Source organism: Rhinopithecus roxellana, chromosome 2, assembly GCF_007565055.1.
Source record: "Rhinopithecus roxellana isolate Shanxi Qingling chromosome 2, ASM756505v1, whole genome shotgun sequence".
NCBI classification, from domain to species: domain Eukaryota; kingdom Metazoa; phylum Chordata; class Mammalia; order Primates; family Cercopithecidae; genus Rhinopithecus; species Rhinopithecus roxellana.
In genome coordinates, this window is record NC_044550.1 from 72,839,441 (window position 1) to 72,911,529 (window position 72,089).

A 72,089-nucleotide genomic window follows, 5' to 3' on the forward strand; every position below is an offset into this window, starting at 1 on the left:
CTAGCAAAACTTCCTTGTTGAGAAGCTACAACCCTAGTCAAAACCCTCATCACTTCAATGGCTTGGACTATTCCTGCAGCATTCAGACTAAACTATTAGCAATATTTTCTTTTTAGTGGTTTTACAGACTCTTATATATGTTTTTAAAGCTGAATATTTTAAATAATAAATATTCAGATTATCTGATAAAAATGAGATAAACAGCAACACAATAATAGTGAGAGAGTGGGTTTCACACCAAGGAAGCAGGGATGTTTTAATATACACAAGACAATAAATGTGATACATCACATAAACAGAATTAAAAACAAAAATCACATGATCATCTCAAATGATGCAAAAAAAGCATTTGACAAAATCCAGCATCTCTTTGTAATAAAACCCTCAACAAAATTGGCACAGAAGAGACATATCTCAAGGTATCTCTGACAAAACCACAGCCAAAATTATACTGAATGAGAAAAAGTTGAAAGCATTCCCCCGGAGAACTGGGACAAGACAAGGATTCCCACTTTTACCACTTCTATTCAACATAGTACTGGAAGTCTTAGCCAGAGAAATCAGACAAGAGAAAAAAAAAAAAAGGCATCCAAATTGATAAAGTGGAGGTCAACCTGTCACTATTCACCAATGACTGTATATCGAGAAAACTCTAAAGACTCATCCAAAAAGCTTCTAGATCTAACAAACGAATTCATTAAAATCTTGGTATACAAAATTAATGTACACAAATCAGAAGCATTGATATAGTCCAATAACGACAAAGCTGAGAATAAATTCAATAACTCAATCACTTTTACTACAGCTGCCAAAAATAAAATACTTAGGAATATACCCAACCAAGAAAGTGTAAGATCTCTACAAAGAAAACTACAAAACACTGATGAATGAAATCATAGGTAACACATACAAATGGAAACACATTCCAAGCTTATGGAGGGATAGAATCAATATTGTGAAAATGACCATACTGTCGAAAGCAATCTACAGATTCAATGTAATTTTCATCAAAATGCCAACATCATTCTTCATAGAACTAGAAAAAAAATCCCAAAATTCTTATGGAACCAAAAATGATCCCACATTGCCAAAGCACAAATAAATAAAAATAATAAATCTTGAGGCATCTCATTTCCTGAAATACTTTGACTCTGTCCCCACCTAAATCTCATGTCAAATTGTACTTCCCAGTGTTGGAGGTGGGGCCTAGTGGGAAGTTATTGAATCATGGGGACAAACTTCCTCCTTGGAGTTCTTGTAATATAGTTCTTATGAGATCTGGTTCTTTGAAAGTGCGCAAACCTCCTGCTTTACTCTCTCTCCTGCTTCACCATGTTTCAATGGTGCTTTCTTCCCCTACAACTTTGGCTACAATTGCAAGTTTCCTAAGGCCTCCGCAGCCATGCTTCCTGTATCGCTTTTGGAACCATGAGACAATTAAACCTCTTTTCTTCACAAATTACTCAGTTTCATGTATATCTTTATAGCAGTGTGAGAACAATCTAATACAGAAAATTGGTACCAGGAAGAGGGGCATTGCTATAAAGACACCTGAAAATGTGGAAATGAATTTGGAATTGGGTAATACACAGAGGTTGGAACAGTTCTAACAGAGATAAAAAGAAAAGAGAAAGATGAGAAAAAGTTTGGAATTTCCTAGAGACTTGTTAAATGGTTGTGACCGAAATGCTGATAGTGATATGGACACTGAATTCCAGACTGAGGTAGTCTCAGATGAAGATGAAGAACTTATTAGAAGCTGGAGCAAAGGTCAGACTTGCTATGCTTTAGCAAAGAGACAGCAGCATGGTACCCCTGCTCTAGAGATCTGTAACTGTGAACTTGAGGGAGATGATTTATGATATATAGCAAAACAACAACAACAAAAAATTCTAAGCAGCAAAGCATTCAAGAAGTAGCCTGTCTGCTTCTAAATGCCTATGCTCATTTTCATAAAGAAAGAAATGATCTGAAACTAGAACTTATATTTTAAAGGGAGGTAGAATACAACAGTTTGGAAAATTTGCAGCCTGACCATATGGAAGAGAAGAAAATCCCAATCTCTGGAAAGGAATTCAACGCTGTAGAAATTTGCATAAGTAAAGAAGAATGGAATGTTAATAGCCAAGACAATGAGAAAAATGCCTCCTGATCATTAAAGAGACCTTAGCAGCAGCCCCTTCCATCACAGGCCTTGAGGTCTAGGAGGGAAAATTAGTTTGGGGGGCCAGGCCCAGGGCTTCGCTGCTCTGTGCAGCCTTGGGACATGGCACCCTGCATCTCAGGTACTCAAGCTCCAACTGTGGCTAAAAGAGGCCAAGATATATCTTACGCCACTGTTCCAGAGGGTGCAAGCCATCAAAAGCCTTAGTAGCTTCCACATGGCTTTGAGCCTGCAGGTGCACAGAATGTAAGAGTTGAGGTTTAGGAGAATCTGTCTAGATTTCAGAAGATGTATGTAAATGCTTGGTGGTCCAGACAGAAGTCTGCTACAGTTGTCCCTCATGGACCATTTCTACTAGGTCAGTGGAGATGGGAAATGTGGGGTTGGAGCCCACACACAGAGTCCCTGTTGGGGTCCTGTCTAGTGAAGCTGTGAGAAGAGGGCCACCATCCTTCAGACCCCAGGATGGTAGATCCACAGACAGCTTTCACCGTGTCCCAGGAAAAGCTGCAGGCACTCAAAACCAGGCCATGTAGGTAGCTGTGGGGGCTATACCCTGCAGAGCCACAGAGGTAGAGCAGCCCAAGGACTTGGGAGCTCACCCCTTGCATCAGTGAGTCTTGGATGTGAGACATGTAATCCAAGGTTTTTACTTTGGAGCTTTAAGATTTAATGGCTGCTCTGCTGGGTTTTGGACTTGCATGAGGCCTGTAGCCCCTTTGTTTTGGCTGGTTTCTCTCTTTTGGAATGGGTCTATTTACCCAATAGGGCCTCTACTCTCATTGTATCTAAGAAGTAACTAACTTGTTTTTTATTTTACAGGTTCATAGACAGAGGGTTTTACTTTTTCTCAGATGAGACTTTGGGCTTGGACTTTTGAATTAATGCTTGAATGAGTTAACACTTTGGGGGACTATTGGTAAGGCATGATTGTGCTTTGAAATGTGAGAAGATATGAGATTCTGGAGGGTCCAGGTGCAAAATAATATGGTTTGGCTCTGTGTTCCCACCCAAATCTCATGTTGAATTGTAATTCCCAGTGTTGGAGGACGGACGTGGTGAGAAGTGATTGAGTCATGTGGGCAGACTCTACTTGTTACTGTTCTCATGAATAGGTTCTCATGAGATTTGGTTGTCTGAAAGTGTGTTGTTTGAAAGCACTTCCCCCTTAACTCTCTCTCTTCCCCTCCTCTGTCAACTGATCATAGGGAACTCCACATAAATTAAACCTCTCTTCTTTATAAATTACCCAGGCTCAGATATATCTTTATGGGAGCGTGGGAATGAACTAATACTTTCCTCGGCTTCAAACTATACTACCAGGTTGTGTTTACCAAAACTGCATGGTACTGTTATAAAAATAGGCATATAGACCAATGGAACAGAATAGAGAACTCAGACATAAAGCCAAATACTTACCACTAACTGATTTTTGACAAAACAAACAAAAGCATAAAATGGAGAAAGGCACAAACTACCATGCCCAGCTAATTTCTGTATTTTTAGTAGAAAAGGGGTTTCTCAGTGTTGGCCAGGCTGCTCTCAAACTCCTGGACTCAAGTGATCCGCCCACCTTGTCCCCCGAAGTGCTGGAATTACAAGCATAAGCCACTGCACCTATCCTAAATTTAATTTTGATTCAAATGAGGAGTTCTTCTGCTTTTGTATAGCAAATACTATAATTTCTCAAACTTATTTTTTCTAATATCTGAAGAACCTGATTTATGAATACTTAGTTATCTTCTACTTTAGAACCAAATTACTATGGGAAATGTCTTTTGGTAGTTAGTTTCTATAGAACTCCAAAACTTCTTTCACACTAATGCATACATGTATATTTCAATTTGATTTAATCTTTATACAAGATTTCAAAAATTTAATGTGCGGGATATAATCATTGTATAAATTGTTTCACATAAATTGTCAACAATTATACAAAGAGAAGTTATAACCTTAATTTATTTGAAAGAAGATGATTTCCATATTTCTATTCCTATCAGTTGATTAACTCTGGGATTTAACATCGACTATTCTCTCCACATCTCCAAGTCAGCTGCTATAGTTCTCAGTATTTATTCGTGTATGAATTGAAGACTCTGCACTGAATAACATTTGTTTGTCTCAACCTTACTTGTTTTCAAGTTCAATTAACTAATAATGTTTGCAGTATCATTAACCAATTTATTTCACCAAAACTATTTAGTACAGTGTAAGTGTAAATAATATTTCTAATGCATTTCTTTCATTAAAGCATTTTGAAGCAATTCAACTCATCCATGATGACTTTTGTCAAAACTTTTCTACATAGACTTTCTGTATGCTCTCTATAAGCACATCCCTCTATACCTGCTCATCCTTTTAAGTAAACTCATCTTAAACTTCAAGGTTCAGGTTAACAATCATGCTTTCCATTAATCAGGTCTTTTATGAGCATGGCAGTCATTTGTTTCTATTAGAAGAACACATAATCATATTTGCATACTGGTATTCCGTTCTTTCTTTAATTATATGCATTTTTATTTTGCCATTCTGCATTTTTCCTGGTATAATTTTTGTCCACAAGTCTAGATCTTGCTCGTCTTTCAAGGCATAGATTACATATTACCTTTAATTTCTCATAAGGTAAGGTTAAGTTAGGTAACTTCTCCTTGTAATTGCAAATCATTCTCTGGATATTTCTCTTGTTGCTTTTATAATGTTTTATAATAGTCTATTTACTGGTTTATCTTCCCCACCAGAATGAATTTTCTAACCACTGGGTACATGGTACTATTTTTTGTTGTTTATGTTGTGTTGAGCCTGCTAATCCATATGCATTAAGCAAATGTGTGCTAAATATAGTAATCCGTGAAAATTTCTTGTGTCTCCATAGCAAAGTAAAAACAATATATTCTTGATGAACTAAGATAATATAAAGATACGAGCTCTGGAGTAAGTTAGCTTGTGGCAGAAGTCTGGCTCTGCTACTTACAAAGTGTGTTCACTTGGCAAAATATATAAAACTTTGTTATCTTTATTATCATCTTCAATATGAAAGTTATTATGTTTACCCCAATTTTGATAAGACTAAGGAATAGTACAAGTAAAATGGCTATCCAGTGTAACAAACTTATAATGACTACAACCTGGGAGAAAATTCAAAATATTTACATCCAATCCAAACTGAATTAATACAGATAAGATAGGAATCTACATGGGAATTATGCAGTATTTTTCAATACAGGGGTGGGAAAAACATAAGAATTTTACAACATGTAACCCCTGAGTATAAAATAAAAGTTGAAATTAATAAATAAAATAAAATAATTTCAAAAATAGTTGTACTTATTCATCAATGTGCATCAAATATGGATCATGTTAACAAGATCTGAGCTATATAATAGAGAATGGGGTAGGGGCAGGGGTGGGAAAGACTCATTGAACTCATTAAGGTAACAGTCTTTCCAAGATAGCCATTAAATAATTGTCCAGATTGTTATTTAAATATAACTATGTTTAATGATATGATGAGAAGGGTATGACTTTACAATAGATGAAAAATAGATGGTTGAGTCTAGTCAGAGGAGGCCTGGAAATCTTTCCTAGTGCAGCTTAAGTTGAGATTTTAAGGCTGATGAGCACTGGCTAGGTGAAAGGAGAGAATGGCCTATAGGTAGTGAAAACAACACACGGAGACAACACTAACCTTTAGATTGCAATTCCACAAGCTTTAGAGGTCCTTTCTGAAAGTTATCTGAATTCTTGGGGATACCTGGGGAACTACAAGGTCTCTCCAGTGGTGGTAGATATGAGCCCCTCTGTGAACCTCTTTTCTTGGAAGTCTCACTGACCTTCTTGGCCGTGGGTCAACTAGATGTCATAAGGGGCTCTGGATCTTTCTCCTATGGGAGACCCAGTGGTATGCGGCTGCTCTAGGTTCCAGGATGACAGCAACCTTGTGAGGAAGTTATTCCTGTTGGCCTATACAGAATTTCTTTCACAGGATGTGTGCCAATAAGCAAGAGAATGATCAGCTGACATGAGGTACCTCAAATAATGTATATAGACAAAAGTATCATAAAAAATATTTCTGGCTGGGAACGGTGGCTCACGCCTGTAATCCCTGCACTTTCGGAGGCCAAGGCGGGTGGATCATTTGAGGTTAGGAGTTCGCGACCAGCCTGGCCAACATGATAAAACCCCGTCTCTACTAAAAATACAAAAAATTAGCTGGGTGTGGTGGTTTGTGCCTGTAATCTCAGTTTTTCAGGATGCTGAGGCAGGAGAATCACTTGAACCTAGGAGGTGGAGGTTGCAGTGAGCTGATATCACACCACTGAACTCCAGCCTGGGCAACAAGAGCAAAATTCTGTCTCACAAAAAAAGAAAAAAAAAAAGAAAGAAAAAAATTTCCCTGGCTTAGCACATCCTAGGGACAGCTCTATGTTTAGGAGGTAGGTAGCTTAATGAATTTGAGGAAGAAAAAACAAGTGGTGTTGTAACAGCAAATTAAAATGATTAATACTATATAAACATATTAAATGTTGAAAAATATTTACATTCATCTGTTATTTTATTTTTTTTCTGGTGGACTAAAGTATCCTTAAATTGATTCAAAGCTTACATTATTCTCACAATAAGTTAAATATAAAATTTTACATAACACTGTAAAAAAAATCTTTATAAACTTGTAAATCTTTTTAAAAAATGTACTGAGATAAGTTTAATTAAACAAAAAGATGTTGTAAAATAAACATTGAAGCTTATTTAAAATGACCAAGAAGGCCTTACTCTTATCCCCTTGGTGTGTGTAAACTTCAGACAAGTTTCTTCACACTAGGTGCCTGACCACCCTTTTCTTAGGGGATTTACTTTAGAAATCTTGTCGTTGTAAATTCTTTCTGTCTTTCAGAAATATAAATATCCCAGCTTTTTGCCAGTTTCACAATCTAGGAATGTACTTTTCAAGAACCCTTGGAAATTTAAACAACAAAAATAATAGAGCCTCTATCTCAGTTTCTGTAGGAGGGTAGAGGCCTAATATCAGTAGGCACCTGGATTCAAGTTGGAAAACTACCTCCTGTCATGCAGATAATGAGAAAGTTTACTTTTGTATTGGGTAAAGCCAATAAGCAAACAGAGATGGCCAATGATCTCCCTTTCACAGCAGCCTTTAAAATCTCTACTGCCTTTTGTTGAGTCAGAGTTGAGTTCAGACTCACTTCTGGCCTCTCTTGTTTGTTTCAATAGCCTTAAGTAAAGTTTCCCTTGCCTATTTAACATTATTCAGTGCAATATTTGCTTTGGAAGAAAGATGGCATTTTTTGAACATTTTTTCAAGTGTTCAATATTGAAAAACCAACGGCAATTTCAATCACCAATGAGTATGTGATCACATTTCATTCAGTTAATTTGGCATTTGCCTAGGAAACTTTCTTTTTTAATTTTGAATATTAGTTCAAATTTCAAAAAATTAACATAGTTTATTACTTGTTTATCCTGTTTTCTTATCTGTTTTCCAAAGAAGAGATAGATAGATAAATGCATCCATAAATACACTGATAAACAGATAAGCAATCAATGCACTCTGCCGTTTGTATGAATGTCCATTATCAGTGTCTGGGGAATAGTGTCTTTTATGGTATACATTTTAAAATGGTATTTTCCAGAAGTACAAAAGGTGTTGATAATAAATACAAGGCCCCTACTGTCTTTTATTTTTGCTTTTTGGTAGCATTTTCTTTTTCCAAAAACATTACCCCTTTATGAATTCATGGTATGTTATTTACTGCTTCTAATTTTACATTTTTTACAGACATTGTTGTGAGTTGAACATGCATATATTTGGAAATAATGTGTGAACACCAGTTGTCAGTTATAAGTTGACCTCAATTTAAGAGGCATATTATTTTTAACTTTAAAATTTCCATGGTGCGATTCTATTTTTAAGGCTTGGACACTGAGCATTTTTGTGTTTTGATAGCATGTGGCTTAAGATATGAGGGTTTTGTGTTGTTTCCCCTGATTTTTCAGGTTTTTAAATCTTATAATCGAGCATAGAATGTTAATATCAAACAACCTATCCTTACCTCTTTTTTCTTATTCCATAAAATTATATGTCTTTTCATCACTCCTATCTCCATTCTTCTGAACCTGGATTTCCAAGAAAAAAGGGGAAACTTTGGAGGATTTTTGGGTAGAAAAATATTAAAGTTAGTTTCCTAACATATAGAAAATTTTATTTGCACATTAAGTAGGACATAACAAGTAGTGGGACTATAATTACATGTTGAATCTCCTGAAGGCATTTATTTTTATATTTTAAAACTAATTTCTCAAATAGTGGCTATTACAAATATAATTTGGCCAACATAAATTTTTTTCACAGAAAGAAATTATTGGCAAATTTTTAAAATTTAAAGACTATATGAAGTATAATTTTTCAACAAATATTAAAAAGATAAGATACATGTTATGTTTAATTGGGTATTTTTTCTTTTGAAATATTAAAATTAATATAAAACATTAAAATTTCTCTATTATCGAGTGTTGAGTTATATTTGCATACCATGAACTATTAGAACAATCTTTACATGCTCATGTGTATGCTGCCAGAGATCATGCCGCTTTAGCCGGGAATTGACTGCTGGAGTTAGCTGTTCTCAAGACTTTAAAGAGAAATTTATCCAAAGAACTCTGTTGCACATTTCTAAGAGAGCAGTAGAAAGCATTTCATTTGTCTCTAGAGTAAATGCTGTTGTCCAGAACGAAAGAAAGACCAGATTACTGCAATGTCTGCTTTCAGGTAATAGAATCTCAACTGATTCTTCAGTGTCAGCTGCCATTATTTTAGGCCAGATTGCTCAAATTGCCATACTCCTGGCTTTTTTTTTTCTTTTTAGACCCAGTTCCAACCTAAGGAGCCAAAGTGTAGGCAAATCAGTGTGAATAATCACTTTCAAAAGTAAAGGAAAACAATTACTACTTTTTAAATTTATTCTGTTTCACTATTTAAGAGTATAAAATGTGGAAACATAGGTAACTGCCTTAAAAACATAAAAATGTTGATTACTTGGCATGTTAAATAAGCTACATTTCTCAACCTAGGATCTGATCATACTTCATTCAACCTTTGAATGTGTTTTCATTTTAACTATAATTTCATGAACTAGTTTTCATCTTTGAAAAAATTGACATACTTTCTTGATTATCCATTTTTAATTTGATAACATATAAATTATTATACGAAAAATTACAGATACAGTCTATTCATGTTAGCATTAAATTGAAGGTGCCATTAATGGTACTAATCATGTAACATCATCAGTGGGAAGGGAAAACAATCAACCTTGTTAAAATCTTCAATCCCAGAATTGTAAGAGATATAAGAGACATGTGAATGGAAAACTTGATAAACTAGAGGAAGCTAGCAGTTTTGGTGGAAGTAACATTTTTTTTAAATGCCCAGGTTAAAATTTATTTTCATTTAGAACCAGATTAGAAATCCGATGTATGGAAGGTACTTTTACTTTTGTTAAACAATAGTCATGCATTTTTTGAAAGGATGAAACATTAAAAGATCCCAGATAAAATATTTAGATGATATATAACTTTTGTTCTGACCTTTTGGAAGACCAACATATTTTCAACTACTCCATGATCTCACATATTTAGAATTAACTGCACAGTATTTTAGTTTTCTCTATATTTGTGATGCAAATTTTGTTGAAATTTCTAAAATTAAAGCCAAGATTTATACATATTTTCAAGTCTAAAAAATGAGACAGATGCATTTAAAAGAGAAAGTCACGTTTTCCATTATATCAAGCATAACCCTTGCATTAACTGTATACATTTTTAGATAATCAGAGCCACACGTATACACAAATCCAAGCAGGAAGATGAAACCTCACTGTTGGTAATCATCATAATGTCTTCTGTATAATTTTATAAAAGTTATATGAGCACTAATGTTGCATATGTTTTCCTTAATCAGCTCTCAACTAATGATCATATTTTCGGGCACTATGTTTGGTATTACATGACATTCAATCTGAAAACATAGGCAAACACATAATAGCTTATTGGTATTATTTTATATGGAAAAGTAATATCATTTTTTCCATGTTTTACTGCCACCCTCATATTGTTTGGCTGTGTCCCCACCCAAATCTCATCTTGAATTATGACTCCCATAATTCCCATGTGTCATGGGCGGAAACTGGTGGGCAGTAATTGAACCATGCGAGCACGTCGTTCCTGTGCTGTGCTTGTGATAGTAAATAAGTCTCATGAGATCTGAGAGTTTTATAAAGTGGAGTTCTCCTACACAAGCTCTCTTGCCTGCCACCATGCAAAATGTGCCTTTGCTTTTTGTTTCTCTTCCACCATGATTGTGAGGCCTCCCCAGCCATGCTGAACTGTGGGTCCATTAAACTTCTTTCCTTTGTAAATTACCCAGTCTCAGGTATGTCTTTATTAGCAGTATGAGAATAGACTAAAACACACCCTATATATAAACTGAAATGCAATTAGAAGACCATGGCAAGTACTCTTGAGTTTTATCTTATTGAAACATAAAAGGATACAATTCAATTGTTTGACATTCTTTAGTACCAAATTTTTCTTTTCAGATACGTAAAGAGAATTAAATATAACTAATATTATTTGCAATTCCAGTTACTTTAAATAAAAATTAGCATTTATAATCTTTTATCAATTACTTTCAAAATTTCAATATTTGAGAGAAAATCTTGGTTTTCTTTGTTTTAAATGGTAACATTTTATCTGTACTTGTAATAAAACCTTAAAATAAAAATATGTAATATTCCAAATGATTTTAATTAAAAACATACTTACCAGCCGGGCGCGGTGGCTCAAGCCTGTGATCCCAGCACTTTGGGAGGCCGAGACGGGCGGATCACGAGGTCAGGAGATCGAGACCATCCTGGCTAACAAGGTGAAACCCCGTCTCTACTAAAAAATACAAAAAACTAGCCGGGCGAGGTGGCGGGCGTCTGTAGTCCCAGCTACTCGGGAGGCGGAGGCAGGAGAATGGCGTAAACCCGGGAGGCGGAACTTGCAGTGAGCTGAGATCCAGCCACTGCACTCCAGCCTGGGCGACAGAGCAAGACTCCGTCTCAAAAAAAAAAAAAAAAAAAAAAAAAAAAAATCACATATTTACCTATGATACATTATTTTATTTTTGTCATATATCTTGTTTTTTTAAGTAGAGACAGAACAGAATATTACTGTTTGACTTGACTCTGTATTTTGAAGCCATATGAGTCTACATGAGATTATTGAGCTCCATGACATCAGACATAGATTAAAAAGCAAAATCATTTTACTAATTGAATAAGACAGGTGAAGAAACCTATGAAATATAGTATAATTAATGTGATCTTGTTTGTATTTCTCAAAAACATTAGAATTTGCTCTCAACAGTTTTCACATATTAGCCATGCATATATATACACACAGGTTAAAATTTTGATATTTAAAGACATTTAACGAAAGTGTATTGACAACCAGCCATGTCATGATACCTTAGAATATGAGTTGGTTTCTACCAACTTTTTTCATATATACTATATATAATACACACACACACACACACACACACACACACACACACACAGGTTAACATTTTGATATGTCAAAGGCATTTAAATGACAGTGTATTAACGACCAGCAATGTCTTGATTCCTTAGAATATGAGTTGCTTTCTACCTCATCTTTTTCCATGGTAACTAAGCTATTTTTTCCGAGTAATGCTAGTATGTTATAGCTATAAACAATGTGACTTCAGGATTGGGAAGGAGATCTGAGGCCACCCTCAGTCAACCACATCCATTCTGTGTCCTGGAACACGACTCAGCTTGCCTCCTCAAGATCTCTTGGGTTATGCAATACCCTGAAATGCCTTCCTAACTTATCGGAACTTTTGTAAATCCTTTCCTGATCTTCTTAAACAAATAACAAAGCCAATATATTTATTCTTTCTGAATTCTTAGAGCAGATGTTAACAATTACACATATTTGGAATTTATTTACAACTAGCAGTAATAGTGTGCACATATATTATTATATAACCTCAGCTGAAACGTAAAGTCCTAAGGGTGAGAAGCATGGCTACTATTTTAACAGCTATGGAGTTATCCACTACTATGAATTATATAGTATTATCACAAGAAAAAGACTGTCTGCCTGGCACAGTGACTCACGCCTGTAATCCCAGCACTTTGGGAGGCCGAGGTGGGTGGATAACGAGGTCAGGAGATCAAGACCGTCCTGGCTAACACGGTGAAACCCCGTCTCTACTAAAAATACAGAAAATTAGCAGGGCGCCTGTAGTCCCAGCTACTCCAGAGGCTGAGGCAGGACAATGGCCTGAACTCAGGAGGCAGAGCTTGCAGTGAGCGGAGATTGCCCCGCTGCACTCCTGCCTGGGCAACAGAGGGAGACTCCGCCTCAAAAAAAAAAAAAAAAGTTGTCAATTATTCAGTCTAAAATTTCATTTTACAAATAATGAAATTAAGAACATAGCTATTAAGTGACTGACTTAAGACACATCACTAATGCAAAAATAATGAGCATTAGCATTATAACCAGAAATCTGGCTCTCACTACAGTGTTTATTTGAAGTGCATTCTGCTGATTGATAGTTTAATAGATATTATAGAATAAACTATTGGCTTGAATTAATTCAGAAGATCTCCTTATCTAATTTTTTGTTATATAATGTGAATATTTCTCAAGGAGGTTGTTCTCTTTAAATTTGGTTTATATTTTTTATATTTTATTTAAATTTATATATATATATATATTTGCATTTAGACAGTTTTGGAACCTGCAGAGCCAAACTTAATAATATTATTAGTAATATTCACTTTTACCAATTTTTAGAATTTTAGAATTACCTTGCCATTCTGAGAATATAAAATTATTGAAGTATATTATTCTCTTACTTTTCTTATTTTTCATTTTGATTATTTATTCTATAATAAAACCATTTTGATTTATGGCGTCAAATTAAATAATGCATGCTTTCCAAATATTAAAATAAGTTTTGTAATCATTGGCTCAGTATCTAGTTATTGGATGATTAACCGCCTTCTCCCCCATTTTAACGACTCTTAATTTTTTTCAATAAATCAATATGCTTTTGATTTTCAGAGTTATTGTATTCTGTTCTAGTGACCTTTACACCTAATATATTTCTACAATTAAAATTGAAAAATAAGGATAACTTACATTTTACTGTAAGTTTAAAATTGCAATGTACTAGCATTATGGTCACATATTTGAGTTTAAGAGATTCACAAATTTTATAAATAAGTTGTGATAAATCAGGAAATGTGAAAATTCTCCAATATACAGCTTCTTTAATCTTTCCAAGTAGAAAGGGTAGCTACAGAATTTAGAAATTCAACCTTAGAATTACAGGCAAAACTTCAGGTAGACAATTTATGATTCTGATAATTTTTTTCTGATAATTATGTACATAATCAAGTGAATCTTTAGATAACTGACCTTCCTTACTAACTACTTTCTCCCTCTTCATCTCACAGTCCAAGTGAACAGGGAGAGTCTCTTAGAAAAACTGAATCTAGTAAGACAAGGCAACTATTCCAGGTTTTCCATGAACCATGTGTTTTAACATTCCGGCTAAGTAGTTAGGATCCCCACGGAAAAAGTTTTACCCATCTGTACTCATGTAAGTACTATCCTATAGTAATATTTCAGCTGTAGCTATTATTCAAAACCCTCACTTCAAATTTAATTCTTCTTACAATAAATCAAGTCTGTTTTTCCATATTTGCCTTTTTCTGGAAGTCAAAGTCAGTAGGTAACCATGTTTTTATAGTTAGCTGAAAGTTACACAAAAGACAATGCTTGCTTATTTACAAAATCATTTAAAAATACTATTTGTGGACATAACACTATAGAAAATAATTTTTAAAATTCTATATTTATCAATGTTAACTTTGCCTTCCCCACATTATAATAAAAATCTTGAACTTTCTCTGCTTTTCAAAATTGTTAAACTTGAGTCTCTCTAAGTGTACATCCTTATAAAAAATTGCAAAAGCAATAAAAGAGATGCTACTTATTTAATTTCTTATCATGCTCCTTGTTTAATTTTATATTCACTAACTCACTATTCTCTACTTCATATAGCAATAACAATATTTATTTTTATTTCAAAGATGCTTTGAAACTCTGTAGTAAATTGAAAATAAATACAGATTGATTTATTTACAAGGAAGGTTATGTATTAGATATCTCACATATATTCATTAATGTAGTAATCAAACTAAATTTATATGTCAATTTTTAGTTAGGAACTTTTAAAGTCAAAATGGTTTTGGGACTTATCTAGACGTGATGACTATGATTTTAAAAAGTTAAGATCTGAACCGAAGTCGGTCTAGCTTCAAATCCACTTAACTTTACATTACACCATAAGGTTTTTAGTTTATGCCATTTTTCTCAGTTTAAAATTTTCTTAATTTTACCCATGGATTTTAGACATCAAATGGACTATCATTACCAGATAAATGATTAGAATTAAAATCAAAGGAAATCTGAATGAATAAGTATGGCAAACATTTTCTATTTTTCATAGATATTCTGCCTTGATTTTGAGGAATTTGATTATGCAAATTTTGATATCAATTTTGGCATGATGATAGGTTACTGTTTTTCATTAAAACCTTTTTATGTGGTATAAGTAATAAGATTTTCAGCCCATGGTAGCAGTTGTCCTTGAAACCACTTATATGTAACTTGAATTTTATTTTTCTAATGGTCTATTCTTATTCATATAGAAAATATGAATTTTCTCTATCCTAAATTAGGATAAGCTTCTCTTTCAGTTAATCCTTAAAACAAAACTGTATTAGGATGTTGGCCTAGAATTTTCTTTATAAACTTAACAGAAATTTTATTCAGATGTATACTGTTACGAGTGAATCTTTTATGTTATATAAATTTTCTGTATATGAAATACTTCATAAAGTAGGTAATTAATGCCTTCTTTGTACATATATTACATATGCATTTCAAAATTTAGAGTCCAAACAGGAAAGAAAAGATGAAACAAGAAGAGAGATTTTGTGTGAGAACCTTACAACACGCCCTATACATACAACTGTGCTCAGTTGTTTTCCCTCCACACCTTTGTTATTACTTTTAAACCAGTTTAAATAATATGAAAAAATGCCTTGCCATATATTGTTTTGCTTTAAAAAGCTGATATTAAAAAAATAAGAAAATAAGAATTAAGAAAACAAATCTTCATACTTTGTATGATGTTTACCATTTCAAGAATTTGTCACTCCTTATTTTAGATACAGGTTTCCATCTGGTGTTTTTCTTTTGTTTGCAAGAGTTTATTTATTTTTTATTTTTATTTTTCTAGTTTTAACTTTTGCAGTCACGTAGTAGGTGCATATATTTATGGGGTACATGAGATATTTTGATACAGGCATGTAATGTGAAATAAACACATCATAGAGAATAGGGTATCTATCCCCTCAAGTATTTGTCCTTTGAGTTACATACAATTCAATTACCCTTTTTAAAGTTATTTTAAAATGTGCAATTAAGTAATTATCAACTATATTTACCCAGTTATGCTATCCAGTAGCAGGTCTTATTCATTATTTCTATTTTTTTTTTTTTTACCAATTCTTTGTTATTTTTTCAGTGGAGATCTACTAGCAATGAATGATTTCAAATTTTGCATTTCTGAAAACATGTGTTTTAACTTTATGTTTGAAAAATATTTTTCTGGGTTAGGTTTTTTTTTTTTTCAGTGTTTTAAGATATTGCTCAATTGTGTTACAACTTGTGCTATTTCTAATGAGAAATCTGCTTCCTGAATGTATAATGTGTTATTTTCTCTTTTTAATTTTTAGTTTTCATGGTTTATTGAAAGCAATTTGATCACGATGTGACATAGTATCATTTTATCCATTTTTTTTTTGAATGGAGGATTCTGGGGTATTGGGGAGCTACTTGAAAACATGAGTTTACAGTTATCAAATTTGAGAAATGTTGGTTATTATATCTTCAATATCTCTTCTTACCTTTCTCTACTCATTTTTTTGGGAAAACAATGTGATATTGACTGGTTGCAATTATCCTGCAGTTCACTGATGCTTTGCTATTTTTAATTGTTTTATTCCTTTTATTTGCATTGTTTCTATTTCTATGTCCTCAAGTTTACTTACTTATTTTTCTAAAATGTCTACTCTTCCATAAATCCCACCAGGTGGATTTTTTTCAGGCACTGTAACTTTATTCTTCATATTTTTATTTTATATCTTCTATGCTTCTATTTAATAAGTTCAATGATTCATCTAGTTTCTGAATATATATAATACAGTCATATATTTTAATGTCTCGGAATGCTTTCATCTAAACAATTTCTTCAAATAGTTTTTATTGATTCACTTTTTATTATGAGGTGATTTTTTATTAGATGCCACTAACTGTAAAATTTACCTTGTTAGATGCAAGATAGTTTTATGTGTGAAAAAATACTACATGTAAAATGCTGTTAAGTTCTTTGGAAACAGTCAAATCTTATGTCTTTATTTTTATGTTTTATTAGGAGAGATTGAATCTGTGTTTAAACAGTATATATCTTTACTATTTTTCTTCAGGTATTTTGAAAAGGATACATAGTCTCTAAAAAAAGAACATTTTAATACATAATCTCTGGTTACTATCATTACTACCTGTTCATTAATGATTCGGACTCACTGGCTTATCTAAGCATTAAAATATTATTTTAGGACAGGGACCATTCAAATGTGGTTTTGCACACTGGTAATTTTTTTTTTTTAATGTCATTTTTTAAATTTAACTTTGAAGTCCAGGGTTACATATGCAGGTTTTTTTTTTACACACAAACTAGTGTCATGGGGGTTTGTTGTACAGATTATCTCGTCACACAGGTTTGAAGCCTAGTACTCATTATTTTTTCATATCCTCTCCCTTCTCCCACCCTCCACCTTCCACCCTCCAATAAACTCCAATGTGTGTTGTTTCCCTCAGTATGCCCAGGTATTCTCATTATTTAGCTCCCTTATAAGTGAGAATATGCAGTATTTGGATTTGTGTTCCTGTGCAAGTTTGCTAAGGATAATGACCTCCAGCTCCATCCATGTTCCTGTAAACAATATCATATCATACATTTTTATTGTTGCATAGTATTCCGTGGTGTATATGTAGCACATTTTCTTTATCCAGTCTATCACTGATGGGCATTTGTGTTGATTCTATGTCTTTTCTATTGAAACAGTGCTGCAATGAATATATGCATCCATGTGTCTTTATAATACAATGATTTACATTCCCTTGGATATATATCCAGTAATGGGATTGCTGTGTCAAATGGTATTTTTGTTTCTAGGCCTTTGGAGAATTACCACATTGTCTTCCACAATGGTTGAATTAATTTACACTCTCACCAGCAGCGTAAAAGTGTTCCTTTTCCTCTACAACCTTGCCAGCATCTGTTATTTTTTGACTTTTTAATAATAGCCATTCTGACTCGTGTGAGATAATTTCTTAGGTAATGCTTTGCACTGGAGCATTTAGTTTGAAGGGAAACCTACCAATACACATTAAAATAAATAAATACATTGATATATTAATGTTTTAGAATCTGTTCTAGGTAAGTGTAATTGTATTACCACAGAAGTGTATATTCTAGGATGTTAATTTAAGATTATTTATAATAACAAAAAAGTAGAGCCTCCCTAAATATCTGGAGAGTGGAAAATAACAATGATGATCACAGTATAGACATACTATGGACTAATATGTAAGAGATAAGATAATAAACTAACTAGAGAAATTAACAAATAACCAATTAGTGTAAAGAGAAGTCTTGCAGAATTATAGGTATGTTATATTGCAATTTATGTTAAATACTTTTTTTCAGGTATTTTTTGTAAAAATACACAGAACATCGATAATTACTTTAGTTTTTAAAGAACGCTGGGATGTAAATAATACATTTTGAATGAGAGTTTGAATTATTTTGAATGAAAATATATTATGCATTTCTAGTATGGTTAAACATTTTTAAAAGAACTTACAGAATCATATTCTGTATTTTAAGAATTAATCAAAATAATACATTTTTTTCTCTATAAACATATTCATAGGTTTAGCCACAAAATGAGAAAGGTGCTTAAGATTTGATTTTTTCAAGCATGTAACAGATAATTTTATTATTTCTCTACTGGGCTGTCACCTAATCAGATCCACCTCATTTTTATTATTATTTAAAGATTCTGTTGATGGTTTATTCCAAATATAAATTCAGCTAGATATAATAATGAACTGGTTGTTCTAAATTTAATTGTTACATAATGTAAATAGTTTAATTTTCTCATTTCTCTGGTAACTAAAACTCTACTAACAGTACTTGTGTATTAGAGAAATTTGTATTTAGCAAATATTAATAGTATTGAAATGAAATGATATATACAAAATCTTTAAACTATAAACATGCAGGTAAAAGAATACCTTACTTTTTTTGTTTAATTCTTAATATGTTTATAAAATACATGGAATACATTAGGTGTATTACTTAATAAGTCAAAGTCAGTATTTGTATGTGTTCACATATCCTTTATTATTACTAAAGAACGGAAGTGTCCGCCGTGCACCGTGGCTCACGCCCGTAATCCCAGCACTTTGGGAAGCCAAGGCAGGTGGATCACGAGATCAGGAGATCAAGACCATGCTGGTTAACACGGTGAAATCCCATCTCTACTAAAATTACCAAAAAATTAGCCGGGCGTGGTGGCACGTGCCTGTAGTCCCAGCTACCCGGCAGGCTGCGGCAGGAGAATCCCTTGAACACGGGAGGAGGAGGTTGCAATGAGTTCAGATCGCACCACTGAACTCCAGTTTGGGCGATAGAGCGAGACTCTGTCTTAAGAAAAAAAAAAAAAAAAAAAAAAAAACATGTGGACCAAAGATATTGTTCTAATTAAACTTTTAAACTTTGTTTAATTTTTGAGATGTAATATTTTCTGAGATAAACAATATTAGCAACATTACAAGTACTTTGAGGTTAAGTTGTACATATTTTCTGAAATTCCTTTGTAACCTTCTAATCTTTAGAATGATTAGTAGTACTGAGGTAATTAATTGTCTACACTTACCTGAGAAATACTTTTTCAGAAATATTTCTCAGAAATACTTCTGAGAAAATGATTATATAAAACTGACAGTTAAATATAAGTTACACACATAGGCACAATAACATTAATGTGCCTAGATGTGTATGTTTTTGTAGATATTCGTATAAATAAACTCAATCTATAATTTGGCTCAGAAAAATCAAAGAGCAAAAAAGTATAATTTCAGAAAGATTATTTACATAGTTTCCTCATTTATTTTGAAATATGTTTTAAATCTAGATGTCTTTGTCTTCAAAGTTAAAATAGGACCACTTCTCAGGCAATAGGCACTGTGTTCAGGTTGGCTAGACCTAATTCTTAGTTATCTAGAGGAAAATTTATAAGAAATAAGCCTGCATCTCAGACCATCACCTTGTGTTCTATACTCAGGTATATCATTATAGAAACTTTTTCATACGGCTCAACACTAAAACAGTAAGATGATACAACATCAGGTTCCATACTGAGAATGAGAAAGGGGGTAATAAAAATGCAGTAGGATTTTAAACCAAAGCAGCGTTTCACAATGATTTTGAGTATAAAATCAGATATTGAATTCACATTCAAATCCACCACTGAGTTTGTAGTTTATATTAACAAGTTGTATCTTTCATCTAACATGTTAGGATTAAACATTACAGATATAATACCAAACTATTAAAATGTTGCTTACTCTAGGGAGGCAAATAATAATGTCACTTTAAAAATAACACTTTGTTTGAAAAATTATGTTGAAATAAGTTTCATCAAATTAGCTAGGAAATTTGAGGGTATACATATTCTTAGACTTATTCGTAAGTGCAACATTACAGCACAAAATGTAGGGTACATTCGGGGGGTCAGAGTATCTGATGTTGGGCTAAGGAAGACAGAAATATAGAATTTTCACACATATTATTTTAAAACCAAGATTTTAATTTAATTTTCTATTTCTAGGTAGAAGGCTGCTGTTCATAAACAACATTTCTTAATTTTTTAGGACATAATTTTTCACAGAGTCTCTCTTTTCCCAGAACTAGTGTAATTTAGCTATATATTGCTGAAAGTGTGAGAAAAGGATGCAGTATAAGCGCAGAGCATAGGCTAGTGTCAGCAATTGTAACATGTACACACACAAGTAAAAACTTTTATTGTTTATGTAATAAACATTTTTAATACCTGCGGCAGACTCATGACTTTCCCCCTTAAGATACTTGTAAGATTTGAACCTGAATGGGGCTGAATGTTTAAGAGCTAAGGTGGAATATTTTTATGGCAAAATTGGATTTTCCCGTGTTTTTCAGATGCTTGCTTGAGAAGCAGAAGCAAAGCAGAGATCACTTTAGTCTATTCAAATGTCAAAACATCCCCAACCAAGCTCAATTGCAGATGGAAGTGAAGAAAATAGGCCCTTTATGGAGAAAAGAAACAATTGTCTAGAACTTCCATTATTTTTATGTACACAACTCTGAGGGCAAAATTTAAAAAAAAAGAAATATTAGATATTTACCTAAGCAAGAACATATATCTCATATCTAACATATTACAAATAAAATGCAGAAAAAATCATAATATAAAGTGTTAGGAACGATCCAGATGGCTAGCAAATACAAGAAAAGTATATGGAATTCATGTAAATCTGATGAAAGTCTTTAAAAATAATTTAAAAATAGTTGGCACTACTGGGAGTTTCACAAGAGAATATGAATATATTAAAAGACACTTAAAACATACTAGCTAATACTTAGAACTTAATGGATGAGTTCAATTAAATAGTAGAAATTGGACATGCAATCAGATAGAGGAAGATAAGAAATTAGAAAATGCAGAACCTCAAATACTGAGAGAAATAAATGAAAAAGAAACCGATTTGGAGCATGCTCAAATGTTCTCATGTTGGTATTAGTGGAATTGTAGGAAAAGAGAATAGACTGTGGGAAAGGAACAATACTCAAGAAAATAATCATCACAAACTTATGAGAAAAAGTCAAGCCACATATTCAGGATGATAAGCAACCCCTAAGAAGAGTAGGTTTAAATACAACCAAACCCAGCCTTATTATAGTAAAATAGATCAAAAGCAAAGATAAGAGCGAATATTAAAATTATCCACAGGGAAAGAAATGGCACATTGCCATTAAATGAACAACAGAACAACAGAACAACAGTAGCACTTGCAATGGGTTTTCAAAATAAGCATAGAAGCCAGACTTCAATGGGATGATCTTTTTAATGTCTTGAAATAAGTTTATACCCAAGCAAAACTTAGCCTTTATAAATAACAGCAAATAATTTTGGACAACTGAAAACAGACAATGTATAGCCAGATTTGTTTAAAAATGAATACTAAATGGAGTAATTTGATTTCATAAACATAATCTCTGAGAAAAACAGGAATATGGAAAATGAAATGAGAAAAGAACAAAGTGTATTTTTTCCAAGCATTTAAAAAGTAATTGTCATAAACACTTTCCAGAAAATAGAACAGTAGGGATAATTTTGCAACTTATTTTGTAAAGCCAACATAACATTGCAGCCAAAACTTGACAGAAACATTATAAGGAAGAAAAAAAAAAATTGCAAGGCAATCCTTCAAAAAGCAAAAATCTGTAAAAAATATTAGAATTGTGAATTAAAACAAAGATTAAACATCAGGACACAATTTGGATTTATTCAAGAAACTCAAGGTTCTGTAAACTTTGGAAAGTCGATCAACCTAATTTACCATAACAAAAGACATGCAGAATTATTATTTGCTAAAATTTAAGAACCCGGTCAATGTCATTATTACTAGTATACTGGAAATAAATCATTCTCTTAACCTAATACATTGTCTACAAAAATTTTGGGGAGAACAGTATAATTTGTAGGATTTATTAATATGTTACTAATTCTTTAATATGTTTACCACTAAGAACTAGATGTGAACTTGACAAGTGGTATTTCTACTTCTATTCAATAGTATACTGAGGTTCTAGGTAGTAAAATAAGGAAGGAAAAGAAGCAAAACACGTAAGATTTGACAGAAAAAACTTTTATAGATGACATACTTGTGTATGTAAAATTCCAATTAATCTACAAATGACTTATTTGAATAGATAAGTACTTTTAGGAAGGTTAATGGATTCAAGGTTACCTATACAATTTATTGTGTTTTTCCATACCATTAACAAATAAAAATAAACTACTATTTAATGTCAATACATTTTAATAACATCAAAGCATCGAATACTTAAAAATAAATTAAATAAATAAAAATTCATAAGACCTATACAAAATATTAGAAATTATTAATGAAAATAATATAAAGATTAAAAAATAATGGAAGATAAAAAATTAATGGAAGTTAAAAAAATTAATGGAAAAAGTAATGAATTATTATACCTATGGATTGCAAATAGTCAATATTATAAAAATGTCAGTGGTGCCTAAGCTGATCCATAAATCCAGGGCATTCGCACAAGATATGTGAAAAGCTTTAAAAGTAAAAGAACTAGGGATAATTTTGCACCACTACTAATAGACGAAACTACTAATAGACGAAAAAGTGCTCAGTGTCAATAGCTGCTTGTAGAATGAAGATTTAAATTAGAATGTGATATTAATACATATCTTAAAGCACAAGTAACATGAAAAAATGTTTACTTGTCAACTTACGAAAAAGGTAAAATCTAAAACTCTTCACAGTTTTTTTTTTTTTTTTTTTTTTTTTTTTTTGAGAAGAAGTCTGGCTCTGTCGCCCAGGCTGGAGTGCGGTGGCCAGATCTCAGCTCACTGCAAGCTCCGCCTCCAGATTTACGCCATTCTCCTGTCTCCGCCTCCCAAGTAGCTGGGACTACAGGCGCCCGCCTCGTCCCCCGGCTAGTTTTTTGTATTCTTTAGTAGAGACGGGGTTTCACCGTATTAGCCAGGATGGTATCGTCTGATGGCTGGTACACTAGGGGTTCTCTGGGACTCTAGTATTTTTCTACTTTTTCATTTAGGTGTTGGTTACAATCATACATTTACTTTGTAGAGATTTATTGAACTCTTTATTTTTGACTTGTGCAATTTTCTGTGTTGTTTTATATATCAGCAAGAGCTATTTAAAAAGAGTATTACTATGTGAGTAGAGAGAGTGCCACGAAGAAACAATTAAAATTTCAATTTACTAAGAATGTATAAAAAATGTACCTATATCTACCTAGTAATTCAAGCTAAAATAAAAGTCTCTTAGAAAATAGGATAGAAAATACAATGTATTTTCATAAAGAGTAGATTTAACATACTTCTTAGCAATTGACAGGTAATAAAACAAAACAAAAACAATGATGTATTAAACTTTGAACAACATTAGTTAACACTATTGAGCTAATCAATTTGATAAAAGCAGGTTATACATTTTTTGCTATTTTTGCAAACGTTATCAAATTGTATATCAAATTGCATCTGGTTACACATAACAGCAGGTGATGTCAAGTCATCTTGGGGGATTTATTTTGAAAACCTGACCAACAAATATTGAGGCCAGGCACGGTGCTCGCTCTAGTAATCCCAGCACTTTGGGAGGCCTAGGTGGGCAGATCATTTGAGGCCAGGCATTTGAGACCAGCCTGGCCAACATGGTGAAGACCCATCTCTACTACCAATACAAAAAATTAGCCCAGTGTGGTGGTGGGCACCTGTTATCCCAGCTACCCAGGAGACTGAAGCAGGAGAATCTTTTGAACCTGGGAGGTGGAAGTTGCAGTGAGCTGAGATCGCTCCAGCCTGAGCGACAGAGAGAAATTTTGTCTCAAAAAAAAAAAAAAAAAAAAAATTCTGACCATAAAATACCAACAAATTTCACGGAATTAGTATCTAGAGTGGCTTATCAAAATACAATTGTCTAAGCTTGAAATAAGAAAAAAATGATTTTTTAAACCACTTAAAAAAGACATCACAAAACTCCTGTTAACAAAGAAGTCATAACAAAAATGAAATATATATTACTTGACATGGAAAAGGGTACATATAAAAATGAGTAAAATACCACTAAAATAGAAATTAGAGAGCTTGCAATTACCTGAAATGCTTATATTGAAAGAAGAATATTGAGAATTAACAAGACATACATTTATGTTAAGAAGTTCTGAAGAATAGAGGATGAAACAATCTATGTAAGCATAGATTGTTTATGTACAACAAAGTTACAATGTAAAGTGCTATCAAACCAAAAGATGTTTTTTTGTAAAGACTAATGATAGTTCTAAAATTGACTTTAAAGGGTAAGGAGGGAGAGAGATGGAAGGTAACATTTAAAATGAAAATGTTCTAAATTATAATGAAGATAGACAGTATGGAAAGTGATAGAGGCTAACCAGAAATACCAAGTTTGGTTAAGACTACCTGCCAGACTTGAAAAGGAAAAACATATAGAACTTCAGGGCGGGGATAACTTAGTCTTCAGAACTAAAATTAGATTGATTAACCACCAAAGAAATAGTGACCTAGAAAATAGAGCTGAGGCCCTTAATCAAATTGCTGCAAAGTGAAAGAAATAAAATGTGGAAAAATATTAATAAAAAGATGGACTACATTGTGAAGGTCTAATATATATTTACTATGATAGCAATAATTGCAATTTTATAGGCTATTAGACTAAATACACTAGATAGTATATGAGAAATTTCCAGAATTGCTGTATAAATGGAATGTTATAGATAAGTCTTTACTCCTATGTTAAAGGATAAATAACTTTTGAGCAAAATAATAAAAACTAGCAAACAAACAGAAACAACAGAATCCACAGCTGGTTATGTTGTACAGAACTTGAAAATATAAAAAACAAACATGTAAATGTAACCAGTGTTCCACTTAAATTGTCATTGTAGAATAAGCAGTTTATTCTCAGCAAAAAGAGTTTAACATTACCAGATCACTGCTGAAAAAACTAAAGCAGGAGCTTCACAATACAGGAATCTAACTCCAGGAAAAATTGAAATACCAAAAAATATACAGAAGAGGAAGACTAAAACTAAATGTTTAGATAAATATAAATAAAAATCAGTTAAAATGTTGTTATCTTAAAAGAAATAATAACATATATTAGAAATAAATAACATGACAAACTAAAAGGGGATATGAGAATTATAAATTATAGTAGAATTTCAAAGTACTGGAGGAGCACAGACAGGTTGATTGACTTCATTATATTTTTAGTTAAACATACATGTTAAAAATATAAGAAAGAAGATTAAGTATTATATTAAAGTAGTTAAATTCCAGAGTTATAAAACACAGGAAATATTATCTGACAGTAAAAATTAAAAAGTTATCAAAGTAACAAGAAGCAGAAAAGAAGGAAATAAGAGACTATTCCACACCACACACAAAATACATGATAAGTATTAAAAAAGTCAACAGTAACAAATCTAAATGTTCAGTAATCACTATGAATAAATACAGATTTAACTAGTTGATTAAAAGAGGAATTTTCAGATGATAATTTTTAGAATTCCTACCTTTTAATGACAAAAATCTGACAGATAAATTAAAAATATAATTAAAAATGATTAACCAAAAAAAGAAAATATTAACAAAAAGGAAGCCAGTATAGTTTTAATAGTATGACAATAGACTAAAAATAAATAGATATTGGAGATAAATGGTGCTCTGAAATTACATTAAAAGGAATATTCCAACAGAAAGTTACAACATGAAGTAAAAATGAACAGAATTACAAAGAAAGGTGACAAATCTACAACTGCACTAGAAACTATTTTTGTCAGAAACATATATACAAAACAGGCAAACACACAAAAAAAATTGAGTACATAGAATACATTAGTCCCCTTGTGATTCACAAGAGATGCATTCCAAGACTTCTGCTGGATACTTAAAGCCATGAACAGTACCTAGTGCTATATATACTATGTTTTTGCCTGTATATACATAACTATGATAAAATTTCATTTATAAGTTAGGCATAGTACAAGATTAACCACAAAAACTAATAGCAAACTAGAACAATTTACAGCAATATATTGGCCAGGGCAGGCCTGTAATCTCAGCATTTTGGGAGGCCAAGGCAGGAGGATCCCTTGAGTCCAGGAGTTCAAAACCAGCCTGGGCAACATATAGAAATCCCAGACTCTAACAACAACAACAACAACAACAACAACAAAATGTTAATAAATTAACCAGGCACAGCTGTGCATGCCTGTATTCCTGGATAGTAGGCAGGCTGAGGTGGCAGGATTGCTTGAGCTAGGAGATCCAGGCTGCAGTGAGTTTTGATCATATCACTGCACTTCAATCTGAGAAAGACCCTGTCTCAAAAAACAAACAAGCTCAAATGTTTGGCTCTCTGTTCCCTTCCAAATCTCACCTTGAATTGTAATTCCCGTAATACCTATGTGTCAACGGCTGTACCAGGGGGAGGTAATTGGATCATGGGGGCAGTTTCCCCCATGCTGTTCTCATGACAATGAGTGAGTCTCATGAGGTCTGATGGTTTCATAATCATCTGACATTTCCCCTGCTTGCACTCACTCTGTCCTGCTGCCCTGTGAAGAAGGTGTCTGCTGCTCCATTGCCTTCCACCATTATTGTAGGTTTGCTGTAGCCTACCAAGCAATGCAGAACAGTGAGGCAATTAAACCTCTTTTCTTTATAAATTACGCAGTCTTGGGCAATTCTTTATAGCAGGATGAGAATGGACTAATACACAAACCAACCGACCAACAAACAATATATTGCAATAAAAGTTATATGAATGTGGTCTCTCTCCCTTTCTTTCAAATATCTTATTTTATGTCACATTTTTGATCTGCAATTGACTATGGGTAACTGAAACCTTGAAAGCAAACTATAAATAAGTGAGAACAACTGTATATGAAGAACGTAATAAACAAGTGTAGTTACAGACCTTTGAATCCCCAAATTTCAAGAATTGCACATTCTTGAAAATACATGTCAAATTCTATTTTAAATGTAAGTTTTACTATATAATAAATTATCTTTTAATTCAGTAAAATCAATTATGATCTTAATCACAAAGAATGCAGGATTCAATTTGACATTGACATGGCTTAGAGAGATGAGAGAAAGTATGTGATGTTTTGGGGTAAAGGCTGATGAAGTAAATATAACTAGAATTTTTATCAGAGAAAGTAAATAAATAGCTATATGGTATAGATGACATTGGGTGATAGTGTGCTTATTAACATAAACATATCTGAAGAATTCTTACTGTATGTTAAGCACACTCCTAACCAGCTTTCATTTACTAACTTACAGTCCTTAAAGTCCTATCAGGTAGGTTTGCCCCATTTACCATGACAAAACTGAGGTACACAGAAAAAAATTAGCCACTCTGAGGAGACACAGCTAGTAAAAAAGGAGACTAGAACTGGAATCCCGGAATTTTGTATCATTACTTAGACCCCGAGTTAGAAGCTGATTTAATGACCACTTACGAAACGTTTTACAAAGGGTAATGTAGGGAAATGAAGAAATTACTCTTTTTTATTTTTTTTTTTGAGACGGAGTCTCACTCTGTCACACAGGCTGGAGTGCAGTGGCGTGAACTCGGCTCACTGCAAGCTCCCCCCACACCGGGTTCACGCCATTCTCCTGCCTCAGCCTCCCGAGTAGTAGCTGGGACTGTGAGGCGCCCGCCACCACGCCCGGGTAATTTTTTCTATATTTTGGTAGAGACGGGGTTTCACTGTGTTAGCCAGGATAGTCTCGATCTCCTGACCTCGTGATCCGCCCGCCTTGGCCTCCCAAGAATCTAAAGCCAAGTGGTGGGATTACAGGCATGAGCCACCGCGCCCGGTCAGAAACTACATTTTATTATGAGTAAATCAAGGTTACATGGTGATTGACTTTAGTGTCATTTCTTCACTGCAGTTTGTTTGTATTTTTACCTGAAGAAGAAAACATCAAGAATAGGAAATAACTAGGTGTCATAAACAGGTTAGCTCTCAATCTCTGGAAATAATAGGAGTTTGTATTAAGTAGTATTTTTCCTTTATGTTAGATTAAATATCCCTACATTGGGAGAGGTAGTCTTCTAGAAGATACATAAAATGTTAAAGTGCTACAGATTTGAAGCATGTATTTTTGACCAAATCTGCTGATAGTTATAGTGCTTTTATGAATATTACAGTCCATAACTAAGCAGAATAGGTAATTTTTAAACATGAGGAAGAAATTACAGGTGACAAAAAAAAAATGAGAATATGCTGGCATAAGCCTAGGAAGATGAGAACCAATGATATATTTGTCCCACAGATGGCTATAAAGTTAAAAATTTCATGGGAAAAGAAGAATCTAAAGCCAAGTCTGAAGTGGTCTATTAATAGAGAAAATAAGAATGCCAACTCTCTCACTGTAGCTACTTGAAACACCAATGAATTTAGGTTTTTACAAAATCATTGGGAAACACAGAAAATTGATTATTTCAAAATTTTATTTTTTAAAGAATGCAAAAGCAGAGACAGGTGATGAAAGGGCCAGCATGTCTTAAGTTTTACTACAATAATTAACATTCAGACTTTATTGTTGTTAAAATGTATATTTGTAAGGCCTACATCCAAGCATTCTGATTTCATAGGATCTCAAGCAGCAACTAGAATTCTCTATTGTTCAGCATCAACAGCTGTATGTATCCTCCAGCTAGTGACACACTTAGACATCGTTCTAGTGAATATAAGTGCTCAAAGAGAATATACCAAATTGTCATTCATACATTCTTTTTCTCAGCTAATATCTGAGTACTTATTTTGTGCCACACTTAATTCTGGGCCCTAAGTACAGAAAAGTGAACAAAAGAAGGGAGACGATGCTCTTCACTGAGGGAATTCACATTCTAATATATGTGTTTTATCCATCATTTAAGCTGATTTGTTTTATAGTGTATCTGAATGTCTGAAATGCCCAACCTACCTCAATAACTTAGCAAGTGACTGACTCTATGGTTGTTTCAATTATGCCAGTTACACCTTATTAAAAATAAATTAAAAACTCAATCTAATTAAAATAAGAATTTGGCCATCATTATTATGATGATGATTTAGCTCTACAAAGTGTAGTTTTATTGTTTGCTTCTGTTATAGTACAAGTGTGAAGACACTGAAATATATGATAGAATAATAATGAAGCCAGGAAGATCCAAGATAGGATATACAGAAGTAGGTGGGACAGAGAAAGCACAAAAATCTTCCACACATTGATTAAACTCTGCTCACTGCTTCAACACTTTTGCTGCAATGTCACGCCAACTTACACTCTAGCTCCGTCTATCAAATAAAACATAACTCTGAACCATCAGTAATTATTTTCAGGAAACAAAAACAACTCTAGCTATTTGAAACACAAATGCATTTAGGATTGTACAAAATCATCAGAAGAAATGGAAATTTGGTGGATCTCAACAATTGCTCCCACAACTGCACTAACAAACTGTCCGTCCAGGAGAGCCAGCTCCACAGGGGATGTGCAAGCCTGGAACTGCTGACTTGGAGAGCCTGTTACAGCAGCCGTGATCCCAAGATCTAGAAGCTGCTGTGTACTGAACTGGCTTTCAGAACCTCAAAACTAATAACAGCACACAAAAACACCACTGCAGAAAACCCCAATAACTCTAGAACCTGGCCTGCCAGCAAGAAACAACCAAAACCAAAGGAGGATGCCAATGACTCACTTACACCTTCAAAACATTTGCAGGTGTGTCTTATTGGCAAAATCGAATTTGTATCCAAAGCCTATGAGTCTTCAATGACTATGGGATGTTCATTACACCATATTTGAAATGGATGTTGAGTACCAATTTATCCTGTCCTCAATTATTCCACTGTGGAAAGCAACTTGAAGAAGCTTTTCATTGATAAAACAATTGTTTAATACAAATGGTGAAAAGGAAATATTCCTGGGAATTATTTACTATGCCTCCTATGATGAACAGGCATCATTATTTGGAACTTTTGGCACTCAGCAGATAAGTATTTTTTTATTAATTAATTGCTTTCACAGTATCATTTCAATGATTGATAGACCTAATCTCCCCTCTGACTGCATTCAGTTGTCTTAGAAATCTAATTAGCATAAATTAATTTCTGATTAGCAGAATGCTATGGGGAAGTTCATGTAACACACACAGTGTGTGTGTATGTTTATTTCTATCAGCCTTGTTTATCAGAATTAGAGTAAGAAATTTGGCAACTTACTTCAAATATATGCCAACTATTTTATAAATATCACAGAAGCTCCAAATCATGTTCTATGAGTAGTAAATTTCTTGAATGAAGAAAATTTAAGTGATATTCCTAAAAACACATTTTCCAGAGTTATCCTAATGACTATACATCAAAATTAATGCATAATTTCCTTAAACTATATAGTGTGAAGTGTATGTCCTGTTTGTAAAAATAATGATTAGATTTAATTATCAAAATAAAAGCTTAGTTATATCTTGTTTCTTGGTTCCAGCTCTGCAGGTTTTTATGTATATTAATATATGTGCACATTGGTGTCCTTAGACTATGTTACCACTGTTTACCAATGAAAAAATTAGTTTCAGGTACTTTTTAAAAGACACTTTATATGAAATAATTAAGCAAAAGATTTTTTTGAATTAATATTAACTATTAATGAGCTTACTAATCAGTGATTTTTCTTACTCAAAACATTTTAATTTGTATCTATGTTAAAAATACTATATTTAACACATGTAAAATGCTTATATCAGTATTTTTGTCACCTGCTTTTACGTTTTCTGCTAAATGTTGTATTCACTTACTGGTTTACTTGAAACTATATAGAAATGTTTCAAAGTTTAAACAAAAGGCTTAAAACCCAAAACTGAATAAAATACTTCCCACCTTTAAAATAATTGAGCCAAATTTGCAGTGGAACAATTTTGTTTGCATTTTCTCTGTTGAATAATATTTTACATCAGGCCTATATAATTGTATTAAAAATATCATACAGCATTAGGGAACAAATAAATTCTTACGTTCAAACAACAACCCATCTTTCTCATAGTATTTTTTTTTTTTTTTTACATTTTTAAGGGAGTACTCAACATATTGATTAAAATAAAAGGGTTTGAAAATAATGCACTATTATAACTGAAATGTAGTAAATATTTCATTCCATCAGAAACCTAAAGTATGCACAGGTTTTACAGTTGTTAAAACATTGTTTAGTTCAGCAATATTTGAATGTAAACAAACTTGGCAGAAATAATTCCTTAACAAGGTACATAGATAAAAGAGCTCAAAACTGATGTGAAATGAAATCTAATGCAAATTATAGAAAGACACTGTTTTTTTTTTTTTTTTTTTTTTTTTTATACTTTAAGTTCTAGGGTACATGTGCATAACGTGCAGGTTTGTTACATATGTATACTTATGCCATGTTGGTGTGCTGCACCCATCAACTCGTCAGCACCCATCAATTCATCATTTATATCATGTATAACTCCCCAATGCAATCCCTCCCTCCTCCCCCCTCCCCCCTCCCCATGATAGGCCCCAGTGCATGATGTTCCCCTTCCCGAGTCCAAGTGATCTCATTGTTCAGTTCCCACCTATGAGTGAGAACATGCGGTGTTTGGTTTTCTGTTCTTGTGATAGTTTGCTAAGAATGATGGTTTCCAGCTGCATCCATGTCCCTACAAAGGACGCAAACTCATCCTTTTTTATGGCTGCATAGTATTCCATGGTGTATATGTGCCACATTTTCTTAATCCAGTCTGTCACAGATGGACATTTGGGTTGATTCCAAGTCTTTGCTATTGTGAATAGTGCCACAATAAACATACGTGTGCATGTGTCTTTATAGCAGCATGATTTATAATCCTTTGGGTATATACCCAGTAGTGAGATGGCTGGGTCATATGGTACATCTAGTTCTAGATCCTTGAGGAATTGCCATACTGTTTTCCATAATGGTTGAACTAGTTTACAATCCCACCAACAGTGTAAAAGTGTTCCTATTTCTCCACATCCTCTCCAACACCTGTTATTTCCTGACTTCTTAATGATTGCCATTCTAACTGGTGTGAGATGGTATCTCATTGTGGTTTTGATTTGCATTTCTCTGATGGCGAGTGATGATGAGCATTTTTTCATGGAAAGACACTGTTTTAAACAAAATAGAAAAACAAAAGCAAAGGGAAGGCAAAACAAAAGGAACCCAAAATAGAGGAAAGTTAAGGTTCATACAAGTAGGCCAGGAAAAATGTGATGAGAAGCACAAATGGGATAGAAAATGTAGACTTGGGAGGTATTGGTCTGTGTGTATTATAATCGAATAAGACTTGCTAAAACAATTATTGCTGTCATAAATATTTAAAGAGAGTAAATCGAATAAAGTCAAGATACAGAAAGCATCCCTGTTTTATCCATTATTTTTGTGGCTAATGATTTAATTACAAAGTAAATTTAGTTTGATAATATAAATTTCAGTTTTACTAATCTAGATTAGGAACTGTTATAATGTAAGTTCTTAATATTAATATTAATATCTAGTATTCGGTCAATGTTTGAGATTTAATGATGTGAATAATGCCAAAATGTCTGATATGGTTACTTACTCCTTGATTTGATATGAAGTAAATTTTAACAACATGCATTTTCTAGATAATTCATTTTATACTATCCTCCGAGCTATCTACCCTACCTCCACTCTAGCGCTGAACTCTTCTCTACTCAAAGTCAAGGTTTTCTTACATAAGCCAGTCATCTGGGAACTGCCATCGACAACCAATCAGACCCAAAACCACAAAGATCACATCTCCTAAGTATCTGATATATTTTTAATGTGATGGTCTCCATTTATACTCCATGCCACATGTCCCCAAAGAATTTGATGTTACACGTCTATTTTTCCTAGACCATCTCGGGGAATTTGTGTTTTGCCAAACATACTTTGGGTGCTGTTGCTCTAAAAGTTTCACTATATTCAATTAGGAAGTAAGCTTTATTTTCCTACTGTCAGTCTTGCAGTGCTTTCTAACTCTATGTTTATAATAAAGATATTTTAAAATATATACATATAATGACCTTAATAGCACAAACATATTGTGAAGTAGGTTCACCAGGCACAGGTATCCACCCCAGGGAAAGACTCTAAACACCTCTCCAATAACATGCATCACTATCAACTGACTTGCACAAATTCGTTTAAACAGAACACATGCGAATTAAAAGAATCAATTTTATTACTCATAGACAGGAAACAAGGGGCAATAGAATTATAGAATTCACGATGATTAACAGTTTCTCGAGGCTGAGAAAAGCTGACAAGGGAGGATGGAGTCTCATCTGTAAGTACCCCACAACATACTGCAGCTGAGGAACTCCAAAAGCACTCCACTCGGGGTTTTATACTCGGGGATCCATTGGGCAAGCTGGGCCAAAGCACTGCAGGACATCCTGTTCTAAGAGGGATGAGGACTTTGAGCTGTTCTTATCAGTTCCTCCTTATCTCAGGAGGTTTCATTCTCAGAATATTCTACCGTTATTCTGAAATTACAAGTGAGAAAGGGAGGAAGAGATGGGTCATCCAGGCCACTTAGGGGCTCATCTTGAATTAATGAAAATCACATGTGTGTGTGTGTGTGTGTGTGTGTGTGTGTGTGTATTTGCATTTATATATGCCATCTACATAAATACATAAATGGCTCATTTATATATACCATTAATTCATGGCAGTTATATTTACTGGTGTTTAAGCTTTTAAGACATGATAAGGTTTTTATATTGAAAAATAGTGTGTACACTAAGACTACATAAATTTTAAGCCATACATTTTGCAATTCACTGATTTAAAGGCCTAATCTAGGCCAGGAGTGGTGGTTCACGCCTGTAATCTCAGCACTTTGGGAGGTTGAGGTGGTGGATCACTTGAGGTCAGGAGTTCGAGACCAGCCTGGCCAACATAGTGAAACCCCATCTCCATTAAAAACACACAAATTAGCTGAGCCTAGTGGCAGGTGCCTTAATCCCAGCTACTTGGGAGGCTGAGGCAGGAGAATCACTTGAACCAGGGAAGCGGAAGTTGCAGTGAGTTGAGATTGTGCCACTAGACTCCAGCCTGGGTGATAGAGCAAGACTCAGTCTCAAAAAAATAAATGAAATAAAATAAAGGCCTAATATATTCCTATTTAAAAATACAAATTGCAAGTACTTGCTATTGATTGATATAATTCAATCAGAAATCATTAATATTATATAATTTATAGCCTTAAACGTGTGTGCGGTGTGTGTGTGTGTATGTGTGTGTGTATGTGTATGCATCCATACTTTAGAAATATACCTTGTATAAAACTACCTGGAAAAGCTTTACAGCTTTTGAAAAGTTTCATGTAACAAACTGAGTATACATAAATCCAAATGTGCTTATTGTTTTTGTTTTTCTAATAATTTGACAGATTGAACAAGTAAAAATTTTCTTCCAAAATAATTGTTAATTATATACTTTTACAATGTTAATTTATTACATTTATTATTTAATTGCATTCTATTCCTTCCAATTATATTGTTGAAAATCACATCTTGGCTTGGGAAAAAGTAATAGACTATTTTGTTAGCAGACTACAGGAGGCAATATTACACATTCTCATTTAATACTTAATGCAGTATACTTAATAATTATTAGATTGAAAAATTATAAACCCTGAAAAGGTAACATTAAAAGTATTTCTAAAAGAATAAATATTGGCAAAGAAAAATCTTTTTTTGAGTTAATAAGTTAAACACATTTTTTAGCCTCAAAAAGGAAAAAAGTATACAAAATGTGTATTTCTAGTTTATCCTTGAGTCTCATAATACAGAGTACTATTGATAGTTTAGTGATCTCTCTCTAGAGTCATCATATTAAGCAATCAAAATAACATTTGTATTTCATTTTTAAATAAAACACTGTTTTAGATTTTCAGAAGATATTTCACTGACACAGGGGAAATAAGAAGGGTCCAAAGAAAGTGGGTTTTTTTTCTTGGAAGAACTAATTTTTTACCTCTGAGTGAACACAGAGTAGGAGAAAACATTTAATGTTTAAGTGTTGATGTAGACAGAAGATCAAGTGCGGAGACTATACACTACTAACAATTTCACCTTTACATTTTAAAGTTTTTCAAATATTTCCTGAATAATTTTTGAGTTACTTGGAGTGATTAATTTTTTAATTAGCAAAAATATCTCTCCATAAGGCTAAGAGAAGAGGAATCATGAGTCAGTAGAGCAATTAAGCATCTATGTATATATACTGTAGTTCCGAAAAATGTCGTGAGTCATAAAATGTTCCATTCCACACACTAAAGAGATAATCACTCATGCAAAAATATGGCCATCTAATCAATATTTTACATAAACTATAATATGATGTTAAATATCAAGTAAAATAATAATGTAGTTCTTTTTTCCCCAAAATTTTCCTATTATAAGTTTATTATAATTAAACTTTTAAATATTGAAAAATCTTTAAAGAAAATGTTTTTAATATCTGGAAGGTATGTTGCAGATAAAATTACATGCTAAACCTAAGCTTAGTTCTCCCTGAGTATACATTTTGAAAGCTACAAGTTTTGTTCTCCAAAAATATCTTACATGTTACTTTTACTGTATATTTTAAAATCCTATTTTTCAATTTGAAAAAATAATAGTAATATGTGACTACTACATGAGATTCTTACTCAGAAATTCACATATAGTATTAAAATAACATAATCCCAGCAATATATACTATTATAAATATTTTCATATGATTATTTAGGCTTTTAAAATGAAATATATTTACATTTTTAAATGTCTGAAATTATTTGTATTTCTTCAATTTCCCTGTTTCACTGTTTCATCTCTTATAGAAACTCTCTATATCATTAATTTTCTATGTCATTATTTTAAGCAGCTGATTATTATTTTTAGAAATACACTGTGGAAATCAACAAGTTGATTTTCATTCTGTGCGTAGATGCTTTTACTTTAGTAAAGCTGTGCTGAATATCCTTATTCATACATCTTTACTTACCCCTCTGGTTATTTTCTTATTATAAATAGAATGAAGTAAAATTATGAGCACCTGAAGGCTGAATGGTTTAGAAATCTTCTATCTATTTTATATCACAAAATTAGGACAGATATGTGTGTGCATATACTTCTATAATAAGTAATGATACTTGCAGAAAACCAATAATATATGTTCTTACTATTATATTGTATCAATTAATTGGGTTACTGTAAAATATTTTAGATGAAAGAGATTGTGTCTCTCTTTCACATCATTGAATCCTCAGTGTATATCAATACTGGAATATAATAGGAGAGCAGGCTGGATGTCATGGATCCCCTGAGCTCAGGAGTTGGAGACCAACCTGGGAAACACTGCAAAATCCCATCTCTACCAAAAACACAAAAAATGTGCCAGGGGTGGTGGCAAAGCCCTGTTGTCCCAGCTACTCGGGAGGCTGAGGTGAGAGTAGCATCTGAGCCCAGGAGGTTGAGGCTGCAGTGAGACAAGATTTTGCTACCGCACTCCAACATGTGGTGACAAAGTGAAACCCCACGTCAAAAAAATAAATAAATAAATAAATAAATAAATAAATAAATCAATAAGTAAATATTAAAAAATAAATACATAAATAATAGGAAAGTATAGATCATTTGTGAGGCCTATAATGAGTTTAATCTCCTACAAGGTCAGGGATTACCTCACAAATGTTTTGTTTGCTTTATATGGTATATTATTAGATTATGAAGGTATATTGCAGATAAAATTACTTACTAAACTTAAGCTTAGCTCTACCTAAGTATACATTTTGAAAACTACAAATTTTGTTCTTTATACAAAAGATATTTTTACATGTTATTTTTATTGCATGTTTTAAAATAATATTTTTCACTTTGCAAAAATAATATCTGTCTAGTACAAAGATTTTTTTACATAGAAATTTACACATAATATTAAAATAACCATTTGTAATCAATAAGATGAGCTTTTAGTAGTAATTGCTTTTCTATTTTTAACAGATACCACTTTTAGTTAATTATTGATCTACCAACATAAAGGAATATTTTGCTCAATTTTACACGAACTATTATCTCAAACTTTAGGATACAATTTTGTATTGATTACACAGGTTGAATTTAAAAAAGAATACTTAGGACATCATAGTATGTACTCAAGTATAACTTCAGTGAATGTGATAGGTACAGTCAAGGAGACAAAATACATTACAGAGATGTAAAAATTTCCAGGCGTAGCCCCAGGGTTCTTGTACAGTGGCAAAGAAATTACTTTGTCTTTTGGACAATTAAGCACTGGAATATGTGCTATATGTCTTAGTTTCAGGGGAGTCCAGGCACAAGTTTACTGAGTGGTGTTATTATATCTCACTAGTCACATTGCTTAACGCCAGTGTGTATAACTTTTTACACTGTGCTTAAACCATCTATCTATACCTCTGTAAACAATATAGATAAGCTAGTAGAAAGAGCCTCAAGGGGAATTTTGAACATTACCAGCATAGTATAAATTCCTCGCTAGGGATTATACCTTTAATACCTGAACCAACTGATTAGTTGACAACATTTTCAGATATGTTATAACTAAAATGTTAGCATTATTCCTTATTAAGTCAGATCAGATAAGATGACTTAAGTTTATGAACACAACTAAACCTCCTAGCTCTTTCACCCATTCTTCATCTTGAAAGATCCAAAGAGGGGAAGTTTGGTTCTGTAAAGGAGTCATATTAACCCATACTTACTGCCACAAAGCAATTGAGCCTCATTGTTAAGTACAGAGGAAGATGGGAACCCACACCTGCCTCAGCAGGTAATCTTGGCTCTTGGTCTGAGTATGGCACACAGTCATTCTCCAATCAAAGACATTTAAAAGACAGAGGAAACAGATTTGGACCATATACTCTCTTTTTTTTTTTTTTTTTTTTTTCTTTTTCAGTCGTACCCATCAGAGAATTCATTCTTCACTAAATATGGAGAAAAAAATCCAGAGTAAATCTTCAGAGTAAATCCTTCAAAGTCAATAAAATAACAGAGAATAGTTTCTCTAACAAAATTGTTTATTAACAAGACTACTTCAAAAATGCAAAAATAAATAAACGTCTCTCGTTGATTTCTGCTGTGCTATCTTAAATCTAGAAAAAATATCTATTTCACAGACAGTAATGCTGCATGAATATTAGAATGCTAGGTAAAATTGTTCACACTCATTTTTCTCACCTAGTGTTAAATTTTACTCAAGTGTTAAGAGAGGGTATTTATCTTGCTATTTATATAAGCTTTTTATATTATTTGTGCTCTAAGACCCATATGTTAGCAATTTGCAATATTTTCTAGTTTCATATAAACTATAATTTATATCAAACTTAATTGTATGTTCAACTTAGAGTATATTGCAAAGGAAAATGATCTGTAACAAGATGTTGGGTAGTTTCAAGTGAACAGAAAATTAAACTGAATATGCCATGGAATACGATTGATCTTTTGTATCTGTGCTTTTCTGATGTGATCTACATGACAAAATGATATTATTTTAGATGAGACCCAAATCTTGTATTTAAACCAATGTCTTAGCAAATTTGCGCTTACATAACCATGATCTCTTCTGCAGTCATTCTCTAGCTTCATTAGTAGTGTAAGAGCTTTATATACAAAATTTGTTTACGTGCACAGTTCTTAATGGGTATATTTTAATAATGTATACATAAAAAAACAAAATGTCATTATTATTTAGTTTTAAAAGGGCCAGAGAGTTCCAGTCTACTACATCTTATATTTTTATCTGCTTCATCATCTCAGGTTTAATTGTTTGAAATAATCAAATGGAGGCACTTTACATAGAGATAGGACAGATCACTGCTCATTTCAAAGTAATAAAACTGTTCCTCTCAACTTTCAATAATTAATGTAAATAATTCTTCTCCTCATAGTGTATGCTTGCTAATTCTAAAAGGAAACTGGTGAAAGCTATCATATTAAGACAGTATTACATTTACCTCTACCATACCATCAAAACAGATATGCTTATTATCATATACTTGGTAGTAGAGCTAGGGTTTGAAACATGATCTTTCAGCTCCAAAGATATCATTAACCACTATGCTATATCATGTACCAGTGTCTGTAGTGTTAATAGGACAGGCAGGTTATCACATCACCCAACACGTTTAGATATGAAGCCAGTTTCCAAACTCCAAAAAATCATGTTGGCAGAAATCATATTTCCAGAACACAAAACCTATTTTTGTCAAAGATACAACAAAGATTCATGTTTTCTAAAAGAAAGTAGCCTGGCTGTAGCTTCCCTCACATACCAGTAGTTGAACTCACTAATTATATTAAGAAATTTTGCCTTTCAAAAGTTATAGTTCTATTATGAAAGCAGTTGCTCATATATGTCATTTTAGACATAAATAGCAAAAGAAATGAACCTAGTTGCATTATGTGTGGGAATTATTATTAATAATCATATGCTTAACAACAGAGAGCCAGTCAGTCTGGTAAAATGGAATATACACGCAATAGGAGAGGGGTATGTTTGAAATTAAAATCTGAATATAGATTTGAGAAGAATTTTAAATCACCATAAAATTGGTCTGAAATTTAGAGAAGAAAATTCTTTCTGCAAATATATGTATAGCTTGAAACCATAAGTGAATTGTAATTATGTTTGAGAAACTCAGATGATAAGCACATATCTTTTGACAACAAGGAATGAAATAAATAAAAAGTGTCAGAAAAATTTTTGACACTTTTTATACATAAAGAAAAAGAAAAAAATACAAGGTTTGAATGGATTTGAAATAAAATTGAAGAAAATAGTAGAATGAAATTAAAGTAAGGAGTTAGTAGAGGAATTAAAATTCAGCTTGGCAGCAGTTTCAGTAACATGGTCATAGATAATTGAGTCATAATTGTGGAAGGTGAACTTAATAGATAGCCACCCCCCCAAAAAAGAAAAAAAAAGCTGACAAAGTAAAATATAAGATGAAATACAGCCCTAATCCAAAAAATTGAAATCCAAAGTGCTTCAAAATCTGAATGTTTCTGAGTGATACCATATGTTAAGAATTCCAATCCTGACTTTATATGATAGGTAGCAGTCAAAACGTTCCGTGAACAAAATTATTTAAAATGCTGTATATAATTATTTTCAGGAGATATAAAATATAAATAAATGTTGATTTTCAACTTGGGTCCCATCCCCCCATTTTTAAATTATGTATATGCAAATATTCCAAAATTTGAAATCCAAAACACTTTTGGGCCTAAACGTTTTGGATAAGAGATACTAAACCTGTTTATGAATTAAATACTGAAAGATAGAGTGAACAAACAAAAAAAGGTTAACATATAGGTATATAATGTTCCTGGAAGAGGTGCAGAAAACATGAAAAGGCAATTATTCACAGATGGGAAAAGCTACCTTCTCTGACATAAATAAATACATGCTGACACAGATTCGGATGAATATAATTCCATTCTAAAGAAAAATTAAAGAATCCAAATTACTAGCATAACTTTTTAACAGATATAGAAGTCATCAACATCCCAAGCAAGGAAAAACATAAACAAAAAAAGCTTGCTGAAAAAGAAAATGTCAGGCTGATGACCAAATTCTTCTATGCAATAAAATGTAGCAGTCAATAAAAACATGTTTTTACATGTTTATATAATTATGTGACTTATCAATTTAGTTGTGAGAATGCCAAATCATCTATAATAGATAAATTAGAAAAAAAGTCCATCACCTGTCCAGACAATGAGCATAACTTGTATAGCGGTCCACACTGACTTTTATATTTTTTCTTAAGGTTATTTGCAAGTTTTCATATTTTAAATGTTTTGATATGAATGAAGTCTCATCATATCTTCTAAATTGTAATTGTACATTTACAAGAAAATAGAGGAAAGGTAATCTATAAATTATATAACCACATTGCTGAATTGACATTTTAATAAATTTCATTTGACTTGTACCTTAAAAAGTGTTACATAGAAATTAATAAGAAATTATCTTTTGCCCTATAACTTTGTATTTTATTTCTCCTTTCGTATTGTGTTGGCTAGATCTTTCCAAACAGTTTTAAATTATACTGGTGATAATGTGAATTTCTAATCATTTTTAATAAACAGGTATATGTTATTGAAAATAATTTTTTCTCTTATTTTTGTTTTAAACTATTTTTTCCAGTTTTTTTTTATTTTTTATTTATTTATTTATTTATTTATTTATTTTTTTATTATACTTTAAGTTCTAGGGTACATGTGCATAACGTGCAGGTTTGTTACATATGTATACTTATGCCATGTTGGTGTGCTGCACCCATCAACTCGTCAGCACCCATCAATTCATCATTTATATCATGTATAACTCCCCAATGCAATCCCTCCCTCCTCCCCCCTCCCCCCTCCCCATGATAGGCCCCAGTGCGTGATGTTCCCCTTCCCGAGTCCAAGTGATCTCATTGTTCAGTTCCCACCTATGAGTGAGAACATGCGGTGTTTGGTTTTCTGTTCTTGTGATAGTTTGCTAAGAATGATGGTTTCCAGCTGCATCCATGTCCCTACAAAGGACGCAAACTCATCCTTTTTTATGGCTGCATAGTATTCCATGGTGTATATGTGCCACATTTTCTTAATCCAGTCTGTCACAGATGGACATTTGGGTTGATTCCAAGTCTTTGCTATTGTGGATAGTGCCGCAATAAACATACGTGTACATGTGTCTTCGTAGTAGAATAATTTATAATCCTTTGGGTATATACCCAGTAGTGGGATGGCTGGGTCATATGGTACATCTAGTTCTAGATCCTTGAGGAATTGCCATACTGTTTTCCATAATGGTTGAATTAGTTTACAATCCCACCAAGAGTGTAAAAGTGTTCCTATTTCTCCACATCCTCTCCAACACCTGTTGTTTCCTGACTTCTTAATGATTGCCATTCTAACTGGTGTGAGATGGTATTTCACTGTGGTTTTGATTTGCATTTCTCTGATGGCGAGTGACGATGAGCATTTTTTCATGTGTCTGTTGGCTGTATGAATATCTTCTTTTGAGAAATGTCTGTTCATATCCTTTCCCCACTTTTTGATGGGGTTGTTTGTTTTTTTCTCGTATATTTGTTTGAGTTCTTTGTAGATTCTGGATATTAGCCCTTTGTCAGATGAGTAGGTTGCAAAAATTTTCTCCCATTCTGTAGGTTGCCTGTTCACTCTGATGGTAGTTTCTTTTGCTGTGCAAAAGCTCCTTAGTTTAATTAGATCCCATTTGTCAATTTTTGCTTTTGCTGCCGTTGCTTTTGGTGTTTTAGACATGAAGTCCTTGCCCATGCCTATGTCCTGAATGGTACTACCTAGATTTTCTTCTAGGGTTTTTATGGTATTAGGTCTAACATTTAAGTCTCTAATCCATCTTGAATTAATCTTCGTATAAGGGGTAAGGAAAGGATCCAGTTTCAGCTTCCTACTTATGGCTAGCCAATTTTCCCAGCACCATTTATTAAATAGGGAATCCTTTCCCCATTTCTTGTTTCTCTCAGGTTTGTCAAAGATCAGATGGCTGTAGATGTGTGGTATTATTTCTGAGGACTCTGTTCTGTTCCATTGGTCTATATCTCTGTTTTGGTACCAGTACCATGCTGTTTCGGTTACTGTAGCCTTGTAGTATAGTTTGAAGTCAGGTAGTGTGACGCCTCCAGCTTTGTCCTTTTGACTTAGGATTGTCTTGGCAATGCGGGCTCTTTTTTGGTTCCATATGAACTTTAAAGCAGTTTTTTCTAATTCTGTGAAGAAACTCATTGGTAGCTTGATGGGGATGGCATTGAATCTATAAATAACCTTGGGGAGTATGGCCATTTTCACGATATTGATTCTTCCTATCCATGAGCATGGTATGTTCTTCCATTTGTTTGTGTCCTCTTTGATTTCACTGAGCAGTGGTTTGTAGTTCTCCTTGAAGAGGTCCTTGACATCCCTTGTAAGCTGGATTCCTAGGTATTTTATTCTCTTTGAAGCAATTGTGAATGGAAGTTCATTCCTGATTTGGCTCTCTGCTTGTCTATTACTGGTGTATAAGAATGCTTGTGATTTTTGCACATTAATTTTGTATCCTGAGACTTTGCTGAAGTTGCTTATCAGCTTAAGGAGATTTTGGGCTGAGACAATGGGGTTTTCTAAATATACAATCATGTCATCTGCAAACAGGGACAATTTGACTTCTTCTTTTCCTAACTGGATACCCTTGATTTCTTTCTCTTGCCTGATTGCCCTAGCCAGAACTTCCAACACTATGTTGAATAGGAGTGGTGAGAGAGGGCATCCCTGTCTTGTACCAGTTTTCAAAGGGAATTTTTCCAGTTTTTGCCCATTCAGTATGATATTAGCTGTGGGTTTGTCATAAATAGCTCTTATTATTTTGAGGTACGTTCCATCAATACCGAATTTATTGAGCGTTTTTAGCATGAAGGGCTGTTGAATTTTGTCAAAAGCCTTTTCTGCATCTATTGAGACAATCATGTGGTTCTTGTCTTTGGTTCTGTTTATACGCTGGATTACGTTTATTGATTTGCGAATGTTGAACCAGCCTTGCATCCCAGGGATGAAGCCCACTTGATCATGGTGGATAAGCTTTTTGATGTGCTGCTGAATCCGGTTTGCCAGTATTTTATGGAGAATTTTTGCATCAATGTTCATCAGGGATATTGGTCTAAAATTCTCTTTTTTTGTTGTGTCTCTGCCAGGCTTTGGTATCAGGATGATGTTGGCCTCATAAAATGAGTTAGGGAGGATTCCCTCTTTTTCTATTGATTGGAATAGTTTCAGAAGGAATGGTACCAGCTCCTCCTTGTACCTCTGGTAGAATTCAGCTGTGAATCCATCTGGTCCTGGACTTTTTTTGGTGGGTAGGCTATTAATTGTTGCCTCAATTTCAGAGCCTGCTATTGGTCTATTCAGGGATTCAACTTCTTCCTGGTTTAGCCTTGGGAGAGTGTAAGTGTCCAGGAAATTATCCATTTCTTCTAGATTTTCTAGTTGATTTGCGTAGAGGCGTTTATAGTATTCTCTGATGGTAGTTTGCATTTCTGTAGGGTCAGTGGTGATATCCCCTTTATCATTTTTTATTGCTTCTATTTGATTCCTCTCTCTTTTCTTCTTTATTAGCCTTGCTAGTGGTCTGTCAATTTTGTTGATCTTTTCAAAAAACCAACTCCTGGATTCATTGATTTTTTGGAGGGTTTTTTGTGTCTCTATCTCCTTCAGTTCGGCTCTGATCTTAGTTATTTCTTGCCTTCTGCTAGCTTTTGAATGTGTTTGCTCTTGCCTCTCTAGTTCTTTTAATTGTGATGTTAGAGTGTCAATTTTAGATCTTTCCTGCTTTCTCTTGTGGGCATTTAGTGCTATAAATTTCCCTCTACACACTGCTTTAAATGTGTCCCAGAGATTCTGGTATGTTGTATCTTTGTTCTCATTGGTTTCAAAGAACATCTTTATTTCTGCCTTCATTTCGTTATGTACCCAGTAGTCATTCAGGAGCAGGTTGTTCAGTTTCCATGTAGTTGAGCGGTTTTGATTGAGTTTCTTGGTCCTGAGTTCTAGTTTGATTGCACTGTGGTCTGAGAGACAGTTTGTTATAATTTCTGTTCTTTTACATTTGCTGAGGAGTGCTTTACTTCCAATTATGTGGTCAATTTTGGAATAAGTGCGATGTGGTGCTGAGAAGAATGTATATTCTGTTGATTTGGGGGGGAGAGTTCTATAGATGTCTATTAGGTCCGCTTGGTGCAGAGATGAGTTCAATTCCTGGATATCCTTGTTAACTTTCTGTCTCGTTGATCTGTCTAATGTTGACAGCGGAGTGTTGAAGTCTCCCATTATTATTGTATGGGAGTCTAAGTCTCTTTGTAAGTCTCTAAGGACTTGCTTTATGAATCTGGGTGCTCCTGTATTGGGTGCATATATATTTAGGAGAGTTAGCTCTTCCTGTTGAATTGATCCCTTTACCATTATGTAATGGCCTTTTTTGTCTCTTTTGATCTTTGCTGGTTTAAAGTCTGTTTTATCAGAGACTAGGATTGCAACCCCTGCTTTTTTTTGTTCTCCATTTGCTTGGTAGATCTTCCTCCATCCCTTTATTTTGAGCCTATGTATGTCTCTGCATGTGAGATGGGTCTCCTGAATACAGCAGACTGATGGGTCTTGACTCTTTATCCAGTTTGCCAGTCTGTGTCTTTTAATTGGAGCATTTAGTCCATTAACATTTAAGGTTAATATTGTTATGTGTGAACTTGATCCTGCCATTATGATATTAACTGGTTATTTTGCTCGTTAGTTGATGCAGTTTCTTCCTAGCCTCGATGGTCTTTACATTTTGGCATGTTTTTGCGATGGCTGGTACCGGTTGTTCCTTTCCATGTTTAGGGCTTCCTTCAGGGTCTCTTGTAAGGCAGGCCTGGTGGTGACAAAATCTCTAAGCATTTGCTTATCTGTAAAGGATTTTATTTCTCCTTCACTTATGAAACTTAGTTTGGCTGGATATGAAATTCTGGGTTTAAAATTCTTTTCTTTAAGAACGTTGAATATTGGCCCCCACTCTCTTCTGGCTTGTAGAGTTTCTGCCGAGAGATCTGCTGTTAGTCTGATGGGCTTCCCTTTGTGGGTAACCCGACCTTTCTCTCTCGCTGCCCTTAAGATTTTTTCCTTCATTTCAACTTTGGTGAATCTGGCAATTATGTGTCTTGGAGTTGCTCTTCTGGAGGAGTATCTTTGTGGCATTCTCTGTATTTCCTGAATTTGAATGTTGGCCTGCCCTACTAGGTTGGGGAAGTTCTCCTGGATGATATCCTGAAGAGTGTTTTCCAACTTGGTTCCATTTTCCCCCTCACTTTCAGGCACCCCAATCAGACATAGATTTGGTCTTTTTACGTAATCCCATACTTCTTGCAGGCTTTACTCATTTCTTTTTCTTCTTTTTTCTTTTGGTTTCTCTTCTCGCTGCATTTCATTCATTTGATCTTCAATCGCTGATACTCTTTCTTCCAGTTGATCGAGTCGGTTACTGAAGCTTGTGCATTTGTCACGTATTTCTCGTGTCATGGTTTTCATCTCTGTCATTTCGTTTATGATCTTCTCTGCATTAATTAGTCTAGCTGTCAATTCTTCCACTCTTTTTTCAAGATTTTTAGTTTCTTTGCGCTGGGTACGTAATTCCTCCTTTAGCTCTGAGAAGTTTGATGGACTGAAGCCTTCTTCTCTCCTCTCGTCCAAGTCATTCTCTGACCAGCTTTGATCCGTTGCTGGCGATGGGCTGCGCTCCTTTGCAGGGGGAGATGCACTCTTATTTTTTGAATTTCCAGCTTTTCTGCCCTGCTTCTTCCCCATCTTTGTGGTTTTATCTGTCTCTGGTCTTTGATGGTGGTGACGTACTGATGGGGTTTTGGTATAGGTGTCCTTCCTGTTTGATAGTTTTCCTTCTGACAGTCAGAAGGACTGTCTGTTGGTCTGTTGGAGATTGCTTGAGGTCCACTCCAGACCCTGTTTGCCTGGGTATCAGCAGCAGAGGTTGCCGAAGATAGAATATTGCTGAACAGCGAGTGTACCTGTCTGATTCTTCCTTTGGAAGTTTCCTCTCAGGGGTGTACTCCACCCTGTGATGTGTGGGTTGTCAGACTGCCCCTAGTGGGGGATTTCTCCCAGCTAGGCTACTCAGGGGTCATGGACACACCTGAGCAGGCAGTCTGTCCGTTCTCAGATCTCAACCTCCACGTTGGGAGATCCACGGCTCTCCCCAAAGCTGTCAGACAGAGTCGTTCGCGTCTGCACCGGCTCCCGCTACTTTCCCTGTTGGTCTTCAGCTGTGCGCTGTCCCCAGAGGTGGAGACTACAGAGACAGGCAGGCTTCCTTGAGCTGCTGTGAGCTCCACCCAGTTTGAGCTTCCCAGCGGCTTTGTTTACCTACTTAAGCCTCAGCAATGGCGGGCGCCCCTCCCCCAGCCTCGCTGCTGCCTTGCGGATAGATCGCGGCAGACTGCTGTGTTAGCAGTGAGGGAGGCTTCGTGGGCGTGGGACCCTCCCGGCCAGGTGTGGGATATATTCTCCTGGTGTGCCTGTATGCTTACAGCGCAGTATTGGGGTGGGAGTTACCCGATTTTCCAGGTGTTGTGTGTCTCAGTTCCCCTGGCTAGGAAAACGGATCCCCTTCCCCCTTGCGCTTCCAAGTGAGGCGATGCCTCGCCCTGCTTCAGCTCTCGCTGGTCAGGCTGCAGCAGCTGACCAGCCCCGATTGTCCGGCACTCCCTAGTGAGATGACCCCAGTACCTCAGTTGAAAATGCAGAAATCACCAGTCTTCTGTGTCGCTCGCGCTGGGAGTTGGAGACTGGAGCTGTTCCTATTCGGCCATCTTGCTCCGCCTTAAACTATTTTTAACCATAAAATGCCATTATTTCTACTTTTCAGAGTATTTGTCAAGGTTGTTTTATAAATTTTAAAATTTTAATATACTTGCTTCACTATGTTATTTCTCCCCAATCATCTTGATATTATAATCCATTGCAAAACAAAAATCTAATTATAAAATACAAAAGAGATTCATTTAGAAAAATAATTTTTCAACTTTTAGGTTCAACAGGTGTATGTGCAAGTTTGTTTGATAGGTAAAAGTAGTCACTGAGGTTTGGTGTACAAAGGATCCTGTCACCTAGGTAGTGAGCATAATACATAATAGGTAGTTTGTCAACCCTCACCCCTCTTCCACCTCTCACCTCTAGTACTCCCCAGTGTCTATTGCTCTCATCTTTATGTCCACGTATACTCCATATTTTGCTCTCACTTGTAACTGAAAATATGTAGTCTTTGGTTTTCAGTTCTTACACTAATTTGTGTAGAACAATGGCCTCTAGATATATTTATATTGCTGCAAAGGACATAATTTCATTCGCTTTATGGATTTCCTGTATTCCATGATATGCTGTACCATGGTACCATATTTTCTTTATTCAATCCACAATTTGATGGACACCAGGGTTGATATTCCATGTCGTTGCAACTGTGAATAATGCTGCAACAAACATGCAAGTACATGTGACTTTTCAGTAGAATAATTTATTTTCCTTTGGTATACACCTAGTAATGGGATTTCTAGGTTGAATGGTAGTTCTGTTTAATTTCATTGAAAAATCTCCAAGCCATTTTTCACAGTTGCTGAAATAATTTACATTCCCACAAAGAGTGTATATGCGTTTCCTATTCTCAGCAGCCTTGCCAACATCTGTTATTTTTTGGTCTTTTTAATATTAAATATTCCAACAGATGTTAGATGGTATCTCTGTGACTTTGATTTGCATTTCTCAAATTATTAGTGATGTTGAGCATTTTTTTCACATATTAATTGATCACACAAATGCTATCTTCTGAGAAGTGTTTATTCATAGCCTTTGCCCATCTTTTTAAATTGGGTTATTGCCTTTTTGTTTGTTGAATTGTTTAAGTTCCTTATAGATTCTGGATATGAGAGCTTTGTCAGATATGAAGCTTTTTAGTTTAATTAGTTCCCAATCGGCAATTTTTGTTATTGCTGCAATTGCTTTTGAGGGCTTAGCCATAAATTCTTTGCCAACATCAATGCTCAGAATGGTATTTCCTGTTTTCTTCCAGAATTTGCATAGTATTAAATGTTACATTTATGTCCTTTTAATCCATCTTGAATTTTTGTATATTGTGGAATGTAGGGGCCAGATTCATTCTTCTGCACATTGCTAGTCATTTATCCCCAAACCATTTATTAAATAGGGTGTCCTTTCCTCATTGCTTGTTATTGTCAACTTTGTTGAAGATTGGATGGCTATAGGTGTGTGGCTTTATTTCTGGGTTCTATATTCTGTTCTATTGATTTATGTGTCTGTTTTTGTACCAGTACCATGCTGTTTTGTTTACTGTAGCCTTGTAGTACAGTTGGAGGTCAGGTAGTGTGATAGTTCCATCTTTGTACATTTTGCTTAAGATTGCTTCGAATAGTCAATCTCTTTTGTGCTTGCATATGTTTTAGAACATATTCTAATTCGGTGAAAAATGATGTTGGTAGTTTGAGAGAAATGGCTCGAATCTGTACACTGCTTTGGGCAGCATAGCAATTTTACTGATATTGATTCTTCTGTTTCTTAAGAATGGTGTATTTTTCTTTTTGGGGGATTACCTATTATTTCTTTCAGCAAGATATTGTAGTTGTTCTTATAGAGATCTTTCTCTTCTTTGGTTACATAAATTACAAGGTATTTTATTATTTTTATGGCTATTGTAAATGGGATTATGTTGTCAATTTTGTTTTCAGCTTGAATATTATTGGTGTATATAAATGCTACTGATTTTTTTCACATTCATTTTGAATCCTGAAACTTTACTGAAGTTGCTTATCAACTCTATTACTAGTCTTTTGGTGTAGTCTTTGGAGTTTCCTAGGTGTAGAATTCTATCATCAGGAAATAAAGATAATTTGATTTCTTATTTTACTGTTTGGATGCCTTTTATTTTTCTCTCTTGCCTGATTACTCTGAATAGGACTTCTAGTACTATGCTGAATAGGAGTGGTGAGAGTAGACCTCTTTATCTTCTTCCAGTTATTTTATTTTATTTTATTTTTTTATCTAGATGGAGTTTTGATCTTGTCACCCAGGCTGGAGTGCAGCAGGTGATTTGGCTCACTGCAACCTCCGCCTTTTGCGTTCGAGTGATTCTCCTGCCTCAGCCTCCCAAGTAGCTGGGATTCCAGGTGCTTGCCAACACGCCCGACTAATTTTTTTTGTAATTTAGTAGAAAAAAGGATTTCACCACATTGTTAAGGCTGGTCTCAAACTCCCGACCTCAGGTGATCTACCCACCTCTGTCTCCCAAAGTGCTGGGATTCCAGGCATGAGTCACCACGCCCAGCCGTCTTCTTCCAGGTCTTAAGAGAGATGCTTTTAGCTTTTGCCCATTCAGGATAATGTTGGCTGTGGGTTGTCATAGATGGCTCTTTCTGTTTTGAGATATGTTTCTTTGATGCCTATTTTGTGGAGGGTTTTATTATTGGATTTTATCAAAGGCTTTTTTTTTTTTTTAATCTTTTGAGATGATCATGTGTGGATTTTCTTGTTTGTTTTCAATTCTGTTTCTGTGATGAATCACATTTATTGATATTCATATGTTGAAGCAGCCCTTCATCCCAGCTAACTGAATCTAACAGCACATCAAAAAGATAATACATCATGATCAAGTGGGTTTCATCCAAGAAATGCAGGGATGGTTTAACATATGCAAGTCAATAAATGTAATACATCACATAAACAGAATTAAAGACCAAAATCACATCATCAAATGAAGTCAATGAGAAATTTGGGATTCTGTAAAATAACCAAACCTATGAATTCTTGGTATTCCTTAGAGAGAGGGAAAAAAAAAAAAAAATTAACAACCTATAAAACACATTCAAGGCAATAATTCGTAAAAAATTTACTTAACTTTTCTAGAGAGGTAGACATCTAGATACAAGAAATCCAGAGAACATCTGCCAGAAACTACACAAAATGAAACTTTACTAAGGCATGCAGTTACAAGACTGTGTAAGGCCAACGCTAAAAGAAAAATCTTAAAGGCAGCTAGAGGAAAATGTCAGATCACATGCAAAAGGAACCCCATCAAGCTAACAGAAGACTTCTCAGCAGAAACCCTACAAGCCAGAAGAGACTGGGGGCATGTCATGTTTTCAACATTCTCAAAGTAGAGAAACTTAACCAAGAATTTCATACTCTGCCAAATTAAGCTTCACAAGCACCAAAGAAGAGATAAAATCATTTCCAGACAAAGAATCATTAAGAAAATTATCACCAGACTAGCGTTACAAAAGATCCTTTAAGGAAGTTTTTTTTTTTTTTTTTTTTTTTTTTTTTTTTTGAGACGGAGTCTCGCTCGGTCGCCCAGGCTGGAGTGCAGTGGCCGGATCTCAGCTCACTGCAAGCTCCGCCTCCCGGGTTCACGCCATTCTCCTTCCTCCGCCTCCCGAGTAGCTGGGACTACAGGCGCCGGCTACGCCGCCCGGCTAGTTTTTTGTATTTTTTAGTAGAGACGGGGTTTCACCTTGTTAGCCAGGATGGTCTCGATTTCCTGACCTCGTGATCCGCCCGTCTCGGCCTCCCAAAGTGCTGGGATTACAGGCTTGAGCCACCGCGCCCGGCCCCTTTAAGGAAGTTTTATACATGGAGATGAAAGAATAAAATCTGCTAACAGAAAGCCACACCTACATACGTAACACAGAGACCCTTTAAAGAAACTACATGATAGAAACTACAAAACCACCAACTAACAACTTCACGGTCGGATCAAAACCTCACTTTAATATTAACTTTGAGTGTGAGTGGTCTTAGCACCCCACTTAAAAGGCACAGAATGTATGACAAATTGGATGAAAAAACAAGACCCATCCATCTGCATTCTTTGAGAGACCAATCTCACATGTCGCAACACCCATAGACACAAGTCAAAGAGTTGAAGAAAGATCTATCACACAAATGGAAAACAAAAACGATCAGAGGTCAGTAAGTATTATTATATCAGATAAATAGACTTTAAATCAACAACATTAAGAAAAAGGATAAAGAAGTGTACTACATGATGATAATGGGTTCAATATAACAAGATGAGTTAACTATTCTAAACACATACACACCCAACATTGGAGTACCTGGATTCATTAAAAAAACACTTTTAGACCTATGAAAAGGTTTAGCCACACAATAATTGTGTGGGACTTCACCACCGCACTGACAGTGTTAGATTATCAGGGTAGAAAACTAACATAGAAATCCTTGACTTAAATTTGACACTTAAAACAATAGGACCTAATAAAAATCTATAGAACACTCTACATATCAACCACAGAATATACATACTTCTCATCTGCATATGGAACACACTCTAGGAAAAGAAAATTACTTATATTACTAAAATCTAAATTTATTAATTTGTGTTTTATTGAACTTCTATCATTAAATTTATTTAATTAGCTAGTATTGTATATAATATTATTGTATCTAATTAAATTAGAATATGTTTTATTTTTCAGAATTCAGAATTCGATTATTATCCTCACTCTCACACTTTATATTCACTCTCCTTATCATTGCATTATCTCACATTTTCTTCACAAATTTTCTGAAATTTTTCTCTTCACTATCAATAATGATCTCCTTGTTGTTAAATCAAGCAGGGTATTTACCTCTATCTTAACCCTTAGCACCATGTAATGCTTCATTCTATTGTTTGTTTGTTTTAAGCTCTTTCTTAGATTTATAAGATACTCAAGTTTCCTTTAATTCTCTGGCAACTTTTGTTAATATACTTTCCAGGCTTGTCTTCTTCTTATACTAATATGTACCATCTATAAATAGATAGCATAACAATTCCTATTTTCATCACAGATTGCTCTCTTCATCTCCAGACCTATTGATCCTGGACATTTCTAATCTGGCTGAAGATAGATACAATAAATGTAACGTTTTCAAAAATTAAAATCATATAATTTCCCTTGCATTTCACATCTCAGCAAAAGACACCATCCATCAGCAAATACATTTGGCATTTTTCTATATTCCATCTTCTTCCTTACTCCTCTAATTCAATCACTTAAGGAGGTTCTCCTATGCATGGATCCAACAATTATAAATTTTACTTATCACATTCTAGCCAAATAATACCTGTCCCTTAAAAAGGCAGTTTAAATTTTAGTTATTACCTTGAATGAACTATGAAAATTAAATCAATAACACATTTTGCTGGTATCTATTTAGTCCACAAAACACTATGTAAATAACAGCTGCATTTCAATATCAATGACTGATGTGCCATTTCTTTCAAAGTCTGTTGCTGATTGGTCACTGCCAATCTGTTACTCAGGACAAATGCAGGCAACAAAGCATGCTGTGTTGCTTCCTTGATTCCCAGTGATAAACCTTCATGAAAATTAAAACAAAGAATACTCTAAAGAGAGAATTGATCAACAAAGATGAACATTCAGCACAAGTTTTTAAAAATAATACCACTTAAAGTCAAATCAAATCCAATGTAAAGGAAGTTATGCAGTAGTTGTTCACAATGGAAATGTTGATGTTGCACCAGTCTCTGACTAAGAGTCACAGACTCTTAGTGAAGGTGGACTTATGGATAGACAAGAGAAAAATATAGTAAAAGGGATGAAGATATTCCAGAAGAAATGATGTCCATTAAAAGTTTGCATTAAAGGAATTTTCAGAGATATTTTAAGACAGTGAATGCACAAAGTATAAATTTGGAAGTGGTTCCAAATTTAGAAAGGAATATTAAAATTCTCCAAGAAATAAAAAGGTGGTTTGCTTGATATTGTGTAGAAGAGGGAGAAAGCAGGAACTGCCCAAACTACCCTTGGTAAGTTTTTAAAAATAAATAATACACTTTAATTCTGAATGTTTCTGTTATACAGTATACTATATAAACATTAGTTTTGTATTTTTCCATGTCCCTGTACATTTTTAACTGACAGTATTACTTTTATTGTTTTGACAAAAGTTTTAAAGGTCATGAAGTAATCACACTTCTTCCCATTGATTGTGAAATTGCTACATATGGTTTTAACTTTCATAGTAATTTTTATGATGCTATAAGACTACATAAAACAAGGATAGTGTATATAGTGGATTCTCCTTTCTCAATAGTTCTCTAATCTAGCCACTATAGTCTATCCCATTTCTATTGTAATTTTCAGGACATGATCACCTATGATCTGAAATAGTAAAACAATTTATTATATTATTTTTTCCTAAATTTTACATTATGCTTTTGAGAAAGCTATTCTTTTTGCAACTTCTGGTATTTAAAATTTCTGTGTATTTCTCCATTGCTACCAGAATAAAGTTCAAATCACTTAACAGGCCATAAAAACTTTTCATTCCTGGTACCTGGCTTACTCCAATGACATCTATAACCTTTTCAAAATACATGCTCTAGCCCTACTTAATACCCTCTATTTTCTGACTACATTGTAATAATTTTTTGCCTTAGGAGGATTTTTTTATTCATGTATTCCAAAAGCATTTGAACGTTTTGCCTTATAAAATTTATTCATCCATTTATTCCAGTATTCTTGCCTTAAAACATGTATTCATTTATTTTATTCTTGTAGTATGTTCCAAGCATGTAAAAGATAACAAGTATAGAGGTTTTAGTAAAATCTAGTGAATGAATCCTAATTCTTACACTGTGATTTGGAAGTAATTAAACAAATGATCAATATACAATTTTATACTTATCACAATAAACACACACCACTTTGAAAGAGAGTAATTAAGAAAGTTTGGGTGGGGTCAGATAAAACTTCTAGGAAATATTGAATAGTATTGAATCTTCAGACTTGTTTTAAGTGCTCGTGAAGGAAGCTGGAGAGAAAGGTAGAAGTTAGCATTTCAAAAGGAGAAAAACATACATGTAAAGGGCTTATGTAGCATGTCGTGTGCAAGATTACATTGTACTTGGAATATTAAAAGAGTAAAAGATTGGGGAATGGGGACAGAAAATAAAAAATGTAAAGTGATAAATAGCATTGATGTAAAGATTATCCTAGATGTGTGGCAAAACATGGATGCATGCATGGTAATGAAATTCATTCTACAGAAAACTTTGGTAGAGAACCAATATTGGATGGGGGTTGGATTATAAACGAAGGGATTGAGCAATACTTTAATAGATATATTAAGAATGCAGTTAGATTTATACAACTGAAACTCAGAAACCAAGTCTTGACTACAGATTAAAAAAAAATGAATATTAGCAATTTGATATAGGTAAATACTGAAGTTCCAGCATATTTGATATTTTATTTAGGGAACAAATGTGGAAGCTGAGAAAGGGTCTAGTCCCAACCATTAAATTATCCCAATATTTAATGGATAGGTAAGTGAGAGAAACAAAAGTAGATTAAGAAGGTAGATGAGATGCAGTAGAATATAGTAACACAAAATTCTAGAAGAGATAGTATTTAAAAAAAAAAGTGAATATCAGTTTTAAATGCAATTTTGATTTAAAATAAATTTAGGAATAGGAATATACCTTGGCTTTAGTGATACTGAGACTATTGGCCAAAGAATAGAAAAAAAAAAAAAATTGAAGTGGTGTGTGTGTGTATGTGTATTCAAATTTGATTACAGAACAAAGATAGATGGTACAGAAGCAAATTTTGTATTTGTCTTAGCTGAGAAGCAATTCCTCTTTTCAAATAGAAGGGAGCAAGGAAAAGATAGGTGCATATCACACAGCTTTCATTGTCTGGTAGAGGAAAGCTGGAGAACATCCTGTATGATGGTTTCTATTCTCTCTTTTATACAGATAATATGCAACAAACTTACTGAGATTAGGAAATTTATAGAAAGATTTGACCAAGGGAGAAAACGAATGATGTGGCGTGGAACAGAGGAATTCAACCAGAAGGCCAAAGTTTTTGGATAAACCAAATTATACACACATTACAGACACTGGTGCCAAGTATGAGATGAACAGTAAGACATTAGACCAATGGTCAAAATATTTGATTCAAAGCAGGACAATAACAGATTACAACAAGAAGGAAAGGGAAGATGATGGCATATCTCAATATCATGAATCATGAAAGAGAAAGCATTGATCATGATGATGAATGAAGTTTTAGAAATGGCAGTGGTGTCTGGGAATGTAGTTAGGAGTATAGCAACCTAACTTTACAACATTCTTTAATGATGTTGGTCCTTGTTCTTCAAAATCCTGAATGCAAATATCAGAGCCTTCCAGTCTGTTAAACAGGGAGTCAGACATATAGTAACTACGAACAGTTTAAATACCCTGTTAGGGACGGACAGTAAATATTTTAATTTAAAAATATGCATGGAGAAATGATTAAATGATTTAGCTTTTCAATAAAATCATAATATGCTTAAGTTACCTATAGTTTTATTGAGGTACACAGTGGAACTAAATAAATATAACATATATGAGAATTAGGTCTATACAGAAAGTATAAATAGAACCATCAGCACATGAGTTGGTCATAACAAAATTGATAAGAAGTTGACAACCTTTTTGTGAGAATTACTTTGTCAAAATACCCACACACTGGAGAGTAAGAGATTATGAATATTTGAGACATAAAATTACCCTTATGCCTACCTTTCTGTGGACAAGAAGTAAACCGAACAAACTGCTCAACCCTCAAGACAGTCATTTTCCCTGACATCTTCATCGAAGTTGTCAGAGAAGATGAGGGAAATGAATCTCCAAGAAGAGCCATGAAGAATAAATAACAGGAGAGCCACATTTAGGGGACCAAATTGAACTGATTTTAAAAAGTCTGTTTCATTGGCAAGAACTTGTCTAGTATATAAAGGATGGTCTGAGTTGTTCTTTACATGTTCTCTTTCTATAAATGAGAGAATTGATTAAAAGGAAATTAGAAGAAGGTGTGTACATAGAAAGAATCAGGAACATGGGGGAGTCAAATGTAGAAGAGGGCGTTCAGCAATGTTGCCCTAACTCAGTCTTTCTATGGCTAGAAGACAGCCTATATTCAGTGGAGTGTATGATCCTCTTTCTTAACTTTTAATTACTACCACGTTGTGGATCCTCTTTCTTCTCCGCCTACCTGCTACTTCTTTGAATTAGTTAGATCAGGTGCCTTTCCCTTAATAGCACAGAGTCAGAGCAATCATCCTGATGTGCCCATCTATAGTGAAGGCACTGATAATTTAAACTGAAGCTGCACTTTGATTACAGTTGAGTCTAGATAAAATTAAATCAGATTGCAAAGATATGTATATATAGACATACACATATGTGACTTTTTAAGGTGATGTATCTAAAATACTCTATTGATTTCACTATAGCTATGTTTAAAACATTGAATTTGCAGGACATATAGATTAGGATTGAAGAAGTTTTGTAGTGAATAAACTAGAAAATTAATTATCGTCTAGTTTATCAATTTTTTAGAATGCAATTTAGGTATTTAATATACATAGATGATAAGGAACAGTCCTTAAGGAGCCTCAAGTTTAGATAAAATTTAGGCAGAGATACTGTACAATAGCGGTATGAAGACTTTAGGGCTAAAATAAGTGCTTACCAATCTTACTGTTAAAAAACTTCCTGAGTGTTTTCTGGAAGAAATTATAACTGAAATGAATAATGAAGGATGGAAAATAATTGTACATATACATATAAATAGGAGTGGAAATAAGGTGGTGTGTGGTGAAGATGGGAGGCAAGGTAAGATTATAAGACAGTGAATATTAGCTCAGTATAATGCAAAACAAAAATAAAGGTCATAGATGATGGTAGAGAGCTAATTAGAAGTAAGCAAGAAGGGAACTTGCATTATTTACTAGTGTGAGTTTTATTTTGAAGGATTTGGGGAATATTAAGAGATATTATATAGTATATATACTAACCATATTTGTAGTTAAGATATCCATCAGTTTGAGGCCACCCTGGGATGAGTCTTAGGTCTGGAAAGGTGTCTATTTACTTGAGGCAACAATTTCTTCCTGGTACATAGATATGGGTTACACGGTTGATAAGACATAATCTAAAAATCTGGCTAAAGAATAATGTCCTAATTTATGAGAAGGGAAAATTCTGAGTTTAATGTGAAGCTTTGTGTTTTTCTTTAGACTTGATTCAGACTTTTCTTAAAGACTAATTACAACACCAATTTTAAATACTCATGATAAGCTATTATAAAATGGGAAGTGTGCAGACAATAGCCTTTGACCTAAAAACAAAAAAAAATGTACATTTTGCCTAATCTTAAAATATTACCATTGTCAAATTTTCATTTTGAAAGGGGTGATAAGTCTGTTTACTGATTATAGTTAAAAGGCAGAAAAGTACTTATTTTTTAGCTGAGATTATTACATATAAAAGATTCCTCTCAAATAACATAGCAAGATAAATTTTATTGTTAACTTCTTATGTGCCAGGAAATTTTCCAAACACTTTATCATTACTTACTTCACTGGCTTATAATGTAAAGTTAGATTTTTTTAACAGTTACATTTTATTAATCACTAATACTGAAAAATCATGTCTGATTTCTTTTTTTTTTTTTTTTTTTTTTGTTGAGACGGAGTCTCGCTCTGTTGCCCAAGCTGGAGTGTAGTGGCCGGATCTCAGCTCACTGCAAGCTCCGCCTCCCGGGTTCACGCCATTCTCCTGCCTCAGCCTCCCGAGTAGCTGGGACTACAGGCGCCCGCCACCTCGCCCGGCTAGTTTTTTGTATTTTTTAGTAGAGACGGGGTTTCACCGTGTTAGCCAGGATGGTCTCGATCTCCTGACCTTGTGATCCGCCCGCCTCGGCCTCCCAAAGTGCTGGGATTACAGGCTTGAGCCACCGCGCCCGGCCCTGATTTCTTAAATATAAAAGTAATAAATGTAAATGTTGCTTCACTAAAACAGACTCATTTGTTGTGAGAACAAGGCATCATACCTATAGTGAACCTAGTAGCCACCAACTGCTTAGGCAGTGATTGGAGACAGTGTTGGTGGACTTGAGACCACAAAGGAGATTGAGCTTTTGACAGACAAATAAATGCTTTGGATGTCAAACATGAGGAGTAACAGTAGTGGAGCCAGACTTGGGTATAAATCCCAACAATGAAAAGTAAGTCTGTGACTTGTTGAAGTTACATAGACTGAATCGCTCTGCCTCATTTTTAAACATTGGAAGCATAATACATGTTGGATAACTGGGATGATTAAATATATGAAAGCATCTAGCATAATTCGTAGCACATTAGATGCTACTGAAAGTTAATTCATTCCTTCAATTAAATATTTATGTTTAAAAGTATTTCTGTATCTTTTTGTGTTTCTCTGTGTGTGTGTGTGCGCACATGTGTGTGTGTGTGGATGTGTGTGTGTACCTAGCGACACACACACACACACACACACACACACATATATATATAATTACATCATATATATACATAAAATATCATTATTCACAAAATAATCTTTCAAAACTTACTTGGGTGATGCCCTCTAATATTTAATTTTCTATCCTAGCCTAGTCTTTTTTACTTTAATTTGAAGATAGCTCTGGTTTCCATACTCTCCAAAATCTTCACTAAATGGATTATACAATCATTAATAAGTCACAATGTGCACATTGAAAATACTGTCCTAGAAAGGTCTAGGCAACTTATTCATTCCTCTTTAGTGTACAATGAGAAAAATAAAAATACTCTGGGAAAATGAGGAGCAATGCACCTTTCAGAGGTAAAGAAAGGCTTTGACAGGCCTATCTGAATAGATAATCATAATTGTCTTAAATCTTGTGAAGATACCAGATGCCAGCTAATAGGCTGTTGTCTCCTCATAATTTTACTTCTCTCTGTAAAGTCTCTGAACATAAACAACACAAAGAGAGGTAATGAAACCTGAATTTTAATAAATAGCATTTTTGATGAGACTTGCCTATTGTGACAATTCAGTTTTAGAAAATATATATATATATATATATATATATATATATATATATATATTTTGTCTAAAAGCACTCATCAACTCTTAATTGAAAAGGAGTATTCAGGCAGCACTGCAAAAATGTAAATAGTTGCCTAATACATTTGCACTTCAAAAACCTTGGTCAAGATCTTGACCAACAAGAAGTAGTGAATTATAACAGATAAAAGTTTATATGAATTGCTGAAATATGACACACATCTTTCCCAAAAAAACTATTGCTGACTTTTATCATAACATATTGACATATTTTATTCTCCATTAAGATAGTTCAATAAGGCACTTATTGAAAAAAAAATTATATATACATATATATATATATATATATATATAAAATCTTGGGCATTCATGTGAAATAATCTAGAATTTATTTTTAACATTTGGTTTATAAAATTAAAAATGTGTGATAAAAAATTTTCACTCATCTGAAGAATTGTTATTTTGTATTTAACACTACATACATAATGTATAACCATGGCCCTGAAACAAGCAGAATGTGAACTTTCATGCTTGGTAAACTAATTGTGATCAGCACGTAGCCTGAAAATTGGACACCAATTGTACCAGAAATATGATCTATTTCAACTTCTGTATAAATCTTTTGTGATTTTTGGTATTGACTTGACTGAAAAGCATGTGTTGAAAATTGTAATGTTTATATGATGCTAGTTTTTAAATTAAAGACTTAGTAAAATTTTAAATTAGAATATGTCTGTGAAACCACTGGAAATAGCATGTGTTTAAAGACAACAGCCTCAGGGTAAAAATAATAATAATAATAATCTTTTGTCTGCTTGCCAAATCTTATTATTGTCAAAATTTGAATGGTGTAAGAAGCCCAATTACTCACTTATGATAAATTACAGGATGCAAAGCCAGAAAATTACTTAATTTTTTACCTTAATTCATTGCATTTAATGATTCCTGTGTGAGAGGAATACAAGATAAAAAAGTATTGCCTACCTGTTATGTCAATCCATTTTCTAAACACTTTAAAATTATTTGCTTCACTAGTCAATGTAGTTGAAGTTGATTTTTAAGCAATTATTTTCTTAGTTGCTAAAAATTTGTACTGTTCTACTTATACTTTAAAAAAATAGAATGTTTTATATTTTTAATAATTAAGCATATAATCTCAAGTTTAATATGAGAAGGTATTCAGTAAGTTCTATTTAAATTTAAGGAAAATTACATGACAACTTCCAAAATCAAGCCACCAACTCTTTCTTCATCATGGAGTGTCCTTATTATAGGGTCTATCTGGAGCTGGAGGAAAGAAAATGATAATAATGAACCCCATCTTTTCAGGCTGCCTGAGACCCAGAAGATACATCTTATATTAGTCTGTTCTCACGCAGCTAATAAAGACATACATGAGACTAGGTAATTTATAAAGGAATGAGGCTTAATTGACTCATAGTTCTATATGGATAGAGAGGCCTCACAGTCATGGTGGAAGATTAATTAAGAGCAAAGTTACATTGTACATGGCAGCAGGCAAAGAGAGCTGGTGTAGGGAAATCCCTTTTATAAAACCATCAGATCTCCTGAGACTTATTCACTATCATGAGAACATCACAGGAAAGACCCATCCCCCATGATTCAATGACCTTTCACGAGGTTTCTCCCACAACATGTGGGAATTATGGGAATTATAATTCCAGATAAGATTTGGGTGGGGACACAGCCAAACCATATCACCTCCTCTTAGTAGAAAAGTTCCCTGAACTACTCTGAGATCATGCCTCTTTCTCTTACTCAATAAAAACCACAGACGGAGTCATTACTACAAGTATTCAGGGCATACTGAGCTATTTATTTCTGTATTGTTTTCTAATTATGTAAAAAACTTTTTAACTATGAATGTGCTTTTTAAAGGGGACATTTGAATCTTACTCTGTTAATTAAAACATTTTACAAAAGGTAAATAATGCCAATAATTTCTGAATTTGTGAATTTGCATATAAATCATCTTTAGTTGCAGCATAAAATATTTGGTTTGTAAGCCTTCCTACCCTTCACCTCACCAATTCATTCATTTCATATTCTATTTATCTTTTGGGTTTTTCTTGAATCTAACATGGGTATTATGAAGAAGAATTGTTTTGCTTCATTTTGTAAACCTAAAGGTACTGAGACAGCCCTCAATCAATTCAAAAGTTCACTTTGTCAAGGTTAAAGACATGCCCAGAAGGAAAAAAATACATGAGATCACAAAAACAGTCTGTGATCTGTGCTCTTCTACAAAGAGATTTTTTTTATTATTATTATACTTTATGTTCTAGGGTACATGTGCACAACGTGCAGGTTTGTTACATATGTATACATGTGCCATGTTGGTGTGCTGCACCCATTAACTCATCATTTACATTAGGTATATCTCCTAATGCAATCCCTACCCCATCTCCCCACCCCACAACAGGCCCCGGTGTGTGATGTTCCCCTTCCTGTGTCCAAGTGTTCTCATTGTTCAACTCCCACCTATGAGTGAGAACATGCGGTGTTTGGTTTTCTGTTCTTGCGATAGTTTGTTGAGGATGATGGTTTCCAGCTGCATCCATGTCCCTACATAGGAGCTGATTTTTTGCAAAGATCATCAAAATTGATAGACCATTAGCAAGAGCAATAAAGAAGAAAAGAGAGAAGAATCAAATAGACACAATAAAAAATGATAAAGGGGATATCACCACCGACCCCACAGAAATACAAACTACCATCAGAGAATACTATAAACACCTCTATGCAAATAAAGTAGAAAATCTAGAAGAAATGGATAAATTCCTGGAAATATACACTCTCCCAAGACTAAACCAGGAAGAAGTTGAATACCTGAATAGACCAATAACAGGCTCTGAAATTGAGGTAATAATTAATAACCTACCAATCAAAAAAAGTCCAGGACCAGATGGATTCACAACTGAATTCCACCAGAGGTACAAGGAGGAGCTGGTACCATTCCTTCTGAAACTATTTCAATCAATAGAAAAAGAGGGAATCCTCCCTAACTCATTTTATGAGGCCAACATCATCCTGATACCAAAGCCTGTCAGAGACACAACAAAAAAAGATAATTTTAGACCAATATCCCTTATGAACATGGATGAAAAAATCCTCAATAAAATGCTGGCAAACCGAATCCAGCAGCATATCAAAAAGCTTATCCACCATGATCAAGTGGGCTTCATCCCTGGGATTCAAGGCTGGTTCCACATATGCAAATCAATAAATGTAATCCAGCATATAACCAGAACCAAAGACAAAAACCACATGATTATCTCAATAGATGCAGAAGAGGCCTTTGACAAAATTCAACAGCCCTTCATGCTAAAAAGTCAATAAATTTGGTATTGATGGAATGTATCTCAAAATAATAAGAGCTATTTATGACAAACCCACAGCCAATATCATACTGAACGGGCAAAAACTGGAAGCATTCCCCTTAAAAACTGGCACAAGACAGGGATACCCTCTCTCATCACTCCTATTCAACATAGCGTTGGAAGTTCTGGCCAGGGCAATCAGGCAAGAGAAAGAAATAAATGGTATTCAATCAGGAAAACAAGAAGTCAAATTGTCCCTGTTTGCAGATGACATGATTGTCTATTTTGAAAACCCCACCATCTCAGCCCCAAATCTCCTTAAGCTGATAAGCAACTTTGGCAAACTCTCACGATACAAAATCAATGTGCAAAAATCACAAGCATTCTTATACACCAGTAACAGACAAACAGAGAGCCAAATCATGAATGAACTCCCATTCACAATTGCTTCAAAGAGAATAAAATACATAGGAATCCAACTTACAAGGGATGTGAAGGACCTCTTCAAGGAGAACTACAAAACACTGCTCAGTGAAATAAAAGAGAACACAAACAAGTGGAAGACTATTCCATGCTTATAGATAGGAAGAATCAATATCGTGAAAATGACCATACTGCCCAAGGTAACTTACAGATTCAATGCCATCCCCATTAAGCTACCAATGACTTTCTTCAGAGAATTGGGAAAAAACACTTTAACTTCACATGGAACCAAAAAAGAGCCCACATTGCCAAGACAATCCTAAGTCAAAAGTTCAAAGAAAATTTTTAAGGCTTCACTACTTAAAGGGGAAGAGACCGGCTGGAATGGAAACAGAGAAGATATGGTAATCCACATGTTGCTAGTAGGGATGTAGTTAATTTTGCATTCCTTGTCTGGAGCTCAGTAAACTGAAACTTTACATTAACGTGAGGTGAGCATAGAGTAGCTACCTGCGGATATATTTACCCTTTTATCTGTAGCTATCTGTTTATGAACAAAAGGAAAGGGAGTTTCTTTCATGACTTGGCTTTCAGCTTAATTTGTTTTCCTTTTTGGCATAGGAAATTTGGGTCCCAAGTTTTTATTTTTCTTTTATAATTTATATTCATTCAAAAATATAGCTGTTGTCGTGCTGATGAGATCATTTTATTTTGCCCTTTTGAATTTCTTTAAGTGATTTTCTTATTTACATACCTGCTGGCTTATCTTGCTTACTTTCTTTCTAACCATTTCCCTGTTTCATTTATGCTTGATTTTCTAGTACAATTTTGAGAACACCCAAACTGTAGGTTTATAAAATATAAGAAGCCTAAGAGAATAACAAAATGGTAGTTACTTTCTTTTCTAAGCTTATTACTTTGTATTTTTAAAATTTTTAATAGAAGGGTATATAACAATGACTCAAAGCCTACAAGTGAGCACAGCAGGATAAACAGCCTTAAAATCATCACAGAAGTAGAAAAGGTATTGGAATTCTCAATTATTTATGGGGAAAAAAATATCAAGGATATATGGTGACCTGAGCTTTAAATATAATCAAATATAGGTAACATGTCATATGAAAGAGAGATTGGTTTCTTCCGTGGAAACACAAGAAATTCTTAGATCTTATAGCAATGTAAACATAGATTCAGTTAACAGATATATTGTATTATTCCATTCTTACACTGCTATAAAGGTACCACCTGAGACTGGGTAATTTATAAAAGAAAGAGGTTGAATTGACTCACAATTCCACATGGCTTTAGAGGCTTAGGAAACTTACAATTGTGGCAGAAGGTAAAGGAGAAGCAGGCAGAGTTTTCACAGGGCAGCAGGAGAGAGAAACAGAGCAGAGAAATCTGCCACTATAAAACCATCATATCTTGAGAGAACTCACTTACTATCATGAGAATAGCATGGGTGAAACTGCCCCCATGGTTCAATCACCTCCCACTAGGTCCCTCCCTCAACACGTGTGGGAATTACAATTTGGATTACAATTTGAGATAAGATTTGGATGGGGACACAGTCAAATCATATCATGTATAGAAATAGAATTACAGACATTTGAAATTTTAAATCCACTGATACTAAAATTAATAACTACCTCTAACATCAAGGTCAATCACTTCGGACAAATATATGACATATTTTCTTTAAAGGAAAGTTGAAATAGATAAAATAGAAGTCCCTCTACAAATCTGAGATGTTAATCTAGAGAATTAAAGATTCCTGGTGAAATTGTTTTACTTGACAGATACGAATAGAAAAAGAAAGAACCAAAATGCAGCATACAACTTGAGGTATGAGGGTATGAAAAGTGGAATTTGAATTTTGAGGACTTGTTTACATGCTTACTCAACTCAGGACTACTTTAAATATCAAATAGTGTGCTAGTTCTTTCTTTCTACCTAATATCTCCCAGATTTATTTGGAAATGATGAAACTAAGGAAAATTTTTGTCATGTATTATGTTGTAGGCGCGATCCTACTTACAAAGGCTTAGGGACCTTTTCTCATGTTCCACATGACAAGGCCCACAACAGGGCCCAGATATGCAAGGATGCATAAAGCAATATAAGTCTTCTCAGAATAAGCTGAAAATTCTCTAGTGGTCAACAATATGTTCAAACTTTCAATATTTTTATTTCACATATTAACAAATCAAATTTTAAAATACTCATTTAATAATATTAGTTTTATATTGATTCTTATATAAACAACTCTCGACATACTTTATTTTACAGTATATGTAAGTATGACGTAATATTTTCTTCACTTTCTCTTCTCTCCTCTGACTTTGGAACGCTTCGCTACTAAATAACCTGAAGGAGTTAACACTATACCCTGAGAGGCCTTCCATATCTGTAGCAAAAGGCTGTTGTTCCTTCAGTGCCACATCTGATTGGAGAACCCACAAGTGTACCATAGAAGATAGCTTATCATTTCTGCAAGAGCTATTGAAACATGCAACTAAATCCCTGCTTGCAAAAATTGACCATGATGTGTCCCTGAATTCTAGCAGATTAAAAAGAGTGTCTTTTGTAAAATGTATTACAAGCTGGGTTTGAGGTCAGAAAACTAGGAAATGGAAGAAAGCAGTAACTCACATTCCAAGAAGAAGCAAATGGTTTTACACTTAGAGGTAATATTCCTTTGATTTATAAAAACTATAACATATAGTAACAATAATGAAAAAAATTGAATGTGAAAGTAGCAAAAATTTAGTTATCTTAATGTACGACTCAACGCTGGTCTATTGCTTAATGAGTATTTAAAAAAAAGGTGAACTAGAGATAACACATCATAAATTTTTTTAAAATTCAGTTGATAAAAACCAAATATTTAATGGCACATACAATATTTTATCATGTTTTGGAAGTGCTAATTTTAACTGCTTCTTTTATTGACATTAAATAGAATTATGATTTCTGGTCTGCTTGTCTATTTAATACATCAAGTATATTTGTGAGTCCCACGAAATAGATTCAAAACCTGTCTGTACTTCCTAACAGTGCACTTCTTCAAAGTCAAAGCAGACAATTGCAAAAACAGCTAATTATCTCATAAATACAAAATAGCATAGGTCAATCAACTAAAATCAGGTGATTATTCCTATATTAGTAGAGAAAAATTATTTTGCATGCAAGAGATAAATTTTCCAGGTAATTTGTGAAAGTTAATGATACAAATTGTACCTCATATACATGAACACAAACTTATTCAGTTTTCTCTATAGGAAACAAAAAAGTGTTGGTTCATTAATTCATGACTATTTCCTTTTATAAGTAATATAAATCCTACAATTTGTCCTTTCAAATCTATGCTTTATTTCTTATTTCTAAAGCTTCCATTATTATAAACATTAGATGAAACTCTTCTGTGTGCTGGGGGAAATATTTAATAAGTATATAACATTAGCATGGATAATTACCTCCCCTCACCTAATGTGTTTAGAAGAAAACTGCCATCTTGGAGGCAGAGATGAAGAAAGAAAACTCACTGAAATCAAGATTTAATGGGTGGATATGAAAAAGAACCATTCTTCTTGCTAACTCAAGCTTATGCTATGTAATAAGTGTTGGTAGTGTAGGAACAACAACAAAAAAGATATTCTAACATTTTATGCATATCTAAGCCTAGATTTCATTCAGGTAGGAGAAAATTGTAGTTTGATGGAAGATATTTTTACAAGAAAAAAGCTTATATTTTCCTGAAATAAAAGGTCTTCATGCTAATCTATGACACAAACAAACAAACTAACTAACAAAAATACAGTGTAAGTGGAAAAGCAGACAGTAAATACTTGGTGGAATAGCCATGAGAGATTTCCAAAGTTCCTCCAACTTTGGAAGTTGGAGTTTGGATGTTTGGGCTAGTACCTCCAACTTTCCTCCAGCATCATATATATTTTGTTGCTAGCTATGATGCAACGAAAAATGTCGAGCATTTGAAATACGAACATCAAACATTCTTGATAAATTATTTATTATTAGATAAAGGATTCTGGAAAGTTGGCAAATAAAAATCAGTTTTCATTTTTTTCTCTGAAAATGGAAATCTCTATGCTTCTCCTGAATCAAGTTGTGTTTGGATTTTATGGGGGACAGAGTGTAAATGATGTATTGGGCTTTATTTAGTCATGAAAAATAGATTTGATGTGGTTTTTGTACAATATGGACTGTGTAAATACCTGCATGAAGGAAAACAGAGATCAGACATGAGATATCTGGGTCCTCTTGGTAGAATGATCATGTGACCACTTGACTGTGTACGTTCTTGGCCTTCACAAAGCTATGAAATAAAGGTGAAAAGGTGATTTCAATTTCTTCAATCTCTGAAGCTAAAGATTTGTGGAATGGCAGAAGAAATTATGATGAAAATGAACTATAAAATTCTATACAGCTACTAAAATAAAAACCCTGACAGTTGAAGTTTTTTTTTTTTTTTATTATTATACTTTAAGTTCTAGGGTACATGTGCACAACATGCAGGTTTGTTACATATGTATACATGTGCCATGTTGGTGCGCTGCAGCCATTAACTCATCATTTACATTAGGTATATCTCCTAATGCTATCCTTCCCCGCTTCCCCTACCTCACAACAGGCCCCAGTGTATGATGTTCCCCTTCTTGTGTCCAAGTGTTCTTATTGTTCAATTCCCACCTATGAGTGAGAACATGTGGTGTTTGGATTTTTGTCCTTGTGATAGTTTACTGAGAATGATGGTTTCCAGCTTCATCCATGTCCTTACAAAGGACATGAACTCATCCTTTTTAATGGTTGAATAGTATTCCATGGTGTATGTGTGCCACGTTTTCTTAATCCAGTCAAACATTGATGGACATTTAGGGTGGTTCCAAGTCTTTCCTATTGTGAATAGTGCCACAATAAACATAAGTGTGCATGTGTCTTTATAGCAGCATGATTTATAATCCTTTGGGTATATACTCAATAATGGGATGGCTGGGTCAAATGGTATTTCTAGTTCTCGTGAGGTATCACCACACTGTCTTCCACAATGGCTGAACTAGTTTACCGTCCCACCAACAATATAAAAGTGTTCCTATTTCTCCACGTCCTCTCCAGCACCTGTTGTTTCCTGACTTTTTAATGATCGTCATTCAAACTGGTGTGAGATTGTATCTCATAATGGTTTTGATTTGCACCTCTCTGATGGTCAGTGACGATGAGCATTTTTTCATGTGTCTGTTGGCTGCATAAATGTCTTCTTTTTTCAGAAGTGTCTGTTCATATACTTTGCCCACTTTTTGATGGGGTTGTTTGTTTTTTTTTCTTGTAAATTTGTTTAAGTTATTTGTAGATTCTGGATATTACCCCTCTGTCAGATGGGTAGATTGTAAAAATTTTCTCCCATTCTGTAGGTTGCCTGTTTGCTCTGATGGTAGTTTCTTTTGCTGTGCAGAAGCTCTTTAGTTTAATTAGATCCCATTTGTCAATTTTGGTTTTTGTTGCCATTGCTTTTGGTGTTTTAGTTATGAAGTCCTTGCCCATGCCTATGTCCTGAATGATATTGCCTAGGTTTTCTTCTAGGGTTTTTATGGTTTTAGGTCTAACATTTAAGTCTTTAATCCACCTTGAATTAATTTTTGTATAATGTGTAAGGAATGGATCCAGTTTCAGCTTTCTACATATGGCTAGCCAGTTTTCCCAGCACCATCTATTAAATAGGGAATCCTTTCCCCATTTCTTGTTTTTGTCAGGTTTGTCAAAGATCAGATGATTGTAGATGTGTGGTATTATTTCTGAGGGCTCTGTTCTGTTCTATTGGTCTAAATTGTTTCAGTACCAGTACCATGCTGTTTTGGTTACTGTAGCCTTGTAGTATAGTTTCAAGTCAGGTAGCGTGATGTCTCCACTTTATTCTTTTTGCTTAGGATTGTCTTGGCAATGTGGGCTCTTTTTTGGTTCCGTGTGAACTGTAAAGTAGTTTTTTTTTTTTTCCAATTCTGTGAAGAAAATCATTAGTAGCTTGATGGGGATGGCATTGAATCTATAAATTACCTTGGGCAGTATGGCCATTTTCATGGTACTAATTCTTCCTATCCATGAGCATCAAATGTTCTTCCATTTGTTTGTGTCCTTTTTTATTTCACTGAGCAGCGATTTGCAGTTCTCCTTGAAGAGGTCCTTCCCATCCCTTGTAAGTTGGATTCCTATGTATTTTATTCTCTTTGAAGCAATTGTGAATGGAAGTTCACTCATCATTTGGATCGCTGTCTGTTATTGGTGTAGAGGAATGCTTGTGATTTTTGACTTAAAGTTATTTTCAATAGGTATTGATGGCTAAGAAGATCAAATGCAGTGAAGTGTGCTTATTAAAATATTGGTTTGAGGAAACAATAACCTCAATTTTCTTACATATGTATATCTGTGTTTATTCATATTTGTGCACTTTTTTATATTGTACACTCATGAATAAAATGTTGAAAAATATATTTCAGAATATATTTCAAATATTAACTTTTTTTTTTATGAAGGAGTATGTGAGTGAGTAAGAGTGCGTATAAGAAGAAGAAAGACAGCACATGAGGTGGCTTATACCTGTAATCCCAGCACTTTGGGAGACCAAGGCAGGTGGATCATGAGGTCAGGAGATCAAGACCATCCTGGCTAATTTGGTGAAACCTTGTCTCTACTAAAAATACAAAAAATTAGATCGGTGTGGTGGCACATGCCTGTAGTTCCACCTACTCGGGAAGCTGAGGCAGGAGAATCGTTTGAAACCGGGAGGCGGAAGTTGCAGTGAGCAGAGATCGTACCACTGCACTCCAGACTGGGGGACAGAGCAATTCGCCGTCTCAAAAAAAAAAAAAAAAAAAAAAAAAAAAAAAAAAAAAAAAAAACGACAGCACATATCCACTTAATACAGAAAATTAAAGGAAGGCAATGCAATACAAGTTACAGATTCCTGCACCTATGCAATCCAACTCTTTTGTATGGACGTAAGACGATATTTTTAACATATCCTTCTGTGATTCTTGTGCATAGCAGAGATGTATAAATTATTCCATATTAAAAAGAGTAGGAGGGAAAAATTATAATTGTGACTTTAAATCTGCTCCCATTTCTAGGGAAAGTGTTCAATTATTTTAGAGAATAAATCAATTTCTTCTCACTGTAATGTTTCAAAACTGAAGACATCATTTGGTTTTCAAAGAAATAAATGAACGTACATTTTCAGTTTCTTCTGTTCAATTTTGAGATCCAGAAAAAAATGGCACTTGAAAATATATTTGTACATCTCAACACAAACATATGTTATCTAGATTGTGACTGTAATTTTTCTAATGATTTTTTCTCCTGATAGAATGAAATCTAAGGGTAGAGCTACTTATTGAATATTAATTAATTCATATCCTTGTTTCTACTTATTTATTCGTTAATATTTCTGTTGATTTTACAAGAGCATGTAGATGTTTAACTGTAATACATACAAAAAATCCACAAAAATAAGAGTATAATTTTATTTATTTAAATAAAAATATTCTAAGTCCAAATGCTGTCTATTGTAAGAATTACTATTATCACCATTTGACTGTCTTCCACAAACCCTTTGAGAACACAGGGACATAGGAGTAATGTGAATACTCGTTAACAGTTCATTGTATTCAGTACATCAAAAATCCACCTCCATGAGCCTTATAATCTTTTGTTTTCAGCTCTTGAAGCAACCACATTCTTTACTGTATTAGAAATTCCACAGTTCAAAATTGTCTTTTTTTTTCCTGAAATTTCAGAGGAGCAAATTAATTTTACTGTTTCAATGGCAAGTGTAGAGGACTACGTGCTCCCAAACGAGACGTTCCCGATAAGTCCTGCTCTTGCAAACGAAGCAGGGTGTTCCTTCCCTGCAAACAGGGAGGACAAAGGAGCCAGCTGCAAACAGCAGACCCTGGGGGCTGGTTTATGTATAAAAATCTTGAAAATCCAGAAAGTCAGGGAAAGGTCAGAAAAACAACAATGTGTCTTGTGACTTGGCAACATTCCACAAATGACTGTATAAAATAAAGCAGAGCATGCCATTTGGGGCGGCCGCCATGTTTATCTCGTCCTGTGTTGTCTTGTGTGTTCATTCCTTTGTTTAGGAAACACGCGGACCACAACAGGCAAGCTTATTATTATTATTTTTTCAATGCAAGAGAGCTGGAATGAAGAGAAATTCACTCAATAGTGAGGATAGAAATTCAAAAAGTTTCTCTGCAACTAGTACTCTAACTTCATGGTGCCCACTGGTCATCTATAATCACCATCTGCAGTAAAATTATTCTTTAAAATAATTTTCCTGTCTTGTGAGTTCACTAAATTGATTACAAAAAGAACAAACATTGTCATTTCTGTTATAATCCTTTCTTTAATATACATTAAATCTTAGTTTCTAACACCTTCTAGAAAATAACAGCATTG